At 33.3% G+C, this 72,089-nt stretch overlaps 5 protein-coding genes across 7 annotated transcripts in view; 2 read left to right on the forward strand and 3 right to left on the reverse strand.

Moving 5' to 3' along the window:
* Positions 1–3,752, forward strand: part of LOC112737870 (diacylglycerol kinase 1) — a 7,120-nt gene extending 3,368 nt beyond the window's left edge. For all 3 annotated transcript variants that reach the window (XM_025788008.3, XM_025788007.3, XM_072211556.1), the window contains 7 exons: positions 1–49; positions 257–339; positions 1,010–1,074; positions 1,564–1,638; positions 2,250–2,337; positions 2,467–2,583; positions 3,036–3,752. In XM_025788008.3, the coding sequence (XP_025643793.1) occupies positions 1–49; positions 257–339; positions 1,010–1,074; positions 1,564–1,638; positions 2,250–2,337; positions 2,467–2,583; positions 3,036–3,377 (819 nt within the window). In that variant the 3' untranslated portion in view covers positions 3,378–3,752. The remainder of the gene's footprint in view (positions 50–256; positions 340–1,009; positions 1,075–1,563; positions 1,639–2,249; positions 2,338–2,466; positions 2,584–3,035) is intronic.
* A 248-nt stretch (positions 3,753–4,000) lies between these two features.
* Positions 4,001–7,100, reverse strand: LOC112737871 (uncharacterized). Its single transcript, XM_025788009.2, has 2 exons — positions 6,076–7,100; positions 4,001–4,614 (listed from the first exon to the last, which is right to left on the reverse strand). Exons 1-2 carry the CDS (start codon positions 6,505–6,507, stop codon positions 4,255–4,257), a joined length of 792 nt encoding a protein of 263 aa, XP_025643794.1. The 5' UTR covers positions 6,508–7,100; the 3' UTR covers positions 4,001–4,254.
* Positions 7,101–8,883: 1,783 nt separating this feature from the next.
* On the forward strand, positions 8,884–10,110 carry LOC140177522 (uncharacterized). Its single transcript, XM_072210642.1, has 2 exons — positions 8,884–9,309; positions 9,637–10,110. The coding sequence occupies exons 1-2, from the start codon at positions 8,884–8,886 to the stop codon at positions 10,108–10,110; spliced, it is 900 nt and encodes a 299-aa protein (XP_072066743.1).
* Positions 10,111–21,297: 11,187 nt separating this feature from the next.
* LOC112733238 (uncharacterized) lies at positions 21,298–26,166 on the reverse strand. The gene has a single exon (XM_025782128.1). The coding sequence runs from the start codon at positions 26,164–26,166 to the stop codon at positions 21,298–21,300; it is 4,869 nt and encodes a 1,622-aa protein (XP_025637913.1).
* Positions 26,167–26,912: 746 nt separating this feature from the next.
* LOC112737873 (cyclic nucleotide-gated ion channel 4) lies at positions 26,913–43,752 on the reverse strand. Its single transcript, XM_025788010.3, has 7 exons — positions 42,712–43,752; positions 32,600–32,815; positions 30,665–30,981; positions 29,814–29,922; positions 28,776–29,012; positions 27,686–27,772; positions 26,913–27,617 (listed from the first exon to the last, which is right to left on the reverse strand). Exons 1-7 carry the CDS (start codon positions 43,324–43,326, stop codon positions 27,102–27,104), a joined length of 2,097 nt encoding a protein of 698 aa, XP_025643795.1. The 5' UTR covers positions 43,327–43,752; the 3' UTR covers positions 26,913–27,101.
* Positions 43,753–72,089: the final 28,337 nt, after the last annotated feature.

Below are 72,089 nucleotides of genomic sequence, written 5' to 3' on the forward strand. Positions count from 1 at the left end.
GAGGGTTATCACACTTACCGTGGGGGATTTTGGAATTATTTTAGCATTGGTAAGAAAATCAAACTTATCTTATAATTTTGTTTAAATGTGTTGGCCGCAATTGCATTTCTGAAATTTCGATAAGTGTACATTGAAAGTAATTCTAAGTCGCCAAAGTTGCTTAGCCAATAGGGTATCCCTTGGGAAAAGATGAGATCTAGGGTATTAGGTTAGTGTAAGCAGCAAGTATCCCTTTTAATGTGTGTGTTCCATGCAGGAATGGATGCTCAAGTATCATATAAATTTCATTCTGAAAGGAAGTTGCATCCTGAAAGGTTTAAACATCAGTTATATAATCAGGTACCTAGTTACTCACATGTAACATAAGAGTGTTCAAGTTGATCAAGCACAATATTTTTATTTCTATTTGTTTGATCTGACAACAACTTTCTTGCCATTTTTTGTTCTTTCAAATTGGTTAAGCACATGTTACATGTGCCTTAAGTTTTAGTTCTTATTGTTTACTGTAACGTCTAGTTAGATAAATTTCTAGAATTTATTCGTTCAAGACAGTATAATGTCAATTTCTTGCTTTAGTTTACAAACCAGTACATCGTTAGATGAATTTCTTGTGGTTGGGATGCATCACCCTATTCTCTCACACTATTCTTACGTGACATTAATAAACAGCATATGTCATATCTGTGTATTAAGTTTCTTAGTGTTTAGTTCATATGTTTAATGCAACGTCTATTTTGGATAAAATTACTGGAATTTATTCATTCAAGACATATTTCAATTAACAAGTGACTTGATAATATGCCAATGAGATATAGCTCAAATGGCATAGTCTCCTCCCCATACTTAATTAAGAGGTCGCGGATTCGAGTCTCCTATCTTTGGTAAAAAAAAAGTGACTTGATAATATGTCAAGTTCTTACTTTATTTTATAAACTTCATATATGGTTTGATTCTTTTCATGCTATACGACTTATGTTTTACTCTCTGTTACTTTTCATTTTGTAACCAGAGTTGCTATTTGAGGCTTGGTTGTACACAAGGATGGTTCTTCGCTCCTCTGAAATCTTCGGCATGGTTGGTATTTAAATAATCACCAGTTATTATAACTTAGTTCATTAGCAAAAAATAAGTACAATTTATTTATCACAATAATATCCAACTATATACTAGTAGATTTTTCACTAAATTTGGTTAATACCTACTATTTTCAGTCGTCAGCCATTGGAATTGAAATGCAGAGAGTATTTGATATTTGAAACTTTCGTTTATCTCATGCTTTATGCTAAATTTGTTGTTGTACCAGATTAACATATCTATACTAATATAGTCTAGCATAAAACATTGGTGATGATATGCTAAATTTTGAATATTAACTCAAGTTTAGCTAAGTAGTTTGGATTTTTTTATAGTAAATTGCGACTGGCATAGCTTCTAGTTCCAGATATCATCGTGTTTTGGGGTGATAGTTTCTGTTGGACACTTCTTGTTTTTGCAATTTTGTTCTATTTTAGTTTTATAATTTTCCTTATATCACTGTGGTCTAATTTGGAATCTTTCATTCAGGAAAATTGCTCAGCTGGCAACGGTTAAGATAATGAAAAAGCATGGTCAGTGGGAAGATCTAAATATACCACAAAGGTAACAGAGTTCTAAAATGTAGATTCACGGATTATCTCAAAAGTAATGTTTTTCAACAAATATCAATCAGTCTTTTAAATTATTTTTTCATTTTAAATTCTAATCCTAAATTCTAACCATACACCCTAAAACCTTCAAAAAATCAGAATTAAAAAAATAATTTTACAAAAAAAATTAGCTAATATTGACTAATCAAAAATTGATTTTCTATACTTATTCTTTTCGAAATATGTTGCACTTGAACTGATTCAATAGATGTATTGTATGCGAATAATGGTAGGTAGTGGTACTTCAGAAGACAGTGGACACCCCATATTTTGATACCGTAAAATCTTTTTTGTGTGCCCTGTTCTGAATAATTTTGTTTAAATGCTTTCATTCCCCACCGAAGATCCGTTTCAGAATTTATACATGAAACTTCAGCATATTGCTAGAATAACTAGCCTTAAATCTGCAAATTTGCCTTATTCAGCATATTGCAACTGGTAGAATTTGGCGAATTATGTGTTTGGACTTTGAAAGGAAATAAATCTGTCGATTCTGTTTATTATATACATTATTTTTAATTTTGAAAACCAATTTAATGTAAGAGTTTGACTTTCTATTTGCAGCACACGGTCAATTGTTTGCCTTAACTTGCCCAGTTTTGCTGGTGGACTAAATCCTTGGGGGACACCAAACAGAAAGAAATCAATTAACGTAAGTCCCAAATGTTGTCCATCTCTGATGAATTCTGCATCCAATTTGTATCTTTCACTACAAATTTTCATCAAAGAACTTGTGCAGAACTAGACACTGACTGGATCATTGCATTCTTTTACCTTGCAGAGGGACCTTACTAATCCTTATGTGGATGATGGCTTATTTGAGGTGGTTGGTTTTAGAGACGCATGGCATGGTCTTCTTTTGCTTGCACCAAAGGGGCATGGGACTCGTTTGGCACAGGTACGAGGCATTGGTTACCGGAATAATTTTCATTGTTTTTCTTCCTTTCCAAAAGCTTGAAACTCAAACCATAACTATTCTCCTACCATAGGGAAGTCGATCAGGAATTAAAAGGCTGCGTTTGGATAATGTTTCTAGGATAGAAATACACACGAGACAAAGACAGAGACAGACATAAATTCTTGTCTTTGTCTTTGAGATAGAAAAATTGCATCTCTAAATCTCTGTCACCCCAACCAAACGAATTATGTCTTTTGTATTCCTGTCTCACATACAGCATCCAGATGCAGCCTAAAAGGAAAAAAAAAATTATGTTCCATTGTAAAGCTGTTTTGGTTCTCTAGAATTCTTTTAATTTCTCTTACATTTTTTGTGCTTGAAGAAATGGTAATGTGTGGTTTCTTTAATTCTCACTCTTTCTTCCTTCCTTCCTTCCTTCTTTGATGACATAGACGAGTAGAATCCGTTTCGAGTTTCATAAGGGTGAAGCGGACTTCACATTCATGAGGATTGATGGAGAGCCATGGAAACAACCCATCCCTAAGGATGATGATGGCAGAGTAGTTGTTGAAATATCTCACCATGGACAAGTGACGATGCTTGCCACCTCATCATGCCAATGTAAAAGTATGCATGATCCCTCCTCCTCCTCCACACCTGCTACAAGCCAAGGAGAAGAAGAATTTAGCACCACCGATGACTCTTCATCAGAAAACTCCGAACAGCGACGCAAGTTTGGTGCAGCTGACACATTTAAATATACCGATGCCATTCAATCGCTTAAGTTAGATTAGTATTGCTATACTCACCGCAATTTAACATCTAAGCATGGTTTTCAACTTTTTTGGGGTCACCAATTATTTTTTGGTTTAAACTACCAATTTTAATTTTTCAAGTAGAAAATGAAGTAGAGGGAGGAGAGAAAAGGGTGATGTACAGAAGTTGATTTAATTAGGATATAAATGGAATTTTTGCTAGTTATATAAAGGACCATAAGACTAGGAGTAAAATTTTATATTATAGGTTCTTTATGATCTCATTGTCGATTTTTCATAAAATTGTATTTGCCAACTTTAATCTGAGTTATGGCTCACAACTTGAACCATTTTAGATTAAACAATATTCTTAAAAGTGTATATGCCAACTCAGAACTCAATGTTACTTTTTTTTTTTTTTGGGTCATACAACACACTCACACACACATCCCCCCACACACACAACACACTCACACACGCACTAACCTAGCAACTACACTAGAATTCGAACCTGGTGTGGCTTCATTTGAGACAAACATCTTTGCCACTGCAACACATGCCTCAGCCACCCTCATGTTACTTTTAAATATGAAATTGTTGAATAACCACATACCAGACTAGACATTGATGATAGATTCTCCACACAAAAAAAAGCAACCATCAGACGGAAAAGCAACTCGTAGAATTCGATATTAGATCCAGTTATAACAATAAAAAAAATGGGATAACAACTCTGAATTTCTCTCTCAATCTCCTAACTAAAGAATCAATCACAAGGAATGACAAAGTTTAAGGAAATAAACCAACAAAATATGTAGCCTACAACTGGAACACACTATTTACACGTATATGTAGCCTACCAAACAATCAATGTATAGTAATCAGAATAAACACAACTAATGCATCAACGTCAGCATCATATACCATCCGGCAGCCGAAAACTTTGTGAACCAAAAATCTGGTAAGACCTGCTCTGTACAAAAACAGCAAGACCACATTTGCTGCCGTTGAATCCTTCCCACAACGGAAAATTAACAGTTCCAGAAACCGTCTTTTTCACGGATATGTCTTTGACAGTGCAGAGCTTCTCGAGTCTTCTAACAACGTAGTCATTGGATAGAACACGCCCTTTGTTCTCCCCTCTCGGACAGTCCGTGACCAAACCACTTTCATATAAAGCTACCATCACATTGGCACCTTGATTATCCACCTTGGTCCTCAGTGTTCCTTTTAGAGACACTTGCAATGAATCTGGTGTAGGCCTCGTGAAAGTAGCCTGATATAACAAGCAATCTTGATTAATTAACAATTAAAACAAAACAGTGAACAAGAAAGCAGCTTGCATTTTTTTCCTTCTTATACTAAGATATTCTAGGCTAACTGTTTGTAATCTGTCATTGACATAGCTTGTCTTTGCCGCAATTAGTTGGATTGGAGTGCATTTACAAAGAATCACTCAATGCTATAGAGCAAATACTGTGACATTTCAACTATGAAGTTTTTCGGCTATGGGGTTAGTTTCACAGAAGAGAATTAGAGAAATGGTATTCGTAATATTTTTTCAAAGACCGAGTCAATTCGTTCTCTCCCATAACGAAATGATGTGTGAAACCAGTTTCATATAGGTCCGACAAATTATGGTAGAGGAGTGTGAATCAATGCTGTGCAACGAATAGGGAGTACACATGGAAGGTGGTGTTGAAAAATACAACATAACTTCCTCAACCATGCATGGATACTATGACATTATTACTTATTAGGTAAGCAAATTGGGACCACTCGGTGGGAGATGAGATAAAGGAACTGTGATCGAAAATCACACAAGTCAACATCGTTTAGGATCTATCACCTAACAGAAAGCCTTCTACTTTACTTTTTGGCCAAAGCGATACAGTGGCTCTTAAGGTACATTTGTTATTCTGTTTTTCCTTTTGGAGCTGGTGTTGATTTAAGGGAGCATTATTAAAATAAAAAAGAAAAAACACTATTAGGACATTTCCTCTCCAGTGAAATCTTTAAATTTTCAATCATTATGACAAGAAAATTTTGATCTTATTCACTGGCATAGTCAAACCATCAACAATATTTCAACCAATGGTTTTTGCCCAACCAAATCTTCCTTCAAAATCTGGCTGGGAATAGTAACTATGAGCAGTTCATTTTATTAAAACATTGTTATTTTTTCCTATTAAACTGAGAAACAATTATCATAAAAAAAATGTTTCATTAAGGAAAATGCTCCAGTCCGCTGCAAAGCTTCTTCCATTTCAACAAATATATGAATATATTTTTCTATTAATACAAACACATAAATATTACCTAAAATCTTTACTTGGATATACTTTGAATCATTTTCGATTTCATTCTCAAGTTAAATATCTTTTCCATCGTAGCTGATTAAGCTAATTTAAACATTAGATCCGTAGAACCTATAAACAGGGCATGATGAGCGACACTGAGAAAAAAAAACCTATTAGGGCCTTACAATAAGGGTATAATATATGAGCTTTATACGTTTGGCATCTAACTAAAGAACAAGAGAAAGGAGAAAGAACAATGGCAAGAAAAAAGAACAAAACGGAAAATAACACAAAAAACCATGACAAAAGAAATGCCCATGGAAAAAGATACTTGCACCTCATTCTTAAGGATTAGGACTAGCATGTAGAAGTTAGATTTGGATCCTCTCATGTTTCAATCTTCAGTTGATTAAGAAATAAATGATACGACTGCTAACCTGGAACGTAGGAGAAGGGAATCTAGGGGCAGAAGTGATGCAATGAATGAGGGCATTCTCGTCATTTCCAACACAGTGAACTTTTCCCTGAACCACAATCTGAGGCGTGAGCAGGGTATCAAGCCCAAGAGCTTCCACGTAAGCCTTCTGCCTAACGGTCCACTGGCTGGACCCAAACGGGTCCTTCCAGCCCATGTAATCCCAATAGTCCACGTGGAACGTCATAACCACCACCGGCACCTCCAGCCCGAAGTCACCTCTCCCCAGCCGCGACAACACCAGCTCCGCCGCCGGCGACGTCGCGCACCCCTGCGACGAGAACATCTCCACCACAACTGGTCCCCGCGCTTCTGCTCCTCCGCCGTGAGGTCCGCCGTCACGTGCCTCTCCACGTCTCCGCCAGTGTCCCTGCGGCCGCCCTTGCTGAAGCATGCGAAGAGACGCGGCGCCATCGCAAGAAAGGAAAGAAGTGCGCGGTGGCGGTGGAAGCGCAAGAGTTTGCGGCAGTTATCGGGTTGTGAGTTGAGAAGAAACGGAAAGAATTGTGAGAACGCGAAAAAATCAACCAAAAATGGAGGATTCAAAAGATAGAGTGAGTATGTGCGCGTGTACCGTGTGGGTTTCTTTCTAAAATGGTAATACTAGACGGGGAAGTTTTAAGAGAATGGAAGTTGGAGAAAGAAAGATGGCGAAGAACTTGGGGTGAGAAAGGGTTAAGGCCTAACGGGGTTTTGATTAAATGAATGGATGAATTATTTATTTAATCTATATTTTTTATTAATTTTTTTATAGCTGGTATTTGTAATTAGTGTTTTTAAAATAGCAAATACTTGTTAGCAAATTTTTTGTTTTTATTTTAAAGGTGAGATTAAAATTAATAAATTATCATCAAACTATTTAGTTAAAAGAATTAAAAAACTATTTGTTTTTAACATATTAATATTTAAAGTTAAAAAATTATCTTTTATAATACGTTTTACTAATGCTTTTAGGAGATTCCTTAATAAAAACTCTTATTTTAATGCACAGAATGTTTCTTTCTTGTGCTGTGTATCGTGGAGGCTGATGGTGGTTCACTTGCGTTACCGACACGGTTCAGTCGGTGGGATGCACGTTGGGTTGTCAGTGTTACATGTGGGTGGCGCTGCTAAATCTTTGAAGCGGGGAAGTAACAGGTCACAGTCACAGAGATTACAGATCACCTACCTAATCGAATCTCTACAAAATTGCATTAGATTTCGATTTAATTAATTTGTTCATCTTTATAATTTCTATTAAATTTTTAATTAAATTTTTATATTTTAAAAATTTATAATAAAATCTTTTTATTTAAATTAAAATTTTTAATTAGATTATTTTTATCTACTTTTTTAAAAAATTTAAGAAATATAAGTTTTTATTATTTTTTATTCAATATTAGATGAATTATAAAATATTTTAAGAATAAATTATTGTTATTTTTTTAAAAATTTAATTATAAATTTTTATCTAGTATAAAATTTTAATTATAAATTTGTAAACTCTAATTACTTAACTAAAAATTTGGCAAAATATAAAAACTAAAAAATAATAAACCTTAGATTTCTACGTTCAAAATTAGTTCGAATTGGTAAAGTTTATCTTTTGAAAATGTATTAATTTTTGAAAGTATAAATATTTTATTTTTTAGTAAATTAAAAAAATATATGCCTATTCTTTTTGTTTTAAAAATTTAGAAATATTTTTTAAAATATTTATAAAAATATTTTTAAAATTAGTATGTATTTTTAAGGTTAAAAAATTCAATTTTATATATCAATAACTACCTGTTCATATCCTTATCCAACAAAAAATAAAGTCATGTCTAATAAGGATAAATGTTCTCCAAAAACAGTGGCCTCTTCTACCTATTCGCAGGACACAGGTAGTCCAACCCTATTTATTTAAATAAGTAACTACATCCTCTAAATATCTCCTACTATCTCTACCTCATCTAGAAGGTAGATCTCAACAAACTCCCAAAATAAAGAGAACGGTTATCCACCTACAAAGGTGGAACTATTCCAAAAGGTGGTTACCCACTCTACTATAAATACACTAACACCCTTTAGGTATTTCAAGTCCCAATCTACTAAAAAATCTGCTCAAAACAAAACCCTTGCTAACTTAAGCATCGGAGTCTCTTATAGGTACCACCCCTCACCTCCTCACAAGAAACTCGGTTAGCAGCATCTCAGCACCAGCACAAGTCGGATGCTGCCTCAAAAGGAGTTTGGACCTCACGTTCAGATCCAAATTACTGTTTCAGATAATTCCTGGAACATTAGCGCCGTTGTCGGAGACCTGGAAGTCTATATCCGCGTATGGCGGACAACCAATATGAAGACGGCCACACGTGGTTTGAGTCGGAACCAGAGCCCCACCATGACAACCTAACACTAGCATTACCTGCACCTCGAGAAAGAACGAATGCCCCCACGGGAAAGGAACGTCAGGAAATCCTTAAACACGGAGGATTCATTCAGAAGTCCACCCGTCCGAAGATGAAGAACCTCCCCATCCGATGGAAATACTGGGATTAGTTCATGGCCACAGTGGACGATTAAAACAACTCGAGATGGAAGCTGAGCGACAACGAGAAGCAGAACGGGAATTACGAAGAGAAGTACGACGATGAAAAGAGCTAGAAGAAAAGCTCTTGAGATTGGAAGCCGATCTCCGAAGACGAAGTAATTGTACAAATCGGGAGAATAGCCCTCTTGGAGGTGAAATCTGTTTGTTGAAGAGATCATGCAAGCCAGAGTTCCCAGAAATTTCAAAACTCCTGACATGGATCTCTACGTTGAAACAACCGATCTGAGGCATCACCTCAACAATTTCAAAAGTCGGATGTACTTAGCTAATACTTTTGATACAACTCGTTGCAAAGCTTTCCCGACAACCCTGACCAAAGCTGCAATGAAATGGTTTGACAACTTACCTCCTAGGTCGTTAACTTGCTTTGACGACCTGGTCAAGAAGTTTCTTACTAGATTTTCAATACAAAATGACAAGGTGAAGCATGCTCTAAGCCTGCTAGGGTTCAAACAAGAAGTCGGAGAGACACTCCGAGACTATATGGAGAGATTCAACAAAACGTTCTTGGAAATACAAAATTTACCTACGGAAGCAGTGATAATGAGGTTGATTAATGGCCTTAAAGAAGGGCCGTTCTCCCAATCTATATCCAAGCGACACCCGACTTTCTTGTACGAAGTACAAGAGCGAATAGAAAAATACATCAACATGGAGGAAAATTCTTGACTTAGGGAGTCTCCCCCAAGGCCCAACCTATCCTACCCCACTCGGGATAAGGAGAAGGAAGCTAAGAAAAAAGAAAAGTACAACTCATAAAAATCTCGAAGGTATCATAACTACACCCTACTCCGAGTTTCTCTTGTAGATATCTACAGAAAAATATGCCACACCGAAAAGCTTCCAACTCTTCGACCTATCAAGCATAAAAAGGCCGAAAGTCGGATAGAATATTGCGAGTACCATAAGCTGTATGGGCATTCTACTAATGATTTTTATGACTTAAAGAATGTCATAGAAAAACAGGCCAGGAAAGATCTGTTAGAAAGGTACCTGGCCGAGAGATTAGATGACCAAAGAAAGAGGAAAAGAGATGAGGACGGAGGACGGCAAGAACATCTCCCGCATACTCCTGAACGCCACATTCATATGATAAATGGAGGGTTTGATAAAGGAGGAATCTCAAATTTTTCACGTAAAAGGCATCTCAAAGAAGTATATCAAGTCAGGAAAGACAACAAAATTCCCGATTTACCAACCATCTCGTTCATCAAAGAAAATGCTCAAGGGGTGACACTTGTCCACGACGACTCGGTAGTGATAACAATGATCATCGTCAATGCAAATCTCCATAGAACCTTGGTGGACCAAGGAAGCTCGGTGGATATACTGTTTAAGCCTACTTTTGACAAACTCGGGTTAGAAGAAAAGGATATGAAGAAAAGGATATACCTCTTCGGGCTGGGGGACACGCCGATCTGACCTCTTGGATTTATTTCTCTATACACCATCTTTGGAAAGGGCACGAAGTTAAGGACGTTAAGCGTCGACTATATTGTGGTCGACGTCATGTTAGCATACAATGCTCTAATAGGTCGGGCCATTTTAAACCGACTAGCAGCAGTTATCTCTACACCTCACTTGTGTATGAAGTTTTCCACTGCAGAAAAAATTGCCACCATAAAGGGAGATCAAAAGTTGCCACGAAAGTGTTACAATGAAAGCCTTAATTTAAAAGGTAGCCCAGGTGAAAAAGAAGTCAACACTATTGAACTTGTGGTATCCGAACTCGGGAAGAACTACATCTCCAACCTGAAGAGAAGATAGAAAAAGTGCAAATCGGGGATCATACTAAAAAGACAACGAGTATAATGGCCAACCTAAAGGAAGGTCTAAAAGCATAGCTCGTTGATCTCTTACGAAGAAACTCCGACCTCTTCGCCTGGAAAGCCTCCAATATGCCTGGTATAGATCTTGACCTGATGTCTCACAAATTTGCTGTCTACCTGGGATCTAGACCTATTCAACAAAGGCGTCGAAAACTTGGTCCTAAAAGGTCACAGGTCATGGAGGAGTAGGTGCATGCATTGTTAGAAGCTGGATTCATAAAGGAGATAAAGTATCTATTGTGGCTGGCTAACATAGTTCTAGTAAAAAAAGTAGAATGAAAAATAGAAAATATGTGTCGATTACACTGACCTCAACAAGGCATGCCCCAAGGATCCATACCATCTCCCAAACATTGACACCCTAGTTGACTTGGCCTCAGAATATCGGTATTTGTCCTTCATAGACGCGTACTCGGGATACAATCAAATCCTAATGTATAAGCCAAACTAGGAAAAGACCTCCTTCATCACTCTCAAAGCTAACTACTGTTAGTAGTAATGCCTTTCGGACTAAAGAATACCAGAGCCACATACTAACGACTGATGCACGAGGTGTTTTTCTCCCGCCTAGAAAATCTCATGGAAGTATATGTGGACGACATGCTCGTCAAGACCAAGGATGACTTGTCTCTTTTGTCCGACCTCTCCGAGATTTTTTCCACAATAAGGAAGCATGGAATGAGAATAAATCCTTCAAAATGCATCTTCGCAGTGGAAGCCGGGAAGTTCTTAGGTTTCATGCTCACTCAAAGAGGCATAAAGGCTAACCTGGACAAATGTACAACAATATTAGAGATGAAGAACCCAACTTGTCTCAAAGAAGTCAAACAACTAAATGGAAGGTTGGCAGCATTATCCAGATTCTTAGCAGGATCAGCATTGAAGTCTCTACTATTGTACTCGATACTAAAAAAGGGGGAGCCAATTTGAATGGTCCCAAGAATGCGAGAAAGCTTTCCAGAATTTTAAAGCGTTTCTAGGCCGACCCCTGATATTAACTCGACCTAGACCAGGAGAAGAGCTCATTCTCTACCTAGCAGTAGCAAGCCGAGGTGTAGTCTCAGTCCTGGTCCAGGAAGATGAGAATGGACAATAGCCTATCTACTTTGTGAGCAAAGCACTACAAGGAGCAGAGCTAAACTATCAAAAAATAGAAAAATTCGGATGTTCTTATCCTCACCTCCCTAAGGCTCTGACCTTACTTCCAGACTCACACTATAGAGGTCTGAACTAATCAACCCATGAAACATATCCTACAAAAAACGGACATAGCAGGAAGGATGCTACAATGGATTGTGGAACTGTCCAAGTTCGATTTGAAATATGAAGCTTGGACAACAATCAAATCCTAGTATCTTGCTGACTTTGTGGCTGATACACTGAAAGTCAGGAAAGTCTGACAACTTGGAGCTTATATGTAGTTAAATCATTCAATAAAGCCGGAAGCGGAGCAGGTGTCATCTTGGAAAATGAGTAAGGAACCTGGATAGAGCTTTCACTAAGGTTTGAGTTTTTTGCTTTCAATAACCAAGCAGAATATGAAGCATTGTTGCTGGTTTCAAACTAGCTAAAGAAGTTGGAGCAGAAAGGTTGATAGTTTTTGGTGACTCCCAAATAGTAATTTCACAAATTAATGGCACTTATCAAGCCAAATATCCCAACATGAAGAAGTACCTAAAGGAAGCACGGGAACAACTAGCACAGTTTTCGAAAAGAGAGGTCCGACACATAGCTTAAGAATCCAATGCCCGATCAGATGCCCTCTCCAAGTTAGCCAGCACCAAATCAGGGAGAACAATAGAAGTCTCATCCAGAAAACATCTGATGCGAAATTTCTTAAGGAACTATTTGAGTATACTTTTTTTAAAGGTATAATTATTAAAATAATTATGACGTGGCAAGTTAATCAATTTTTATTGGTTGTTTGTATAAACCTGGTTTACACTAACAGTGTATTCAAATAATTCGCATTATTAGATGGAAAAGTTTTTATTATTAAGGATGAGCGTAAGAAAATTAGATTAAGAAGGAGATCAATATTTCTTTTAAAGAAATATTGTTATTAAGGTAACTACCAATTTGGTATCCGAAAGATTTAAACGCTGACAAAAAAGATTCTAAAAGACGTGCAAGACAAATTAACTCCCGAAAAGTTTAAAAATTTGACAAAACATCTAAACTTTAAATCTTCACATTTCCGTTAATAGAAAACACTTACGTGAATAACAGAGTTGATGATTTGGCTAACCTCTTATTACATGACAGTATTAATTATTTTAAATTAATAATTATATAATACTTTTAATTATTTTAAAATAATAAAAAAATCCCAAATCAAAAACCCTATCTCCATTTGCTTTCTCTACTCCCTCTGTTACCCCTCTTTATTCCCCAGATCTCCACTACATGCCTCTCTATCGATGTCGTCATTCTCTTCCTCGATGCCACTAGTTTCATGTCCTTCTTCTATGACATAGCCATGGTCGTTCTCTTTCTCATCATCTCTCTCTCTCTTTTATTACTCTTCTTCTTCTCCAATCTCCTCACATGCCCATGAAAAAGGTCCGACTCATATAGGTAAAGAAAGAAGATTTAGATTCAGACTCCATTTCTCTCATACGTGCTCTCTCTCTCTCAACTCTCTTACTCTTACTTTTTTTTTCTATTTTGCGTTGCATTGTGTGTGCTTATGTTACTGAACCTATTTTATATGGTGCCAAGGAGATGAGTCTTGGCTTGGTATGTCCTGGACATGGATCTGAGACACGAATCTAAGGCGAAGGATGAAACCCATTAGCAGCAGCAATAGCATAATTTTTTTTTATCGTCACTTTTCTCCTTCCTCTTTCTTCCTTGTTTTCTTTTCTTTTTCTGCTTTTAATTTTCTTTTTTTGATTTTTTAATTGATATTTTGTAATGATGTTTTTTTTTTTTGTTGAAAAAAAGGACTTTATTTGATGATGGATGAATCTGATGGGACGATGAGTTATTTTTAATGTTATCATTTTTTTAGGATGGGGTTAGTGGTAGTGGTGAGTATGGTGGTGGTGAGAAAGCGAAATATATAGGAAAAGAGAAAGAGGGAGAAGAAGAGAAAGAAGGATCGGAGAAATGTTGAATACAATAAAGGGAGGCAATGACGGACCTAGAAAAATTTTACAGTAAGGACAAAAATATAATAAAATTTAGGTATGGATATATGTTTTTTGGCTTTCCACAATACCCAACAAGTTAATGACTAATATGTTATGAAGTTAAATTTCATTTAAGAGTCTGCAATTGGCCAATGAGTTGCTATACATACGAGATGAAATTCGAACTCCCAACACTTGCTTAAGGGGACGACGACTAAGCTGATCACTCGACCAACCCAAATTTATTTAGATATATTTAAAATTTTAAATTATAACTATCTATACATATTAATAAAAACTAGAAATATGCACACAATAACTTATTATAGTATTTAAAATAATAAAAAGATAATTTCACACACAATATAATAATAAAAATAATAATTTATAATGACTTTTTTTATTTTTAACATGACAATATTATTTTTTTATATATGTTCTTAAAAAATTATTTTATTTTCTATAAAAATAATCTACGTTTTTTAACCAAAGTAATTACTATAATCAAGATCATTTTAATAATGAATATTAATACAATATATTAATATATAAATAATATATTTTTTTATCTTAAATAATTTTTTAATCACTAATAATTTAAATTATATTTAATTAAAAACTAAATTTTAATTTAATTATCAACTAATTAACTAATATAATAAAATTAATTATCACTATTTTTTGAGTTTATTTATTTATTTTTTATTATTATACTAACTCAAATTTAATAATAATAATAATAATAATAATAATATTATTATTATTATTATTATAATATGTTAAGTTTAACAAAAAAAAATTTTAACATAAAATACAAAAAAATTATTTATATTTTATTTTGGGTAAACATAATATAACAAGGATATATATATATTAAAAAATTTTGTAGGGCAAATGCCCGCTCTTTATTGCATGTAGGTCCGTTTCTGAGGGAGGATTAATGGTGGTGGTGAGTGTGGTGGGAGGTGGTGGTGGTGAGGTAGAGGATGACATGGAAGTGAGAGGTGGTGATTTGGTGCCAAGTCATCAATTTTGTTATCCATATAAGCATTTTTTATTTATAGAAACGTGATCAATTAATATTTGAATTTTTTGTCAAACTTTTAAATTTTTTGGGGACTAATTTGCCTTTTGCGTCTTTCAAAGTATTTTTTGTGAGCATTTAAATCTTTCGAGTATCAAATTAGTAGTTATTTTTATTTTTATTTTAAAAAATTAGTACTAAAATTTTTTAAATTCTTAGAGGTAATATATGGATCTGCTATCATACCTACCTTGTCTAACCTTGTCTTTATAACGAGGTAAATCGAGTTATAAATTTTTTATCATTTTAAGTTAGAGATGTTTTTTTTCAATAATAAAAAGCTAATTTTAAATTTAATTTAAAAATAAATTTCACATGTCCACAATCTACATATTACATATTGTAGCTAAATAAAATGAAATACATTAAAGGTCTAGAACTAAATGCTTCATTCAAAATTAGTTATAGCAAGATTTTTGTAGATTTTATTTTTTCCAAAATTATTATAAATTGCAATAAAAAAATAGAAATTTAACTTTTAACAAAAATATAAAATACCTATTTATTCATTCAACAAGACCATATCACAAAATATGTTTGATGTTTATTAGAAAATCACAAAAGTTCTACTAATTCATATAATAGTCTTTTCTTTCAATTTAACCAATTATTTATTTATTTTTTCAAATCACAAAAATATTTAACAAAAAATTCTAAAGATATTTAACAAAAAATTTTAGAAAAAAAATTGAAAATTAAAAAATAGAAAATTAAAAACAAAATATTATGTGGTGTTATCTTTTTGTCTTTAACGAAGGAGTTGCTTAGCTGCTGGCTATTGCTATTTGATGGAAGGCTTTAACATGAAATAGAATCTGTTGCAATTAAATAGATTACTAAAAAAGAGATCATGTCAAAAGAAAGGAGCAGGTGAAAAAGAAGAAGGCTAAACAAAACACCAAAGAGTTAGAGACCGAAATATCTAGTAGTAATATAGGAGACAGAGTAGGTGAAGTAAAAAATTAGAGAACGACTAAAGGTTAAATACTTGAGGTAACTAGACAACAATGTAGATGAAGAATGAACGAATAAGTAAAGAGTGAGAGACTAGAGTGCATAGTATATACTGCTAACGTGTTACTAACTTGCTATATTATTAATTTGTGATTACAATTGAAATGAATATAATTAGAATTATTGAAAAGAATATGGGCCACTGAAATCGGAGATAGGCTGATTATTAGTTTGAAAAAGAAAAGCAAATCGGCAAGCACTCGCAGATCTCAAATGCCTAGTACAATCCATCTTATTTGGTAAGTTAAACGGGTTGCGACCCATTTGCTATTTTTATAAATTTAAGGATAGAGTAAACTACCATTTTTACTCATAAAAGAAGAAGAAGCTAACATTACTACTCATGAAAGATGAAAATTAAAGTTATACCCATGATAGATTAGTTCCATATGACAAAACTATCCAAACCTTAAAAACTCAAAAATTCCAAATTATCTTTGTCTCTCCCATTAGCATCATCATTACATTACTCTCTCTCTCTCTCTCTCTCTCTCTCTCTTCATCACCACCGTCAGTAACACTACCAATACCTTCTTTCACCACTACCATCACCACCAACGCCGCCGACTCCAAGATGAAGGTCATCATCTATTCAAATTCTCATGACTGAAGAAGCTCTCACCCACTTAATTGTTACGACATTCAATATTTCAATTCAATTCAATTCAAATAAAATCATGGATTCTTCTTCTTCTACACCATAGAAACAACAAGACCTTCTTTCCATGTCAATCAATCCTACCACCCCCACTTCAGCCCTCATTCGCGGCTACCATATCGCTGGTGATATTGTCGATGCGTCTCTTGCCATCGCTTATATTGCGTGCCTCTCACGATTGCTTTTATCTTTTGAGCCTCTTAGTCTTGTTGCCACCACTCTACTCTCCTCGGTAGCCACGTTCTGCCGCCACTTTGTTCCTCTCTCCGTTTGCTTACTCTTTATTCTTCTCTGTTTTGGCAATACCCAAAAAAAGCTACTCTAAAACGATTTTGGAGTAGTTCTAATTTTTCATTAAGAAAAAAATAAAAGAAAGTATCTAAATCACAAACGATCCCTTTCAGCTCATATGACTGGGAATGAGTTCCGCTTCTTCCTTTCGTGCGAGATTAATCTCCCTATCACCTTTCGCGCCACCTTTTTAAGGCCATTTGTCCCTTCCTAACAAATTCTCCAATTCAAGTTCAATTTATCAAACTTCACCAATATTACTAATTTGAGTTTGTTCGGAGTTTTATTTTTCCTTTTTTTATAGAGAAAAAAATTAATTAAGTAATACCATGTTTGATTGATTTCTTGAGTTTGGTGATTGTATGTTGTATAGTATAATGTAGTAGAATATTGTGAATTGGTCCTGTTCTATGATTTTATTTGAATTGAATAGAAATATTGAATGACATAATAATAAAGTGGGTAAAGAGCTTCTTTAGGCTTGAGAATTTGAATAGATGATGGCCTTTAGCTTGGAGTCATCGGTGTCGGTGGTGATGGTGGTGGAGGAGGAGGGTGTTGGTGGTAGTGGTAATGTTACAAGCGGTGATGAGAGAGAGAGAGAGAGAGAGAGAGAGAGAGAGAGAGAGAGAGAGAGAGTAATGTGATGATGATGATGATGGTGATGGTGATGGTGATGGTGATGGTGATGGGTGAGATAAGGGTAATTTAGGATTTTTCGATAATGTTTTAGGGTTTGAATAATTTTATCTATGGAATCGATTTAATATTAATTTTTGTCTTTTATGGATAAAAAAATGTCAGCGTTTTCATCTTTTATGGATAGAAATAATAGTTTATTCTTTAAAGATATGATTGTTTTTTTCTTTCTAATCTTGCTTATGGCAACATATATGTACAAAGGAATATAGAGATTTGTTATTCCTAAAAGGCAAATAAAAAATGAATGATTTAAGTAGCAAAAGATTTTTTTGAACTTAGAATAGCAAAAAATTGATTTATTTTCTTTCTTTTATTGCTATTTGTTGTTTTTTTTATTTATTGGTTTTGACTTAATTCTAAATATACAAATAATTTTGGTAAAAATTATACTGTTGATCTTGCTTGCAAAATCAAAGTGTTAACCGAGTTATATCTTCGGAGGCTGGGCTTCCAAATCTTGAGTCCGAGCTTTTCCTTTGTATGGTGATGTGAAAGTATGAGCAATGAAGAGGAGGGGAGTGTACCTGCAAAGGCACTCCGAAGCTTAAGTCAGTATCTTATTTTATTCGAAATTTACCCTAAAAGAACATTTTACCTTGCTTTATATATGGTCGGCCATTGGTCCGTTACGCTTTTGTCATTTTAAGTCGTTCACCAAGAGTGATAACGTATTTCTACTTTCATAACGTTGTATTGTCGGTTATATTTGACTGTCTTACGACTCATGAAGAGATGAGTTTATAACGGACTATGCCGAGTTTATAGCAATTGAATGGTGAGTCCTTAACGGACAAATGCCAAGTTATAGCTCGTGAATGATAGGTTCGTAACGGGTTATGCCGAGTTATAGCTCATTTATTATGACCATATCACAGCCCCCAAGCTTAGCCTGGAGAGTTTTTAATGAAGCAGGTTGAGCTTATCGAGGAGTTATAACTCGGTGGGAGAGTTTACTGAGTGAGCCCCTAGTTCAACATAGTTCATTTAAAACTTCTCTATGCGTGACGTGGATAGTGGGGCTTTGTTTTGGTGAGGAGAGAGAAAGAGTAATTGTCATTAAATTTTCTTATCTTTCCAAAGCAGCTGCGTCCTTTGATGTGATTGATGAAGCAGTTACTTTTTCAATGTGGTTAAGTTAGTGGTTTGGAAGCTTAGTTGCTTATCCTTGACCCTTGGTGTTTCTCCTTTGAAAAGAGAATGAGTAAAAGAGGTATGCATGATGTTTCTTTTTGTTTTGTAACTTATCATCTTCTTCTTCCTTCTTTGTTTTTTGCTTCTGGGTTGGGTAATTGGGTTTGAAAAAGAGAAGAAATGTAGGATTGACTAGTCCTATGACTGGGTTATTGAGGATGTTAATGGGTCGTGTATCTCTGTTTCGGGATGATGCGGCTGTAAGGGAGATTGATGTTGGCAGAATCATTAGGCCTGGGTCTGGGGTTCACGTCGAGTTGCTGCCATGTAGCAGTGAGGATAGGGTTTACCATAGGGGGCAGGAATTTGAGTATTTTTATATGCATGGTTGTGTGTTGGAAGAACTGAGGGTGAGGCTGCCATTTACAGAGTTTGAATGTCAAGTTTTGAAGCAGCTAAATTGTGCTCCTTCACAATTGCACCCTAATGGTTCGGCGTTTTTGCGTTATTTCGAAATATTGATGGAATTTCTTGAGGAAGATCCTTCTGTGGATTTGTTTTTCTCTTTATTCCAAGCCAAAGGAGTTTGGAAGGGGGGTTGGGTTAATTTAAATAGTACGCCTGGTTTTGGTATCTTTAAATTGTATAAGTCTTCCTTCAAGGACTTTAAAGAGATGTATGTTAAGGTGAGGAATGTTGAAAAAGAGTTTCCATTTTATATAGATGAGTTTTTGGCTGAGAGGTTTCCACTTGGGTGGTGCTCGGAACCTCAGAATATACTTGGGGCCGAGGTCATAACCCTGAGGAATGTGTGTATTATAGAGTTTTTGGTGGAACAAATTGATCAGAAAGATTTGATCTCGATGTTTGAACTGTTGAAGTGGGAGGAGAATAGGGCTGCTATGGTAGATTATATGGGTGAGTTGTGTTTATGTGTGAATGAGTTATTTTGTGTACTTTTGAGCTTTATTGAGTTGCTGTTTTGTTTGTTTGGATCTACAGGTGGTAAATATCCTGGGATGTCAGCTGCTTCACTGAGGTCTCGTTTTAAGAGTAAGAACCTAGAGAAGGAGGTGTCGTCTTCCAATCGTGAAAAAGGTGGTGGAGCTGGGGAGGTTAATCAACCTCGTCAGGGGCGGAGGAAGGTGATTGCTAAGAAAAGAAAATCGAGTGTGGTTGATTTGTCCGAGGATACTAGCGACCGAGAACAAAAGGTTTCTTTGGAGGAGATTCAAGCTTTTGTTGGGAATCAGAAAAAGCTGCATGAGATGACCGAGCATAGTGAGGGATTGACTGTGTGGGGGAAGGAGTATCCTTACATGGCTGTTGCCGATGAGCATTGTCAGTCTGAAGCTGACGTATCATTAGCTAATGAAGTTGGAGAGGTGGCTGTTGGTCAGTATATGCAGGTGAAGTCATTTTTTATTGTGTTATGATTGTTTATGTTTGTTGGAAATTTTGATATATATATATATATATATATATATATATATATATATATATATATATATATATTGTTTGTGTTTTTGTAGGTGGTTGGTTTGAGGTTAGCTAGTTTAGGTCGTAGTCAGGAGTTGAAGCACAAGAAGGTGTTGGTGGAGGACAAGGAGGTTTTGTTGTTGAAAGAGGAGTTGAGTAAGTCTAAGGGTTCTGTTTCGGATCTTCAGAACAAGTTGGCTGAAACTAAAAAGCAATTGAAGGAGACAAAAGAGAACTATACCAATGATGTGGAAGATTTGAAGAAGAAGGAAGCGAACCTGGCGAGCATGGAAGCTCGGCTGATTGAGGTGACTGTTAAGCTTAAGGAAATGGAAAAGAAGAAGAGTGATGAGATCTTAGATTCGTTTGTTGAAGGTTTTGAGAGGGCGTCTTTGCAAGCGAAGTTTCTTTTGCCTGATGCTAATCTTTCTGAGCTGGACCCTGGGAAGATTGTCCGAGATGGCAAAATGGTTGAAGATGATGGTGTTGCCGAGGATAAGGCAGAGAATGTTTAATGTGTTTATTGTAATTTTGGTTTTTATGTGTAGTGTTGTTTATGCTTGACTGCTTTTTGAAAAACTGATGGGTGAATGCTATTTGGTAGTTGGTGAACAATTTGATAGCTATTTTGTAGCTTGTTAATAGAGTTTGTTTGAGTTGTTGTTAATTTGTGGCCGATTTGGATTTTAATTGTTTCATAGGCCGCTGCGTAATTGAAGGGAATTTTCTGTTAAGAATATTCCTGACTGCCGATTTATTCTCGGATTGAAATTAGTGGAGGATATTTGTTATTTTGTTTGAAATGATAGATGAAACTGTATGTGTGATTGTTATTGCAAAAGCAAACATTGCAGTAATGTATTGAGAAGACTGTTATTAAGGGGAGTGAAGTAAATCATATACTAGTATTGGTAATCCTTTGGATACAAAGGTTCAGGTAGGCCAGCCTCGTTAAAACCTCTCCAAGCAAAACCCATTGGGGATAAAATCTTGGTAGTAGGAAAAAGAGTACTAGCTTGTCCCTGAATTTTAACTATAAAATTTCTTTAAGGAGGCTACATTCCAAGTGTTGGGTAGGACTGTACCAGTTAGAGTTTCGAGTTTATATGCTCCATTGCCGAGGACTTGTGTGACTCGATATGGTCCCTCCCAGTTTGCGGCGAGCTTGCCATGGGATGGTGGTCGTCGGGCGAGTTCTGTCTTTCGAACGACCAAATCTCCTTTGTTGAATGTTCGGCTTTTTACCGATTTATTGTAGTGCCGAGCTATTGTTTGATGTGCGGCGCGTTACCTTAGTGTTGCTATATCTCGGACTTCTTCAATGATATCTAGTTCGGTGCGCCGGGCTTCATTGTGGTCGACGAGCTGTGTTCTAATTGAGCTTTGGGAGATTTCTAGTGGTATCATTGCTTCGGAACCATAGACAAGTCGGAATGGTGTCTCTTTTGTTGATGATTGGGGGGTTGTGTTGTAACCCCATAGGACTTCAGGTATGAGGTCGGCCCATAGCCCTTTTGCGTCATCCAGCTTCTTCTTAAGTGCGTGCAAGATCACTTTGTTCACCGCTTCTGCTAGTCCGTTCGTCTGAGGATGTTCAACAGAAGCGAAATGCTGTTTGACTTTGAGATTCTGTAAAAAAGATTGGAACTTTTGATCGGCAAACTGGCGACCATTGTCAGTTATGATATGATGAGGAATGCCAAAACGGCAAATAATGTTCTTCCAAACAAAGGATATCATTTGTTGTGATGTTATTTTAGCTAACGGTTGAGCTTCGATCCATTTTGAAAAGTAGTCAATGGCGACTATTAGAAATTTTACCTGGCCCGGCGCCGTAGGGAACGGGCCGAGGATGTCTAGTCCCCATTGGTGGAAAGGCCATGTGACGTCGCTGTGATGCATATCCTCAGCTGGAATGTGGATGGTAGGGGCGTGCTTCTGGCAATTTATACAGGCCCTGACCTTGTTTTCACTGTCTTGCTTCAGTGATGGCCAGAAGAAACCAGCGCGGAGGATTTTGGATGAAAGGCTCCGAGCTCCTGTATGTGTTCCGCAGATCCCCTCATGTGCTTCTGACAGTGCTATTTCTGCTTTGGATCTGCTGAGACATTTGAGTAAAGGATGAGTATATCCTCGTCTGTATAAGGCTCCGTTAAGTAGTGTAAAAAATGTGGCTTGTCTTCGGAACCTTTTGACATTTTTGACGGTCTCTGGAATGTGCGATGTTTGTAGATAAGTTATGAAATCTGTTCGCCAATCACTTTCCTGAGTAACACTTAGCACTTTTGTTAGGTCAATGTTAGGAGAGTTTATAGTAAATTGATGCAATGTAGATATCTTGGATTGAGTACTGCCGAGCTTAGATAAAATATCATCTCTTTGATTTTGTTCTCTTGGAATGTGTTGTATTTCAAATTCTTTAAATTGTGAAATTAAATTTTTGACTAATAATAAATATTTGGATAGAAGGGGGTCTCTTACTTGAAACTGGTCGTTTACCTGTTGAACAACCAACAAAGAGTCACAATATATTTTGATTGTGTATATTTGAAGTTCTAAACAAAGCTGTAGTCCTGCGACCAGGGCTTCATACTCGGATTGGTTGTTGCTAGCCTTGAAAGATAGGTGTAAGGAGTGCTCGAGTACAGTGCCATCTTCGGCTTCGAGTCGTATTCCAGCTCCACATCCTTCTTTGTTGGATGAGCCATCTATGTATAGAGTCCAGTGTTTTGTGTGGTCCTCCTCCGATGGTATCGTAAGTTCTGCAATAAAGTCGGCTAAGAACTGTGATTTTATTGCCCCTCTGGATTGATATCTGATGTCGAACTCGGACAGTTCGATCGACCACTTTATGAGTCTTCCTGCAATGTCTGGCTTGTGTAGGACTTGTCGTAGTGGGTGGTCTGTCTTGACATTGATGACATGACTTTGAAAATAAGGTCGGAGTCTTCGTGCTGAGAAGACTAATGCTAAGGTCAGCTTCTCTATTCTCGGATAATTAAGCTCAGCGTTGTGGAGTGTTTTGCTGACGAAGTAGACCGGTTGCTGAATTTTGTTTCTTTCTATGACAAGAGCCGAGCTTATCGCCCAATTAGTTACTGAAAGGTATAGAAATAAATGTTCCCCTTGGAGGGGTTTTTGTAGAATCGGCGGTTGCGAGAGATTTGTTTTTAGTGTGTTAAAAGCTCTCTCGCAATCGTCGGTCCATTGGAATTTGTTTTTCTTTTTAATTGTTTGAAAAAAAGGATTAGACTTCAAAGCTAAACAAGGTACAAATCTTGATAAAGCAGCAAGCCTTCCTGTGAGGCGCTGGACTTCTTTGACAGTCTTAGGACTTGTCATTTCCAAAACTGCTCGGCATTTGTCAGGGTTTGCCTCGATACCTCTGTTTGTTAACAAAAATCCCAAGAACTTACCACCTTGTACACAAAAAGCGCATTTTTCTGGGTTCAGGCGCATGTTGTAATGGCGTATCTGGGCGAATATTTCTGTTAGGTCGTCAAGATGATTGTTGCCGACTTTTGTTTTGGCGACCATATCATCTACATAAACCTCAATGTTTCTGCCGATTTGTTTGGCGAAAACTTTATCCATAAGGCGTTGGTAGGTCGCCCCTGCATTCTTTAATCCAAAAGGCATAACCTTATAACAGTAGTTTCCGAAGTCAGTAATAAAAGCTATTTTACATTGATCGGAGGGGTGCATAAGTATTTGGTTGTACCCTGAATATGCATCCATGAAACTTAAGGTAGCATAACCGGAAGCGTTATCTACCAAAGAGTCTATGGATGGTAGGGGATACGAGTCTTTTGGACATGCTTTGTTTAAATCAGTAAAATTGACGCACATGCGCCACTTACCATTTTGTTTTCTTACCATAACCACGTTGGTGAGCCAGGTGGTAAATCTGATCTCTTCGATGAATTCGGCGCTTATTAGTTTTTGTGTCTCCTCCAAAGACGCCTTTCGCTTTTCGTCGCCGAGTTTTCGTTTCTTTTGTTGCACTGGCTTTGTAGACGAGTTTATAGCCAGCTTATGGCTGATGATTTGCGGGTCTATGCCGGGCATATCCGAAGGTTTCCATGCAAAAAGGTCGGCTTGATCTTGTAGGAAGGTGGTGATGACTTTTAATTCTTCCTTGCTTATTGACCTACCTACAAAAGTGAATTTGTTAGGGTCGTTGTTGAAATAAACCTTTTGTAAGTCGTCAGAGGGAGTTGGCCTTTCTCGGAAATCGGCTCTTGGGTCTAAGTCGGCGATTGCCGAGCTTTTGTGTGTGAGGTCGATACTGTTGACTTGTTGTTTTGAATTATTTTGGAATTTCATGCCGATGTTGTAACACTGCCGAGCTTCCTTATGATCTCCATGGATTGTGACGACATGATCGTCCTGCAAAGGGAACTTAACACACAGATGAACTGTAGAAACAATGGCGCCGAACTTGTTTAAGAAAGGGCGACCAAGGATAATGTTGTATGGACTGAAGCAATCTACTACTAAAAATTGTATATCACAAGTTTTTGAAAGAGGATGCTCACCCAGTGTGGTTTGTAACCACACTGACCCTATTATTGGGACTCGTTCGCCGGAGAAGCCGACCAGATCTCCCCCTGTTGACTGGAGGATGTTGTTACTGAGCTTCATTTTTTGAAATGTGGAGTAGAACAAGACGTCGGCACTACTTCCGGGATCTAGCAGTACTTTTTTTACCAGTAGGTCTCCCAACTGAAGAGTTATAACAACGGGGTCATCCAAGTTCTGTATACTAGAGATGTAGTCTGCTTGTGTGAATGTGAGCTGCGGGAGTTGTGTTGGATTTTGTGTGTCACTTTGTGGGCCATCTAACGAGCATATTGATCGGAATGACCTCTTTCTCGCCGAGTTTGAGGAGCCTCCACTCGCGTATCCTCCTGAAATATAATTAATGATTCCTCGTGGTTTTTCGTAATTGTTCGCCGACACCTTCTCTTTTCCTCGGTATTGTTGTTCAGATGAGTCTTCGGTCCTGGAAGATATGGGACGTTTTTGGATGTGACCTCCGATGTACTTATCGAGGTGACCTTGCCGAGCTAAGCGTTCCAAGAGGTCCTTTGCTATTACACAGTCATCAGTGGTGTGGCCGTGCTTTTGGTGGAAGGCACAGTATTTTGATTTATCTGCGTTCTTAGTGTTTTGATATGTTCCGGCCTTTCTTGGTGGTTTGATGAGTTTTGAATGTAGAATCTCTTTGATGATGTCCTCTCGCTTAGTATTAAACTGTGTATAAGAGTCAAAACGAGGGGTTAGTTTAAAACTTTTCTTACTAGTTGGAGTTTTATCGTCGTCTCTGTAGGTTGTTCTGTCAGATTTCCGAGCTTGTCTGAGCTCCTCGATATCGATTTGTCCTTTTGCTTTTTTCCGGAATTCGGCCAGGGTTTTTGGCTTTGCTATTGCAATGGTTTCTTGGAACTTTCCAGATCTGAGGCCGCTTTTAAGTGCGTGCAAATGGACTTCTGGGTGGAGATCAGGTATGCTGATGGCTATTTTAGTGAAGCGAGCCATATAGTCTTTCAGGCTTTCGTTCTGCCCCTGCTTAATAGTGTTCAGATAGTCAGAGTCATGCAAATATATTGCGGATCCGGCAAAGTGCTCTTCGAACAGCTTGGCTAGTTGTTGAAATCGCGAAATAGAACCTGCAGGTAAAGCACACAACCAATCAAGTGCAAGGCCGTCTAAATAATTTGGAAAACAACGGCATAAAACAGTGTCGGATGCACCGTTAACGATCATTATTGATCGAAACTTCTTGAGAAATTTCTTCGGGTCTCCGAGGCCATCATAAGGTGTGAGGGTTAGTGGTAGAGTGAATCTCTTCGACAACTCGAAGTTCATCACCTCCTTGGTGAAGGGTCCCACAAGATCATCAGTTCCTTCTTTTTCATCTTCGGGGTGAATTACATCAGCTCGGATAGTCTCCGAGACATGAGAGGGTGAGTGATGCTCATCATCCTCTGGTTGCTGGTGGTGAGCGTCGTTGTGTTCCGTCCGAACATGGTTCAGTTCGGCGATTTGGGTGGCCATTATTTGGTTTTCGTCAGCTATCCGCTGATTGGCCTGCTGTAGCTCGGCTACCATCCGCATGAGTTCGGATATTGAAGGAGGTGGTGCGTCAGCCATGGATATAAACAGAAAAAATGGGACCAAAAGAGAAAATTTTATATCTTCGGCCCTACGGTGGGCACCAATTGATCTTGCTTGCGAAATCAAAGTGTTAACCGAGTTATATCCTCGGAGGCTGGGCTTCCAACTCTTGAGTCCGAGCTTTTCCTTTGTATGGTGATGTGAAAGTATGAGCCGTGAAGAGGAGGGGAGTGTACCTGCAAAGGCACTCCGAAGCTTAAGTCAGTATCTTATTTTATTCGGAATCTACCCTAAAAGAACATTTTACCTTGCTTTATATATGGTCGGCCATGGGTCCGTTACGCTTTTGTCATTTTAAGTCGTTCATCAAGAGTGATAACGTATTTCTACTTTCATAACGTTATATTGTCGGTTATATTTGACTGTCTTACGACTCATGAAGAGATGAGTTTATAACGGACTATGCCGAGTTTATAGCAATTGAATGGTGAGTCCATAACGGGTAAATGCCGAGTTATAGCTCGTGAATAATAGGTTCGTAACGGGTTATGCCGAGTTATAGCTCATTTATTATGACCATATCAACTGTAATATTTTAGAAGAAAAAGAATTAGTAAATATAATTTTTTTTATAGAAAATACAGAATTATAATTATAAAAAATGAAATTTCGACCTTGTTGGTAAAATTTGTCTAAAACAATTTAAAATAGAAGTGTATATTTACAAATATATACCATTAGTTAATAAAAGAAATATGGTAGGATAAAATATTAATCCGAAGTTTAAAAGATGTGAAATATTGAACTACATTTATTTAAAAGAAATCTAAAACGTTGAACAAATGATTGAGTAATAGGATGGTGGACATAAACACACACATATACACAGCCAATTTCTCATACTCCACTGTGAAAATTAGCCAAATAAATCTGACATGATGAGCATATATATAATAGTATATCTCCCGTTCTCAGAAGTCATAATCTTCCTGATTAGGCTTTGGAGAGGTTAACAATGCTGTATAGAGCCTAAGCCTGTCTTCTCCCATGGAAGAGGAACGTAACACAGGCCTCCTTGGCATTATAAAAGACAAGGAAGTCAAAGTCAACCGATGCTTGTACCTCCTCCACGCCAATTGAATCGCCACGGCAGCCCATGTTCGCCATCCTGGCGAATAATACCTGGCACTTCTTTTCACTTTTTCCTTCACAAAAGTATATCTAAAATGCTGTGTAACATATTTCACATCCTCGGCTTCTAGGCCGAATGCCTCGGTGGTTTCTAGTGTTACAAGAGTGGATGAAGACGGCGGAAGGCGCTCGATGAAGGGCCGCCTTAAACACCACGAAAGGAGTTCGTCTCCGCTGAAGTTTCCGGGACCTAACATGCAACAACTTTCCACACCATCTCTTAGAAGTTGGCTGCTTTGAAGGTGACCCCTTACTACAAATAGCATTCTTTGGACTGGGTCTCCCTCTTTGGCTATCTGCACCATCATAAGTAATAATTAATATAAAATTTAGCACAATAATGCTACATTGTTGTAGAGCTTACTGTTTCTCCCTTTGTGAATATGAGAGACTTCACGCGGTCACAAATGTTCTCTAGGACAAGTTCATCCATGTGCTGAAATAGTGGCACCTAAACGAAAGCATTGAGCAAGTGTTAGTAGTGTTGGTTGGTATTCAAGGCCTACGTTTCACGAACATAGATATTGTTGGGCCACTGACATGTTTTTATTTGATGGCCCAGATAATAGGTTTATCGGTTATCAAATTTTGCCTCTGTGTTCCAAAGGCGAGGGGAGAAAACTGAGAGAGAAAAAACAAGTCTAAAAAAATTGAGATATTTTTGGTGTATATCTCTTGTATATTTTCTTGTTTTTAATAATAGAAGTGATTGATAAAAAATGAGAGAAGATAAAAATATTAATGCCATAACAAAAATATGAATAAGAAAAGTGTATATAGAAAATAACACAAATATTTTTTTTAAAGTAAATAATAACTCAATAGTAAAGAGAATGATTATTTCTTCTAATTGAAAATAGATATCTTCAAATGAAAATTCGTATTTTAAATTTTAAATCTTAAATCCTACTAAAAATTAAAAACCTACTTTATCCTCTGATGATTATAAATTCGTTTATTGAGAAAATCTACTCTTCAACCTAATTAATATTATTAATGATCCATTAATTTTAAAATCATACATACATGTCACGGTGAAAAGTTTTAACTAGAACAAGTTTTAATTTTGAAGTAAAAAATAAGGTGAAAATTCAGGTGCAGTTTACTCTACGTGAATTTAATAGTTGAGAGTCGTTAGATGAATCATTTGACACGTAAGTTAAGTCTCTTTTACTCTTTAGATTTTTTTTTTTTATAAATATCTTTCCAACTCGAAATTAAACATGCATTTTTCTTTTCTTTTTTTTTTGTCTGGTATGTTTAAATATTCAGAAATAATTTTAAATGTTTCAAGAATATTAGTATTTCAATCATTTTAAACGTTAAGTGGATCTCAAATATAATAACGATCAATGACCAACTCATTGGAAACCAATGTTGGTGAAACACCTAAAAAGTAAAAACCTTGGAATACTTTATTGGTGACATGAGGAGGAAGAGTTTTGACTTTTTACCTGCTTGACCAAATCCAAACAAAGATGATACTTGATGTCTCTTCTTAGCCCTTCAGGCAAATTGCTGGTCATCTCACACTCATCAACGCCGCGCATGGCGGCCCAACGATGCCGTTCATACGTTCGCACTCTCTGCCGTAACCCGTGCGGCAGCCGCCTCTTCCTCATCCACCATTCAATGTTCCTCATCTTCAGTTGCATTGCTTGCTTTTTTGATGTTGTTGCATGCAAAAACACCTGCTCCGTACATTCACATATATAGTTCCATATAATATTAACATTAATATAACTAATTGTAGTATATTTAAATCAAGGGCAGATAAAAATGTTTGGAAGATAATAAAAATTAATTGAAAATAATCCAAATTTTTTTTTATTTTGCACTTTATAGTTACTGTTGAAATAGACGAATATAATTTTAGATGTAATAAATATATAATTACTGATATTATATATATGGGATATTAAATTAAATAAATTATTGTCTTCCTAACATTATTTTAAGAAAGATTTTTTTAATTAAATTCGTCCCTAAAAAATTTTAAGTTAATCACATTAGTTCTTCCGTCACTTTCTTTGTTCATAAAGTCAGAGTTTGCTAATATAATACGTCGTCACAACACACACATGATAATCCTAGTTGGATACTAACATGATAAATTTATAAAATTAGATCAATTAATTTTAAATTAAGAGATTTTAATGTCTCAAGGTCAGCTTCAATTTGGGATTGATTTGATTTAATTGTATAAAATTATTATGTTAACCACTAATTAGAACTATTATGGTATGCTATGGTCTATGTGGTATTATTTAATACGCCACATCAGTAAATTTTAACGTTATTAGCAATGGAAGTAGTAGAAACATTAACATGATTAATTAAAAAAATTTTAAGAAAAAATTTAAATAAAAAAATCTTCCAGAAACAAATTTAAAAAATGAGTGAAATGAATTTGATCATCTACTCAGAAAAAAATAAATAGAAGTTTCATATCATATGGATGACTGTGGCAATGTTAAATGTGTTTTATTTACCTTGATGTTTCCAATTAACATGGTGACAAGAAGAAGACCACTGGTCAAGACAATGATGTTAAAAACTACTTCTAGCCATTCTGTTGTGCTCTCTAGGTTACCAAAAGTGCTGGAAAAAAAAAAGGACAAAGATTGAGGAACTATGAAGCAATCAAGCAAGTACAATAACAGTCCAGAAGAAACAGTCAAACAGAAGAAATAGCAATGCTGTGCACCATATATGTGCACAACATGCCTTATCTAGTTTCTGCCTTTGACCCATTTAGTACTTTTTATTATACCCAATACAACATTTCTTGTTTCTTGCCTTGTTTTTAAAATTTTAATTCCGAAACATATATCAAGATGAATATATTTAAGAACCTTACAAATTAAAGCAGAGGAAAGATTTTCATCAAAAGCAATGCAAAAGGTATGTACGTACTAAATAGAGAATAAAACTAAGGTGGAAACTCAGGTGAAGTCACTTCACGTGAAGTTAATACCTGAGAGCCGTTAGATGATTTGACTGATTTGACTAAATTTTCATCCAACGGCTTTCAAATATCAACTTCACGTGAAGTCGACTTCACCTGAGTTTTCACCTAAAACTAATAACTAGCTAGGATCTTAGTGAGATTATATCATCATTGTACTACATGAAAATTTCGTGCAAAATAAGAGGGTCCAAATATTCTCGAGACATTCTAGGCAATGAATCTACATAAAACATAATAATTCTCAGGCTTCACCACGCAGCACAGAATCAATGAGCCAATGAATAATTATAGAAAGGACAAAACCAAATAAGCTCAAAAGTATAATATTTTAGTCATCAATCATCATCATGCAAAATCAAGTATTGAATGTACCTGAGAGTCATTAGGCCCCAGAAGATAGGGAAAAGTATCTTTTCCAATCGATTATCATTGGTGACAAGTTGAACAGTCCACTTATAAGCTCCATAGTTATACTTGTCAGACCCATCTAAGCAAATGGACCTTGCTTCCCTGTTCCCTGCCCAAGCCAACCTTGCTCTGTCACTAACCAAGCTTCTTGTGCTTCCATAGTATATTGCATCTTTGCATGAAAGAATCCTTGATCCACAACCATCTGTTCTTGCACACTGTTCTTTCAGGCACTTTGCTGCTCTCTGGATTCCTAACAAGTACCAACATGCCCCTGCTGCCTGTAAATTCATTTTGTCTATATCACTCACTCGTATAAGTAACTCATCAATAATACAATATAATTTTAAAATAATTTCTTTTCAATAATAAGTTAATAACATAACAATATATTAAGAAGAGGAGGAAACAATACTAGAACAATAATATATATCTTTATTCTCTACTAATTCTTTAAATAGAAAAAAAAAAGGATAAAATATTAAATTGGACTATACGTTTTGGTCTAATTCTATTTTAGTCTTTAAAGTTTAAAGTATCATATTTAAACAAAAAAAATTTATTTAGTTTTAATATAATACTACCGTAAAGTAAATGTTAAATAATTAACAAAATTTAGTTTTCAAACATGAAAAACTTATATAACCAAATTTTTGGGTTGTCAAGGAAAATTCTCCGCAGTAGAGGTGACGATGACCTTGTCATCGTCGGTATCGGCAAACTTTTCTGCAAAAAGCGAGTTCTCAAAGATATTCTCCATGTGCTCAAACCAAGGCTAGTGGCTCGCGGTGATACATCTGCTGCTGATTTTGTGCCTCTCGAGTTTGTATCTCTTTAGGGAAAGACATTAAGATTTAGTGGAGCGGTGCCGTTAATTATTTAACGTTGACAACACGACTACATTGAATTTAAATAAAATTTTTTTAGATTCAAATAAAACACTTTAAATCTTAAGGATTAAAACAGGATTAGGCCGTAAGGGATTAATTTAATACTTTATCCCAAAAAAAATTAAGATTTTTTTTTCAGACTAGATATTTTAATTGTTAACAAAATTTTATTATTCTAGAAGTTTTCAAAAATTATCATCATCAAATAGATTGATTTTTCTATCGTTTTAAAAAAAGATTATTTTACCTTATAATGATATTTTTTTTAATTTAATCATCTTATATTATAAATTATACTAGGACATATTCATCAACAAAAATATTAAAAATTTGATAAATGTAATGAATAAATTAATATATCTGACAAAAATATTTTTTTAAAATTTCTAGAGGAATAAAAATTGTTTATTATTGAGAGGCATTTAATTTGTAGCTTGTTTACTCATATATTATAAAAAGGGTAAATTATAGGGTTGTCAAACGGGTTAGTATGGGCTATTTAAGACTGGCCCATTAAGTCCGTTTTATTTGCGGGTCATAATTTTTCAACTTGGACTGTTTATGGCCAGCCCGATGGATTAATTTGTTTATCTTTTTATTTTATTTTTTGAAAAATATTGACAAAAAATATTACTTTTAGATAAAAAAAACTTTAAAAAATAAGTTTTTTTAGTTGATGGATCGAATTTTCAGGTCGGATCGAGAGAACTATTGGCTAAAAGTGCTATTTTTTTTAGAAAAAATGCAAGAAAAAAATAACTGGACCACCCGTTTAACCGGTCATATTTTTTGGTTAATCGGACTCATCCCGTTTAGTCCAAAATTTAAATAGGTTTAATTTTAGAGGCAAAATCTGCCTATTTAAATGGGTAAACGGATTGGTTCGATAGATTTAACCCGTTTTGATGGTCCTAATAAATTAATTAAAATAAAATTTATGGAGTTGAATAAATGATGGTTGATGCATGTGAATGTAGGGAGAGGTATATGGATCTGTGAAGAAACTTACATGAGAGGCGACAAAATAGGCAATCATGTTAAGAGCAATACCCCACCAAACGGTTCCAAAAATGTGGCCAGAGAGGTTCTGCATTCTTCGAAGATGGCAAACTGCGTGATATATTTTGGGAAGGTATTGCAACAGAAACATTATCAGCAACACTGTCATCACCAATGTCACTGACCCTTTCTCTAACAAAGATGGGATTCCCACCCACACCACTATCTGAATAACACACATTAAATATATCACAAATCTGAACAACATGCATTATATATATAATATAATTATGTTATCTATACACTAAAAATTAACTATTAAATTAATAATCGCCTGAATAACATATATATTAAAATATACATTAAAAATAAATTAAATGTCATATATATTTAAATATAAATATATAATGATTGAGTTAATGATTGATATTTTGTGTGTAAGTATTATTTTTAAGAGAAAATTTCACTCACCTTCCCTGCAAGATGCTAAAATGACACTCCCCTCCCTTCTATTTTATAAATGTATATTCTTCTCTCTTCTAACTTTTAAAAAACCTCATCTTTAATTCATTTTAATTTTTTTGTGTTAACTAATATTAACTTTATCCATTTTTTAAGAAAAAATAAATTATTTTTTTAAAAAATACTCATTAACAAAAATTTTATTTTTTATCATTAAATTTTGCTTACCAAAATACTCTTTAATAAATTATTCTTTAATTGCTTAAATTATATTTTTACCAAAATATTTTTAAAAAAATTAACAATTAAATTATTTTTTTCTAAGATACCTACCCTTCAATAATTTTTTAATTATTAAATTATAATTTTACTAAAATTTTTGTTAATAATTATTTTTATATTTACTATTAATTTTTTATATTAATATATATTATTTTAACATTAAATAAAAAAATCTTACCACTGTTAATATATATAACAATTAATATATATTGATATTGAAAAATAATCTTACTAAAAATTTTTATTTAATGTTAAAATAATATATATAGATATCAAAAAATTAATAGTAAAATATAAACAAATTGTTAACGAAAATTTTGGTAAAATTATAATTTAATAATTAAAAAATTATTGAAGGGTATTTTAGAAAAAATAATATAATTATTAAATTTTTTAAAAATATAATTTAATCAATAAAAGAATAATTTATTAAAAAATATTTTGATAAGAAAATTTAACGATAAAAAATAAAATTTTTGCTAATGAGTATTTTTTTTAAAATAATTTTTTTCTTAAAAAATGGATAAAGTTAACATTAGTTAATACAAAAAGTTTAAAATTAATTAAAGATGAGGTTTTTTAAAAATTAGAAGGGAGGAAAATGTACATTTATAAAATAGAAGGGGGAGTGTCATTTTAACATCTCGCACGAGAGGGAAGTGGAATTTTTTCTATTTTTAAATGTCATAAAGTATGATTTTTTATTTTTCTGAACAATTTTTTGCATTACTATATATATATACTTTTATTTTATTTTTTATGCCAGTTGTATTCAAAAAGCAAAATTTGTCCTTTGCTCATAAAAATGTTTAGACATACATCAGGTACCAACCGTAAAGGTTACGTTTTCAAGCTTAGTTATTAGCTCTTAATTTTCAACTTTTTCGTGAGCACCTTTTTTCATCCGGCACATACAATAATAAACTTAATAATAAAATAATGAAAAAAAACACTCATTAGAAAAATAATGAACTAATTAAATCCTTGATTAGGAACCTTTTAATACGTTCATCAGTATCCTGAACTTGGTTCGTGTAAGTGTGTAACAATTAAACAATACTGAGATTGAAAACGAAGAACAAGCATCAATCTATCTTTATACGGATAGTAGTAGCTAGGGGACCACTCTGTATGTCTCTATACCTAACATAAATCTCTCGGCTTAGGATTCGGTGGTTCCAGAACGTTTGGACCACTTAGTGGTCCCATAACAAAACATGTTTTTTAAGTTTTTCTAACAACTGCTACATAGTCCTTTAACTAATTTTAATTATAAATTGACTCCATATATTTTATATAATTATAAAAACGATTTTTTATTTTATAAATAATTAATTTATCATAAATCTATCATGTTCATTAACAATCAAAAACAAAAACAATTTTTTGGCCATTATAATCGATTAAAATATTAAATTTGATTCGTCTCGTTCGCGAGGAATCATAAAATTGTGTTTTCTGCGAAAACCAATCGATTGGAATAATGAATCAATCGATTGGAATAATGAATCAATCGATTGAATTATATCTCAATCGATTGGATTACAGTTTACCACTAAACAATCAATTGAAAATTGCCAAAAGCATGGTTTTCGCATAACTCAATCGATTGGTCATACGATCCAATCGATGGAACGATGAATAAAAATTGGATTTTTGTAATTCAATCGATTGTTTAGAATTTCCAATCGATTGAATGCTTCAAAACAACCTAGGTCTCACCAAATTCAATCGATTGCTTTTGTAACTCAATCGATTGAATTTACCCAAACAATATGAATTTGCCAATTTCAATCGATTGTAGTGTGCGTGAATTCAAATTCAATCGATTAAAATAATAATTCAATCGATTGGAACGCGATGTATTACGCCTATGTCAGTCTTGTTTTCGTTTTTAAAAATTATCTTCTTATTCATCTATCTTATCTTTAAAATTCTATCTTCCTTTGTTAAGGTTTTATTTTGAATTAGATACTCCAACCAATATGAAAAAATCGAAAACCGAAAATCGAAAACCAAAAAAACCAAAAAAAATAAGATTAGAGTATCTAATTCAAAATAAAACCTTAAAAAAGGAAGATAGAATTTTAAAGATAAGATAGATGAATAAGAAGATAATTTTTAAAAACGAAAACAAGACTGACATAGGCGTAATACATCGCGTTCCAATCGATTGAATTATCATTTCAATCGATTGAATTTGAATTCACACACACTACAATCGATTGAAATTGGCAAATTCATATTGTTTGGGTAAATTCAATCGATTGAGTCACAAAAGCAATCGATTGAATTTGGTGAGACTCAGGTTGTTTTGAAGCATTCAATCGATTGGAAATTCTAAACAATCGATTTAATTACAAAAATCCAATTTTTATTCATTGTTCTATCGATTGGATCGTATGACCAATCGATTGAGTTATGTGAAAACCATGCTTTTGGCAATTTTCAATCGATTGTTTAGTGGTAAACTGTAATCCAATCGATTGAGATATAATTCAATCGATTGATTCATTATTCCAATCGATTGGTTTTCGCAGAAAACACAATTTTATGATTCCTCGCGAACGAGACGAATCAAATTTAATATTTTAATCGATTGTAATGGCCAAAAAATTGTTTTTATTTTTTATTGTTAATGAATATGATAGATTTATGATAAATTAATTATTTATAAAATAAAAAATTATTTTTATAATTATATAAAATATATGAGATCAATTTATAATTAAAATTAGTTAAAAAACTATGTAACAGTTATTAAAAAAAACTTAAAAAATATGTTTTGTTATAGAATCACTAAGTGATCCAAACGTTATGGACCACCGAATCCTATGGCGACAAAGACAAAGCTTCAAAATTGGTGGTATCTCTCCCTGTGGCTCACATGTTCCAGATGAGTTGATGTTACGTGTAACATACTTAAGTGTGTGTGTGTTTCTGTTTTGTTCATAGTGTAGGCAAAGCATGTTCACAGAGGTCCATCACATAAGAGGCGTGTACCACCTTCTAATTAATAAGAAAATATATAACAACAATAGCCTCTCTTCAATTCCGTCTTCTATATAAGGTTATATTTTCAATTAGGTCCAAAAAAATTTTAAGACCCACGTTTTTAGTCCAGAAAAATTTATTTTGATGAAGTATTTAAATTTAATAAAAATAAGATATATATATATTCTTTTATCACATTTTTTAAAATTTATTTTTTTAAATGAAAATAATGAATCTGAATAATATAAGAACTTATATATTTATTTTCGTAAATTTTACAGACCTCACTATAATAAATTTATTTTAAGACGAAAATGTCTCGAACAAAATTTTTAAAGAACAATTTAAATATATTCTGTATATATAATAATCCGGGCACAATAATAAACCAAACGACAAACTTCTCGTGTTTTTAAAACGTACTTATGCACCTACTCCTAAGGGTAACTACAACCAATCGATCATATACATTTAATCATTATATATATATATATATATATATATATATATATATATATATATATATATATATATATATATATATATATGGAAAAATTCCACTTTCCTCTTGTGCGAGATGCTAAAATGACACTTCTTTCTCCTTTATTTTATAAATGTACATTCTCCTCCCTTTTAACTTTTAAAAAATCTCTTCTTTAATCCATTTTAAATTTTTTGTGTTAACTAATATTAATTTTATCCATTTTTTAAGAATTTTTTTTTTTAAAAAAAATACTCATTAGCAAAAATTTTATTTTTTATCATTAAATTTTGTTTACCAAAATATCCTTTAATAAATTATTCTTTTATTGATTAAAGTATATTTTTAAAAAAATTTAATAATTATATTATTTTTTTCTAAAATACCCTTCAATAATTTTTTAATTATTAAATTATAATTTTACTAAAATTTTCGTTAACAATTTTTTTATATTTTACTATTAATTTTTTGATATCTATATATATTATTTTAACATTAAATAAAAAATTTTAGTAAGATTATTTTTCAATATCAATATATATTAATTGTTACACATATTAACAGTGGTAAGATTTTTTTATTTAATGTTAAAATAATATATATTGATATCAAAAAATTAATAGTAAATATAAAAATAGTTGTTAAAATTTTTTTTAGTAAAATCACAATTTAATAATTAAAAAATTATTGAAAGGTAGGTATCTTAGAAAAAAAATTAATTATTAATTATTTTAAAAATATTTTGGTAAAATACAATTTAATCAATAAAAGAATAATTTATTAAAGGGTATTTTGATAAGCAAAATTTAATGATAAAAAATAAAATTTTTGTTAATGGGTATTTTTTCAAAAAATAATTTATTTTTTCTTAAAAAATAGATAAAGTTAACATTAGTTAACACAAAAAAAATTAAAATAGATTAAAAAAAGAGGTTTTTTAAAAATTAGAAGGGAAGGGAATGTACATTTATAAAATAGAAGGGAGGAAAATATCATTTTAGCATCTCGTAAGGGAGGAAAGTGGAATTTTCTATATATATATATATATATATATATATATACTCTAAGCGTTTTTATTTTTATGAATTTACTTTCAGTTTACTGTGTTGGTATAAAAAATAAGAATTTAATTTAATTTTCATATACTAATTTTGTAAATGAATTTTTTACTAACTACAAATTGTCATATCGACTAAAATAATTTGTTTCAATGTATATGATTGAATAATTATGTAAAATGATTTATGTTTAATTTAATAAAATTTTTTAAAGAAGTGTTTAAAGTTTTAAAAAGTAAAAGTATTTTGTTTGTGTTTGTTAAATAAAAAAAATTATAAAATTGGGTTTAATTTGTGTTTGTATTTGTGTTTATATCTGTAAAAGTTATGAGTGCTTTTAAAAGTATTTAAAGAATTTTTTTTTTAAATTAACTTGTAATTATCAAAATTAAAAAGTCTAATATAATTTTATATATTAATAATATTCAAATTTACTCTTATCTTTATATTTTACAGCCTTTTTAAATTTTAAAAATTATTTTACTAAACACATTATTATTATTATTATTATTATTATTATTATTATTAAAAAATATTTCTAGTTTGATTTACTAAACAATAAATACTATAACTTTTAAAATATATATTTTAAAAATTAGTTGTAATAAATTACTTTTAAAAAATAAAAGTTTTATTAAATCAAACTTTATACTATCAATATATTAAAATTAGAGAACAAAAATAACTGTTTTCGTGTATATATTACTCAAAGTGTCATCTAAAAAAATGTTTCAATTAAATAATTGTGTAAAAAAAAATTATAATTTTGATTTCTCAAAATTAAAATCAATTTGTTTATAATAGTTAGAAGTTACATTAAAAATAATAAAAATGAGTGATTATGCTCAGTACATATTCTGAAGCATACAGCCTTTTGTTTTTAAAGAAAAAATACAGGTACACATACCATCACAAATTAATTAAATTGACAACCATATGCAATTTCCTAAATTCAAAAAAAAGATTAATCACCAGATGTCGATATTTATTCTTAAATGCAGTTTGTTCGTATATATACGTCGATTGAGACATAACTCAAGTCGAGTCATATATAATTAAATGACTTCTATACTCCAATTATGGAGGGAAGTTATTTAATTTACTCCCAGAATCATTGGGACGTATTATGGAGGAAATAATCATAATATATTTAAAATGAAAGTATAAATTAAACAAAAAATTATTTACACACTAAAATTATTTATCAAAATTAACTATTATATATTTGTATATTTATATATGTATAATTTAATTTAATTTTAATGTGTGTTTTATATTTAAATATGTATATATTTAATATTAGTGATTAATTTTAGTATATCCTTATCATAGTTGTAAAATAAATTTTAATGGATTCTGATCAGTAAAATAGAGAGAATGACCGAAATATTTTAAAAGAAATAAAAAAGTTTTAGAAATTATTTTTTTATTAATTTTTATATGTATTTCTTAAATAATTATTTAAATATTTTTGTAAAAAAAGATTAATTACATAAGTTATTAGACATTTAAGAAAAATTTACTTTTTGTTATTTTTACTGAAATAATATTAATTTTTTACTTTTATCGGTTTCATATTTAAAATTATTTTATCAAATTTTAATGTTTTGTGCAATTTTGGCTTTTTATCTGAAATTTAAAGACAACAAGAAGAGACAAAAAGTCAGGTGAATCATAATAACGACTCCTTACTAATCATAATAAAACAAAAATATTTGAAAAATAATAAAAATTAATCTAAAATTATTTTATATTATATTTATTAATTATTTTAAAATAAATTAATTATATTAAATATATTAAATATATTATTATAAATATTATATATAAAATTATAAATATTAAATTAAATAAGATTACCTTTTAATATTACCTCCTTAAAATTATTCTAATAAAATAGGCATACATATGCAATTATGCATATTGCATACATAAAGTGGATAATGAATTATGATACGCACACATAGATACAAGATACAATAGGATACAGAATATATAAATATACAAATTTTAAAAGATTTTAAAACGAAAACTCAGTCAAAGACGTTCAAAACGTCTTTAAATAAATATATTTGATCCTGATTATGGACTAAATTATTATGTATTATATTTTAACACATAGCATAAATTAAAAATATTATCTTTATTAAAAAATAGTACTATATTCTTAAAAGCATTAATTTGACTCTCATGGTAATTTTTTAATTTGTTTAAAATTTAAATTTTTAACAAAAATTTTATTAAAAATTATTTTATTTTTCATTATTTTTTTATAAATTTTATAATATTATTTTTCTATTTCTATTTTATTATTTTAATATTCTTTTTCATTTTAATTTGCAAATTTAATAATTTTTTACGAATTAAATTTTTTATTTATAATTTTTATAATTTTTTTAATAATTTTTTATTTTTAAAGATCTATATTTTAATCTATCAAATTTTATTTTTAATTATTTAATTTTAATCTAATAATTTTAATTTATTTTTGAATTCTTTAAATAACACTTATTGTAAAATTGAGATTTAAAAAAATATTTATTTTGTATTAATTTAAAAAATTTAATATCTTTTAAATTAATATTAGTTGAAATTATTAATATATTTTTTTAGATTTTTAATTTTATTCATAATTTATACTTTTATTATTACTCTACATTTTTTTACTGTAGCCACACATAAACAATTAAAAAAAAAGTTATTTTTACCATATTTATAAGTTCATGCTACAATTACAACAGATGTCGGAAACAAAGTTGATCAAATTTAACCCCTTTAAGTCTTAACACAGTTGAACATTTATTCGTCTTAGTTTTAAAGTATTTTTTAGGTTAGAGTTACAACAATATTTATATAATTGAATTTAATTCTAATGTATTATCATTTGTAAAATAATTTTATATTTACATCTAATTCATAATATCATATTATTAGAATTAATTGTCTTTTACATTAATTATATATATAATAATTCAAAAAAATTAATATAATTATATAATTATATAAAATATTTTACATTATCAATGTCTTAAAACTAAGCTCTACATAATTATTATGCAAATAAAAAGTTGATATTCGAATTTCATCACCTTGGAACAATATTTGCAATATACTTAATAATAAAAAGAAAATGTTACATGACTAACAAAATTTATCACTTTTGATTTTTGACTAATATTTAGTCAATATTTTAAATAATAAATATATATTAAATTCTAAATCATAAATTTTAAATCCTAAATTTAATATTAGCATAAAACTAAGGTGTTAGTCAAGTGTTAACTAATATTAATAAAATATGATATTCTCCTCATATTTCTCTGAATACAATTATATTTTAGAAGTTAGCTCAAAGGTCAAGTGTTACTACTTATAGTTCTTATTCAAATTATTATGATAATTTTCACCTTTGCCAATATGAAGAAGTTCTTAGAAATGCTGCGCCTATTAGTTGAAGTATATAACTTAAGTCTTAAATCAGTTTAATTTTTTCTTTTCATTTTAGATTTCATATCAACTTGAGCAATATTAGTGTGCTTAATTTGGGTATTTAAATGATCATCTAAATTAATTAATGAATATAAATTGATGATAGTATAAACCATTATAAATTATCATTGTATTAATAAAAATATTTTTTTTAAGCTATTGTTGTTGTTGTTCAAGTTATATAATTTTTTAAATTAATTGTAAAAGAGTTATTTCTTTATAAAATTATTTATATAATTAAACTTCTAGAACTATTATTTTGTACTTATCACCATCCACTCAATATTATTCATCATATCAAATTAAATTAACGTTCCTATGTAGATAAATAATGCAGGCAAACATATATAGTCCGTGCTTATTATTGAGTCACTTCTAACAAAATCAACTTTATCCAAATTAAAATCAAATTTGCGAACACTTAGCTAAGTTCAAATTAAACCATAATAGTATCCTCTTCAAGTATTATTTAGAACCTAGTTCATTATCACTTACTACTATAAATTCAATAAGGCCTATGCGCAATTAACACTTCAGAAATACATAACTATGTTCCACATGCCCTTGTCATCTCTTACATACCATCGCCATCCAGTGTATTATAGAAAACAAAAAAATAATTGTATAAATATATTAGGCAGATTGAATAATGAAAAGTTAATTTTATTGATAAAGTGAGATATTGCTTGCAAGTCTATAGTAAATAAACTTATTTATTTAAATGGACAAATAAACTTACCGTTTATCTAATCCAAATTTTTAACAAAAAAAAGTCTGTAGTAGCATTTTACTGTTATTAATAAACGGTATGGAAACATTTCTCCTGTGTACCAAACTACGAACTTATTACGACATAACGCGACAAAACACATAAATAATAATTAATGACCATGAAAAAAAGGGGAGCAGTTTTTTTTTTGGTTTTTTGAAATAGCAATATTCTATAAATTCTCAAAGAGATAGAATAGCGTTGTATATATCCCAAATGTGATTAAAAATGAGGATCAATATTTAAAATAATTAATAAAACATACATTTTATAAAAATTAAAAATTTAATAATAGTTAAATTAATTTTATATTTTAATTTATTATTTTATCAGTTTTTTTTTATTTTAGAGAATCTAAATTAAAAAAAAAACATCATATACATTTAATTTTAATTACTTTTGTATTTAAAAAAGCTTTGTATTTGGTAATTTAGAAGTATGCTAGTAACATTTTAAGCTTAAACGGTATTCTAATGTTGAATCTGTTGTTAAATTGGCCCTTGAATTCTCAATTTTTTAAGTGGATTTTTTTATGAGAGGGAACAATATGTGCAAACACAGAGAGAGAGTTGAGAAATAATTGTAACCTGAGGTATTGGAAGGATAACAAAGATATCAAAGAAGAATCCAGTCTTAGCCTTGAGATACCCAACAGCTACAGTACGGGGGTTAGTGTCCCTCAGCACCCCTCCGCTGCTTCCATCACCACCACCGCCGGCAGCGGCAGCACCCAAACCAAAGATCCTCTTCGCCATCTTGAGCTGCAGCCACATGTTCCACACGTGTAGTGCGTCCGTCATGCAGCGCAGAACCGTTACCGTTACGGCGAACCAACCATCCACGAAGAGGCACATACACGTGTCGCTCACAGAGAGCACATAGAAGAACAACGGGTCCACGAATAGACCAGTCGCGCACACCAGAAGAAACACTCTGTTCCATTCTTGGACCCATTTCGACCTCGGGTCCAGAACTTTACCCGTTGGCCACCACTGCCTCCACCTGCTGCCGCGGGATCTGCAGCACCATGCTCTTTGGGTGAATTCTCTTTTGTCTTCGCCATAGTTGTGGTGGTGCTGCTGGTCATCGTCATCGAGGTCGCTGTCGTCGTCGTCTGTGACGACGTTGTTGCCGGTGGTGGAGTAGAAGTGCGTGTGAGAGTCACGTGACGTGTCTTGCTCTGTGGTGGTGGTGGTGGACATGGTGGTGTGGTGGTGGAGAGAGAAGGTTGTTGAGGGAGTTATTTGGGCACAGGTTTTGAGAGAGTGGTGAGAGTCTGGTGTATGATGTGTGCAGACAGCAGAGTAGAAGAGACGCAAATAATTGGAGAAGTGTGTATCTGAGAGTGTGTGTGATAAGAGTAGGAAATTTAAAAGAAACAAAAACCATTACGGTAATAATTTTTAGGCCAGTTCTACTATGACTATGGATACCATGGCTATCATGGCTACAACTTGACCAAGCAATAATAGAATGACAAGTGGACAGCATTTGATTCCTTGTAATAACTTTTGACCCTTTGATTAATTCTTGAGGTGAGTTCTTCCGTGCCTGCGGTTCCGAATTTGCCAAAATGTTCAAATATCCGCTAGAAATATTTTGATAAAGATGTTTAAAACATCTTTTTTTTAAGATGTTTGTTATTAACTAAAATTTAATACATATAATTGATTAAATTATATTATTTTTATCAAAATTAAATCAGACAAATTGATTTGGTTAAAAAATTGGTAAACAAAATTTTAAACCAATTTAAATTAATATTCTTTTTTATAAAAAATAACTACAACAATCTTATAAAAAATAATTAAAATATTTTTATTATATATTTTTTTAATTTTATAAATTCTAAATTCTAACCCTATAATCACACACAAAGAAAAAAAAAGAAGTTAGAATTTAGGATTCTTTTATATATATATATATATATATATATATATATATATATATATTTTATAAAAAAATATTAATTTAGACCGGTTTAAGATATAGTTTATCGATTTTTTAGCCAAATCAATTTATCTTATCTAATTTTGATAAAAATAACATAGTTTAATCAATTATATGTATTAAATTTTAATTATTTAAAAACATCTTTTAAAAAAGACGTTTTAAGCGTCTTTATCTAAGTGGCTCCCAATTTTTTTGTCAGTAAATGGAGTTAATTATCTCTTGGAGAATTGGACAAATGGCTTTCGTAAAAATATGAGACATCATAGTTGTCAGAATTAAACTGGTGATCAAACCAATCAAATTACTAATTTATTAGTTTAATTGATAAATTATTGGTTTGGTAAAATCAGTCTTACGTAAATAAAAAATATAAAATAATAAAAAATTAAAAATTAAAATTTAAAATACATATCTTCATTAATTTTTGTTGAAGAATCAAGTCTCAACTTCTAAAAATAACTAATATAAAAAAACTATAAAATTTATCAGTAATATTACAATAGTATCTTAATTTGACACAATAAAAAAATAATTAATTCACAAAGTCTATTATCTAACTATAATATCAGTAAATTTTAACACTAATATCAAAATAAATAACCTTAATCACAATACTAGCATTGAAATAGATAAAGCAGATTAATAAACTTTTAGTAAAATTTATATTTATATAATGGTATATAATTAAAATATAATTAATTTAAAAAATAGAAAAAATAAAAATTAAATTAAATTAGATATTTATGTATATTATATAATTAATATTTGTCACTTATAAAGTTAAGAAGCATGTAAGGTATCAAGCTGAGGAGGATAAAGCTAAAACAGAAAGGAAGGAGAGAAAGAAGGAGAAGCTGAATCTGAAGGTAAAACAGAAAAAGAGAAAAAGAGGGAGAGAAAAGAGGAGAAATTGAATCTGAAAAATGTGTGTATTGTTCATTTCAGTTGAGTTTTACAAGTGGTACAGCTGCATATATAGCTGGGGTTGCAACTGATTAGTTAACTGATAACAAAAATGTAACTGATTGCTTTTGGAATCTTCTAGTAACTGATTTTCTAACTATCACTTGGGTTTACAAGATGCTTGTGTATTACTACTAACATCAACCCTACTGTTTTGTTTGCTGCAATTTTCTGAGGTTCTACTGGTTTGTAACCTTTCTGTGATTCTAAGTTTGTTCCTGAGCTTGTGAAAGATGAGGTTGGAGACAGGTTTTGTGAAAGTGTCAGCTATATGGTCTTGAGAGGGAATGTGCAGGATGTTGATGTTCTTTTGGGCAACATGATCTCTTACAAAATAAAGGTCAAGTTCAAAATGCTTGCTCTTATTGTGAAGGACTGGGTTTGCAGCCATTAAGACTGCACTCTGGCTGTCACAATAGAGGTTTGATGTGGTAGAGCATTGGATTTTCATTTCACTCAGCAGGTTCTGAATCCAGAGAATTTCGGTTAGGCTAGCAGCTAATCCCCGGTATTCTGCTTCTGTGGAACTTCTTGAGACTGCCGCTTGTTTTCTGCTTGACCATGAGATGAGATTTGTTCCTAGGAATATGCAGAATTCACTTGTAGACTTTCTGTCATCAATGTCACTGCCCCAATCTGAGTCACTGAAGCCATAGATTCGACATTCATCAGTTCTTTGGAACCTTAGGCCATAGTTTATTGTTCCAGCAAGGTATCGTAGAATTCGCTTAACCGCTTTCCAGTGGCTTTTCAAGGGGGTCTGCATGAACTGGGATACTTTATTTACAGCAAAGGTGATTTCAGGTCTTGTGATTGTAGCATATTGTAGGCTTCCCACTATAGATCTGTACAGGGCTGGGTCTTGATGAATATCCTCGCCATGGGCGTTGGGACTGCCTTGGCATCCCGCATTCCTACTTTGTTTAATAACTCCTGAATGTATTTCGTTTGACATAAGAGCATTTCATTAGCATTTAGCTTCACGGCTTCAATTCCCAAGAAGTAGTTCATTTCCCCCAAATCCTTAAGGGCAAACACAACATTCAATTGGGTAATGAGAGTGGAGATTTCGGCTTGGGAGCTTCCGGTGACCAAAATGTCATCCACATACACCAGAATATACATCACAAAGGAGGGGGAGAATTGAGTGAAGAGAGATGCATCTGATTTTGTATTAGTGAAACCAAATTGCTTGAGGGTGTTAGTGAGCTTTGTGTACCACGCCCGGGGAGCCTTCTTTAAGCCATACAAGGATCTCTAGAGTTTGCAGACATGGTGGGGTTGGTCGAGAGAGGTGAACCCTTCAGGCTGAGACATGAAAACGGTCTCATGCAAGTCCCCATTGAGGAACGCATTGTTGAAGTCAAATTGTCGAATTTGCCAGCCTCTGGAGAGCGCCAAGCTGATCATGATGCGGATTGTGGGTGGACGAACAACTGGGCTGAAGACTTGGTCATAGTTGACCCCTTCTCGCTAGTGAAAACCCTTTGCAACGAGGCGAGCTTTGTACTTTTGGATGGTGCCATTTGGGTGTCTCTTGATGCGAAACACCCATTTGGAGCCAATCACTGGGGCAGTGTTGGGGGGAGGCCTAGGGACCAGCTGCCAGGTGTTGTTGGCCATTAGGGTATCAAATTCTTCTTGCATGGCTTGCTTCTAGTGAGGACAGGTTAGAGCTTGTTGCGTGGAGGAAGGAAGGCACTCGGTGAGATCAGATTCAGGGGTGGGAGCAGAGAGGACTGCAGCATAGGTCCTAGGTTTTAGATTCACTGTCTTGCTGCGTGTTTGCATATGATGGTGGTTCGATGAAGCAGGGGGCGAGAGTGGCAGCATGATCTCAATTTGTCCTGGCTAGAGAGTACCTGTACTGGGAAAAGGGCCACTAACAAAGGCATTAGCAGTCACAGAGGAATCAGGAATATTTACAGAGGCATTAGCAGTTACAAAGGCATCAAGATTATGAGATACAGAAACAGACAAAGCAGGTAATGTCTCAGGTATGAAATTAACTAAATTGGAAGTATCATGTAATGTATGCAGTGGTAATTGAGACCTGGGGGTTATGGTTTGGGTGGGGGGTAGATTGGGTGGGAATGGCTGTGGTGGGGGCTGAAGGGATGGCTGTGGTGGGGGCTGAAGGGCTATTGAGTTAGTGGGAGGGGCTGCTGCTGGGTTGGTGGGTGGGACTGCTGAAGTAGCAGATGTGGGAAGATAGATGAGAGGTGAGGGATGGTCTGAAGGGGGTGCTGGGCTGGCAGTGGTTTGGGGAGGGAAAAGTTCATTGTAGGGAAATTCATGCTCGTTGAAGATGACATCTCTAGAGATGAATTCTTTGTTGTTTGGGGAGAGGCAGATGTAACCCTTATGATTGGGAGCATAGCCAAGGAAAATGCATTTTTGGGAACGATGGTTGAACTTGGATTGATTGTATGGTCTGAGGAAGGGATAGCAGGTGCAGCCGAAAGGTTTTAGGAAGGAGTAATCTGGTCTGGTTTGGGTGAGGGCTTCATAAGGTGAGATGTTGCTCAGTTTTGGGTTTGGAAGCAGATTGATGAGATAGGTGGCTGTGAGAGCTGCTTCACCCCAGAAGGTTAAGGGGAGGGTAGCTTGGGCTAGGAGGGTTAAGGTAGTTTCTGTTATGTGTCTATGTTTTTTCTCTATTTTTCCATTCTGTTGGTGTGAGTAGGGACATGTAAGCCTGTGATAGATGCCATTGGTTTCAAGGAATTGGGTGAATGCTGCTGAAAGGTATTCTCTTCCATTATCAGTTTGCAGGGCTTTTATTTTTAGTCCAGTTTTAAGTTCAATAGCAGCTTTGTACTTTTGAAAAGCAATAAAGGCTTGGCTTTTTGTTTGAAGCAAGTAGATGCTGGAGTATCTGGTGCTTGCATCAACGAAGCAGATATAGTACCTGCAGCCAGTTCTACTATACACAGGTGCAAGACGCCAGATATCAGAGAAAACTAAATCCAAGGGTGCATAGCTGGTAAGAGAGTCAAAATGAGGTAATTGATGAATTTTACTAATACAACATGCATGACATAGTGAAGGTAATGAGGGTTCAATAGTGTTTTTATTGATTGAATCATTGTCAATGACATTACAATGCTTCATTACAATAGAGGTAACTTTGTCTGATGGATGGCCTAGTTTTCTATGCCACAATTGTGCAGTAGGACTTTTATTATTACAAACAATTAATGCATTTGCACTTGATAGACTTGTAGTGGTTGGTGGGCTATTTGCAGGTTCATTATGAGAGGGTGAGGCACTGATAGGTTGAGGTTCTGTTTTCTTGATTGAGTGTTGAACTGCTTGTGTATTGCTTGAGGATTTGGTATTTGGCTAGACTGGTGTAATGAGGGATTGAGGAGTTGTGGTGGTGATGAGGGACTTATTTTGGGTTTCTGTAATGGTGGGTGCAGGTCTAGATTGTGGCATGAGGAGTGTAAGTGATCTGGATTTTGTGAAAGGGGGCAATTTTGGGTTAGTGTTTGGATGATCTAGTTTAGTGTTAGTGAGGGTGATGGTGCTGTAGCAGGTTGGTTTTGTAATGCTGTGCTTATTGGGATTAAGAGTTTGTGGAACAACTTGAACTCCCTCAAATTTGTATAGGCCATCTTTAAGTAGTCCTTGGAGAAGAATTTTCTTGGAGATCTGGCATTTAACATTACACAAGTAAGGCCAGAATTTAAAAAAGACACAGTTGTCTAATGCAAACTTAGCTACACTCACTAGGTTTTTTGAGATTGTAGGGACATGGAGTAGGTTTTGCAATTGAAACGGTTTGTTTGATAGTGATGCATGCATTAATGTACTTCCAATATGCTTAATTGTCATACCTTGGCCATTACCTCCAAAAACTTGTTCTATGCCTTCATAACCTATTCCAGTGGCTAGGTTCCTTGCATCGTAGGTGATGTGGTGTGAGGCTCCTGAATCAGGGTACCCCGCAGTGTCTGGTGCTGGTGAGGGCATAGTGAGGAGTGCTTGGGGGTTGGGAGGGTTGGATTGCAGCGTGTTTGAAGACTGTTGTTGTTGTGAAGAGGGTCTTGGGCTTGAGTTGTTGTGGAAAGCAAGGGATGGTGGCTGGGCTGTATTTAGGGGTTGAAGGTGGGGATTCATGAATTCTTTATCGAAGCGGTGGTAACATTGAACCGCTCTGTGCCCGATCTTGCCACAGAGTTGGCATTGTGGTCAACTGCCTTGCCACCATGAGGAGCGTCCTCCTCCTCCTCTGAATTGTCCTCTGCCTCTGGAGCCTCTGAAGCCTCCTCTGCTATTGTAATTGTTGTAACCTCTTCTTTGGGAGCTTTCTTGACTTTCAGTGCTCTGCGCTATGTTGACCTGCATTGCTCCCAGCTCTGTTTTCCTGAATCTTTCAATTAGCTCTTCCTGAGTCAAAAGCTGTGTTTCAAGCTCGCTTTCACTGGTGTGGTCGATTCTTGCTGTTGCAACAATGACAAAGGTATTGTATTCTTTCCCAAGGCCTGCTAGGGTTGCTTCGATGAATTCTTCTCGAGAGAGTGGTGCTCCTAGCGCTTTTAGCAAATCTGCTACCTGATTGATCTTAGACATGTACTCCATTACTGTTGAATTATGCTTCTTGAGTGTTCTTAGTTGTGTCTTTAACTGTTTCTTGTTTTCACTCTTGCTGCAAAATACTCTTCTAATGTGATCCAGATCTGAAATGCATACTCACATTCGATGACTCTGTTGACAAAACTTGGTTCCATTGATGCGATTAACCAGGCGACAAGCCATTGGTCTTGAACTTCCCATTCTGCGTATTCTTGGCTTTCATTTCCATTTATGCGATCTGATTCTGAGTTGAATTTTGTTGGAATCTTTGCAGGATTTAGGTGATTTTGCAACTTGTTGATCTTGATGCACGCTAGAGCTTGTTTCTTCCAAGCTTTGAAGTTGTTTTCATTGAGTTTGTTTGTGGAAAACACAGCAAATGCATTCTGGTTTGTCATGCTTATTTGTGCGTTGGTGGTGAACTGAGACACTAGCTCCATGGATCAGAAAGCTCTGATACCATGTAAGGTATCAAGCTGAGGAGGATAAAGCTAAAATAGAAAGGAAGGAGAGAAAGAAGGAGAAGCTGAATCTGAAGGTAAAACAGAAAAAGAGAGAAGGAGGGAGAGAAAGGAGGAGAAGTTGAATCTGAAAAGCGTGTGTATTATTCATTTCAGTTGAGTTTTACAAGTGGTACAGCTGCATATATAGCTGGGGTTGCAACTGATTAGTTAACTGATAACAAAAATGTAACTGATTGCTTTTGGAATCTTCTGGTAACTGATTTTCTAACTGTCACTTGGCTTTACAAGATGCTTGTGTATTACTACTAACAAAGCATAATGGCTGAGTGGCAAGTGAAAGTTGCTTTTGTTTTTCTGATTCTTACAGATTTTCTTCTTTAAACGATCCAAGAAATAAACCCAACCGATTTAAGATCCGGTTCATTAGTTTTTCGGTCGAATCAGCCGGTCCAGTTCGATTTTTATAACTATGTGAGACATTACTGTACTAACCTACTGAAAGTCTGGAATGCTTTAATTTTTATTTAACTAGTGTTCTCATTACTTTAAAAGACTATTCAAGGGTCTTATTAAATAATTAAAAATATTTTTTTATAACTTTCAAAAAAATATAGACAATAAATTAACTATTTTTATTAACCTGGCAATACATACAATATTAAATCTATTATTTTTAATGTCAGCTTAAATTCTAATAATTAATAAATATTTATATATACATATTATATTTTATCATTTTAATTTTTATATATATATATATATATATATATATATATATATATATATATAATAGTGTATTAGTGTAACTAGAAAAAAAGTACATTGAAAAGTGAAAGTGTGTTAAAACTTAAAAGACGAAAACTAAACAAGTAACAATGACTTTCAGTAGATGAGTCTAAATTCATCTATGAAAAGCTTTACTAATAGCATTTCTTGGACAGTTTAGCTTTAATAAAGTATTATATACGCATTTTGGAGCTAAAAAACTCTGCTACCAATGCCTCAGATACCAGTTCTTTTAGTCTTTATAAGCTAACGCGGTTTGAATTAGTAATTACATAATCTAATCCTTAAATCCGTTATCATTTTTCACTCCTTTTGTTTAGTAATTTGGGTAGTCTACCAAGGAATACTCTCATCATATATTAACCAAAAATCATTTAGATACTAGAAAGATTAGCTAGAAGAAAACAAGAAACCAAAGTAACTAGCCTAGTTAAAATCTAACTAAGTTTGGAACAAACCAAACTAACCCCACTCTACTCTAACTAAACCAGTTTTTTCCTCTCTCTCTTCACCAAAAACCGGTTCTTCTTTCTTCCCTCTCCCTCTAAAATTGGTTCTCCCTTCTTGATTATCACCAAGATATGTCACTATAATAAAAATGTTGAATATCGTCGGATTTACCGACAGATTTATCAAATAAATTCGACAGTAACATAATTGATTGTTTCTCTTTCAGGCGTACATTTTATCAGCTAGCAAATTATTATTTATTAATTTATTATTATGACGTGCATGAATGATTGAGTTAAAAAACCATATTCAGGAGTAACCTCAGATAACGTTGGGTTGCGAATATACAACCGACGCATGAGTTTATGGCCTGCACTAAAATCAGGCATACATCATATTATTTGCGCATTTGCTTGTGATTGTTTACTGTTCATTCTCTGTATTTGTGTCGTTAACTTTTATTGTGATTTTTGTGGTTTGCTTATGTATATCTTCTGAGACTATTTAAATGAAAGATGGAAATAAAGATATAAAAAAAAGCTTAAGAAAGAACTCTGAAAGATACGACTATGAAAAAGAGAGAAGTAACTTAATGTAACATCTAGAGTTAAGAGATTAAAAAATCGAATAATTTGCGACGTTAGAGCCAAGAACCCTAGGATTCATTCCCTTCTTTTCAGGATTTCTTATAGATAGAGCATCCTGACTTCATTGCTGCTATTAGAGTTATATTTGCAGAGATGCCAAAGGAGCATGTATTTAAGGATCCCATGAGAAATCTCGTGATGATATGGTCTGAGCCCTGCACCTATATGTATATACGTAACAGGATATTTTTTGCATCTCGACAGTGCAATGGCTGCAAGATAGCTGATTGATGTTTTTTAGACTATGTTTTTTCTTACTTTAGTAGTATTTTTTTGAGGGTTAGGGTTTGATTTTTTTTTGTTAGTCTGGATGCCAGCTTAAGAATTTATTATACAGGCCAGACGTGTATATATATATATATATGAATTTGGTTTGCTATTGTGTCTCGTTGTTGGTTGTTTTGCTTAGTTATGTAATAAATATTTTATTTTATTTTTTGCATTGAATTTATCTGTTATTATCTCTGATTGAATTCTAACATTAAAATTGTAAGACATTGAAATCTGGCTAATATATGCGAATTCAATACCGCGGCAAGTTCTTACGTGTATATATAATATAGAGTCTAGAGTCCTATGATAGGTTCATTGATAAGTAGTGTCTAATAACCGATAGTATTTAGACTAATAAAAAATTGGATCGTTACATAATTATAATATTCATATTTGTTAAGGTGTATTGTTTTTATTTTTATCATATCTAAATTTTAATATTTTTGTTTATTTTATTGAATGAATAATAAATCTAATTAAATTTTTTATAATAGAAGACATAAACTATAATTTATATACATATAATTGATCATTTTTATATATAAATTATAATTTTTTTATATAAAATTATAAACAATATTATGTCATTTGAACTAATCCTATTTACACTATACACAAAAATAAATATTAATGATTGAGTAATATAATTTTTTATTTAAATAACAAAATATAAATTTATTAATTTATGTATTTAGTCTTATTTTTGTAGTTAGACACTACAAAAATTATATTTGTAAAATCTTTTATAGTTATATTAACAAAAATATGAAAATGAAAGAAAATTTGTGGTTCATTGCAGCCACAAAAAATGAAAATAAAATGTATTACTTTTACAGACTCGAAAAATGAGTTTAATGTACAAATTGATAATATTTTTTAATTCTTATTTAAATTGATAACAAGAAATGTTTCTTATTCTTTAAATTTTTAGTTTTTAGTCAGTCTTTTGATTTAAATAATATTATTTAATTAATTTAAATACTCACTTTTATAAAAGTTATTTGTTTTTTTATGAAAAGTTATTTTTTAGTTTTTCTTTTTTCATGAATAAATTTTAAAGAATACCTAATTATACTGCAAAATAATATAAAATTTCAGTATTCTTTAATTATAAAAAAAAATGTTTATACATAGAGTTATAGTACTTCGTGATCGAAAATAAAATCAAAATTTTGTTTAGTTACAATCTTTTCATTTTATTGTTTTAATTTGAATTTATTTTATTTTTGAATTGATATTAAATAATTATAAAATTATAACAAAAATAAAAAACTAAAAAAATAAAAAAATATTTTTTTATCATTAATTTAAAAAACTAAAATATGTTTTAATATTAAATTTATTTAATTTTAATTAAAAATTTAATTTAACTATAAAAAAAGTAAAATAATTCTGTAGTTAATTTTAAAAAGATAAAAATATCTTTTTAAGATAAGAGTTGTTTAATTGTGTAAAAGATTCAAAATTTATATTTAAAAGATTATATTATTTTTTAAGATTAAAGTTATTTATTTTGAATTAAAAATTTAAGTTAATTTAATTTTAAAAAAGAGCACAACTCATTTTAGTTTAATTATAGAAAAACAAGAATATACCATTCTAGGATTAGAGTTGTTTAATTATTTTAAAAATTAAACATTTATATTTAATTATTTAAATTTATATTTCAAACACACCCAATCCATATAAACAAACAGAAAATCAACCCCTATCCAATCTAAATCCTATCCAACCCAGACCTAACTTTATCCTTCTATGTAGCTTGTGTGTGTCCCTGCTGTGACCTGCCATGTCGGAGTTTGCAAACACCGCATTGCGACAAAAAGACCTTCAAAGACTAGAGAAACCCACTGCCATGATTTTGATCCTCATATGGCTGTCACTGCTGATCCATAGTGCTCATGACTAGCGGCTGCCGTTGTGACCTGTCACAGAGAGATCGAAATTGACTGAGAATGCAACATGGCCACTCTTCAAAAAGATCCACCTCCATGATCAACCAACTTCCATCGCTGTGACTTCCTGGTTTCGCAACGCCTCTGCTCACCTGAACTCGTCGTTTCTCCTTCTCCTCAATAGTGTCGTTTTGCTACGCTATCGTCTCTGCTCCTTCCTGGCTTCGAACTGCTTCGCATAAGTTCGGGAGGTTGATGTCCAAAAAAATTTATAAAAACTAATTTTTAAAAGTTAGCTTTTCAAAAGTGATAGTATCTGTATTTAGAAATTAAACTAAAAGTGATTTTTAATAAGTACAAACAACAATAAATGTGTTTAGTAAAATAACTTTTAAAATAAAAAAATTATAATAGATATTAATGTAAGAATTAAATTTAAATATTAATTAGGGTAAAGTATATTTTTTGTCCTTGAAATTTTCGAAAAATTTCAAAAATATCCTTAAGTTTTAATTTATTTCAATTTTATCCTTGATGTTTTAAATATGCTTCAATTATATCCTTTTTGTTAATTTTTTTATAGTCAACCAATAGTCAATCTTTTATTTCCAATTTTACCCCCTAATTCTAAGTCTGTTTGGCTCACTCCCTAACCCATTTCAATACCTCCACCTTTCTTTCCAACCATCACCCATCCTCTCTTCATCTCTCTTGTTGCAACTGCCAGCGCCATCACCAACCACCACCACCAATCTCCATCTTCGTCTCCAACATCATTCATCCATCTTTCTCACCACTCATTCATCTCCATTTTCATGATCATAAAGCAGCAAAAGACAGAGTTCGAATACCGATCACTCATCACGTTTCCCTTCTCCCAGTCCGACACACTCAAGTCTCATACAGCATCACCATTCATGGCGCCTCAAGCTCGTGCTCCACCGTTCACGATTAACTGCGCCTGGAGCTCCGTCGCTCACGATTCAGCATGCTCAGAGCTCCACCGTCCGCATTTCACTGTGCCTCGAGGTCCGCCGTTATGTGCGCTATGGCTTTCCTCTCCGACAACCTCAACTCCCCCTCTCCCCCTGCCCGTGTCCAGATCTTGAATATTAACTGGTTTCAAAAACAGCCAAATGGAAGCAACGAGGTTTAATTTCTTATTAGATCTACAATTAGGGTTCAATTGTCCAAATAATTTTCTATTAGTTTGTCAATATCACTCTTTTATATTCAATTTTGGTATTTTTAACTCGTTGTTGTTGCTGTAACTTTGGTACTTCGTTTTGCAATTGAGTCAAATGTGTGAATTGATAAAGTTTGTCCACATTTGGGATACTGAAACAGTTAACATATGTGGCTGTGATTAGCAATATGAATATATAGTCAATGCCTTTTTATCTAAAATAAAGGTTTATGCTGAATTTTTTGAACTATTGCCTTGTAGAATATTGTTAAATTTGAAAATTGTAACCTGGCAAGTGTGGCGGCACAACGAAAAAAAGAAGGGATGAGTGGCAGTGGCTGTGCATGGTGGTTGGTGAGACAATGAGAAGCAAGGGAGAATGAGAGTTAGCATGAGAGAAAAGACAATGGGAGACAGAGATAGAAATTGGTGGTGGTGGTTGGTGGTGGCGCCGGTGGTTGCAGCGAGAGAGATGGATGAGAGGATGAGCGATGGTTGGAAAGAGAAGTGGAGGTCTTAGAATGGAATGAAGTTGGAAAGAACAGGGGAGAGACATTGGAATGAATTATGCAGTGTGCCAAACACTGTCAGAATTAGAGGGTAAAATTGAAAATAAAAAGTTGACTATTGGTTGACTATCGAAAAATTAACAAAAAGGATATAATTGAAGCATATTTAAAACATCAAGGATAAAATTGAAACAAATTAAAACTTAAGGGTATTTTTGAAACTTTTCGAAAACTTCAGGGACAAAAAATATACTTTACCCTATTAATTAATATATAAGGTTATATTAGACTTTTTAATTTTGATAAGTACAAGCCAACTTTAAAAAGTTCTCCCTTGGATACTTTGAAAAGTACTCCTAGATTTTAAAAATTGCAAGCATAAACACATGAGCTTTTTGATTTACCAAACGCAAAACAAAGTGCACCTCTTCAAAAAATTTTTACCAAACTAAGCCATAGTAAAACGCACCTTTTTTATACTTTTATTGTAAATTTTTGTAAGGTGCTAATAGTCAAATTCGTTACTAAAGTTACTCATTCTTCAATCAGTCTTTGAAGGAGAAAACATTAAGTCAAATTGATGACATGTGAGGTGGTATGATAATGTGATAGGTTAATGTTACATGTCAAAAAATAATTAGTTAATGTGTTAGGTCAGTAACATATCATAAATTTATTTAGAATCAAATTAGTCTATCAAAATATACACGTAAATTATTTTTATTCTTAAAATTTTAAAAATTGATCAAATTAGTCTTTATATAAATCTCTCTTTTTTTCATAATATTAAATTTTTAATATTTTTTAATATTGCTAATTTTAATATTATTCTTTAAACTTTAATAAACAAAATTCTATTTACATAAAATAATAAAAATAATAAAATTATTACATAGTATTTTGTCATTTATATTTTAAAATTTTACATTTTGTTATTGAATTTTTTTATTTAAATGATTTTATTAAACTATTATTAATTATATATGTAAAAATTTTAGTTTTTTGAATCCTACTAAATACGTTGTTTAATTTATGTGATAGAACACAATAATTAAAAAATCGACTTGTGGGATCATTTGTTGAATCTTAATATGTTAATGTAGGCTTTTTTAGAAATAAGTACTATTTTAATATGTAAAGTTTGAGGTCAGAATCGAAATTGTTTCTAACCTTTTTTTTTGTTCCAAATGATCCCAAATGTTTACTTTTAGTATTAAAACCATCTTTTTGACAAATTTATCCTCTATAAAATTTAATAAGTAAAAACAAAACTCTTATTACACCCTCCTTCCCACTATCATCTTCAATCAACCTCCATCATCTTCCATTATCTCAAATCACCTCTTTCCCACCTCCCCCTCCCCCCATTTTTGCACCTCTACCCCACCACGTCACTTCAAACTCTTCACAATTTCTTCCTCTATTCCGTCGGCTCCTTCCACGTGCACTACATGTAACATCCTACCACACAGAGCCTTACGCTTAAGTCGTAAAGCAGAGGTAGCAATGTATTATGACCTCTAACAGTAAAATATGTACATAAATATAATTGAAAGAATTCATATCTAGGAGTCTTGACGAATAAGTTAAACAAAAGCAAAAATAGAAAATCGTATCACACTCGCAAGGATATGCATAAGAGTGGAGTTCCAAAGATATATATATATATATATATATATATATATATATATATATATATATATATATATATATATATATATATATATATATATATATATATATATATATATATATGCCCGAAGTGGATCTAAGAGGGATAAGGAGAAAGAGTGAAGATATAATTAATGTTGACTAATTATATGAATGCACATGCAAAGCAGAAAATTAAATATGAAGTTAGATACTTGGAGAAAGAAAAGATAAGAGAAAAAGGCTTACAAAGGATTCTTAGAGCCTCTCTCCCTATTTTTGTGTTTCTAAAAATTCTGCCTCAGAATGTTGCTGAAGTTTTTTTTTATAGACCTAAATTTTACTATTTTTACAGTACATGTTACCTTAACCGGTACTATTTCTACAGTACAAGTTGACTTAGATTTAATTTTTTCTATAGTACAGGTTATGTTAACCGATACTATTTCTACAATACAAGATAATATTTTTGATTCAGGAATTACATACAATTTCCTTAAAATTACATATAATTATCTAATCCTCTCCCAAATTGATGCCAAGGCAATCATCTTCATTTTGATTATAGTCACTTGAGGATTCTGCTGAAGAATGAGAGTCTTGTTTGTCTTTTTTTTTCTTCTTCAATCATCTGCATGATCTGCTGGAGATATTTTACTAATGATTTTTTAGATTGGGCTCCTGCTAATTGAGGAACAATAATTTTCTTGGTCAAATGGCTTGACAAACTTAGGGTGTTCGTTAAACCATTTTTTAACTATGTTTGGATGAGTCATAGTTGCATCGAACTGAGACCACCATTTGACATGGGCATTTCTTTGAAGCATTGACAGTGTCTTTGGGTGCTCTTGTTTGCCATATCTGTATTACTATGAAAACACTCAGGCCAGTGCAAAAGTAGAGAAGAATTTGAGATCTGCAGGAATACAATTTTCTTGTTGATAAGACTTTTTAGTAAAAACTTTGAACCCCTCATCGGCAGGTGGGGGTAGAATATCTGATAATGGGCCAAAATATTTCCAGCACTGAGTAAACTAGTTCGAAAAATGGTAGTTGGTATTTTTTTTGAAGTAAATGAGTTAAGAATGTCTATTTTGGTTATTTTGGAACCAAAATACTCTTGTCCAAGCGTTCACATAATCCTAATAAGAATATCCTATTGGGTCAAAAGATTGGAAAAATTTTTTGATATTATTTGGGATTTTTCCAAATTGGATAGGGATAAGTATTTTTAATATCTAAATTGTTGAATGGGTTGTGTTGGTGGAGTCTTTGTGGTCTTTGTAGTGTTGTACCAAGACTGAATTTGAATCCACGAGTATGAATTTATAAAATTGTCTACTTTTGTTTATGGCTGTTGGTCTAAATTAAAATTCAGGTGAAAAAACCTTAAGAATTACTTTAAAAGGTGATTTTTTTTAGAATTATGGTTCCATAAGAAGGACAGATGAGAATTTATTTGTTGACATGTATGTGAATTATGGTTTTAATTGAGTATTTGGGGCTGAGTTTGCTGAATAGATTGGAGTAATTTGGTTTGGATAATTCCTTTTCCTTTTGGATCATTGCAAACGATTTTTTGGCTTGTGACATGGGTTAAAAGTTTTTTCAAATCTAGTTCGCCTTCATATGATCTGCCACATATACTAGCCCAAGATTTTTTGTGAAGTTTTGAGAGACCTACGTCTTGTAAGGCCAACAAGGTTTGGATTGGAAAAGCATAATCTGCTTTTGTTTGTTTGCCGGTTTGGTTGCTTGGAGGTTGAGTAGATGACTCAACTATGTTTTTTGTGATCTGAGTAGATGACTCAATTGGCTCTTGGGTTGTTGGGATAGGTTGTTGGATAGATGACCTAGTTGGGGTGCTTGACCCTGATTTTTTAGTTGGCCCTAGTAGGGCTAGGTAGATGCCTCTGCCTCTTATAGAGGCCAATGTTGCCTTTCTTGGCATGCAATGACTTTCTCTGCAAGTTTTCGCAGGTAAGATAATCAGGGAGAGAGTTTGAGGTCCCTTGAATATATTCAATTTTAAAATAAAAAATGCTTAAAATTGCTTGCCATCGGGCAAAAATGTGTTTGAATGCAAGATTTTTTACATTTTTTGTAAAAATATATTTGGCAGACTTGTAATCTACGTTGACAAAAAATTTTTAGTTTAATAGATTAGATTGAAATTTGAAAATGCATAAAATAATTGCCAAAACTTCTTTCTTTATAGTTGAATAATTTTGTTGGAAAGTATTCCAATGCTTAGATGTAAATGCAATGATGCATTTTTTGTTATTTAACTTTTGTTTTAGGATACCACCATAACCTAAGTTTAAGGCATCAATTTCAACAATCTTGAAGGCTTGGAGAACCGGGAGGTAAAGGCAAAGAAGTTTCTTGACACACAGTTTGAGTTGTTTGACAATTTTTGTATGGTTATCTGTCTAAGGAAGGGTTTTTTCCCCAGGCGGTCATGAAGAGGTTTAATAAGAGTGCTCAAATTTGGAATGAAGTCGGCTACATAATTTAGGCAGCCAAGAAATCTCTAGAGTTGTTATTTTTCTATAATATAGTCAAGGAATTTATCCGCAAATTGTATAGCCCTATCTATGGGTGTAATGGTTCCTTGGTGAATCATATGACCAAGAAAATAGATTTTAGTTTAAAATAAAGTAATCTTTGGTTTAGAAACTGCTATATCGTTATGCCTGACAGTATGCATAAAAGTTTTCACATGCTTAAAATGGTCATGTAAGAATTGTGAAAAAATGAGCACATCATCTATATAAACGATAGCAAAGTCGAAAAATGAATTGAAAATATCATTCATAATTTTTTGAAATTCTGAAGGGACATTTTTCAAGGCAAAATGCATCACATCCATTTATATTGTCCAAAAGGGACTGTAAATGCCATTTAGTACCTATCAGCCGCATTGATCTGGATTTCATGTCAAATTTTGAAAAAATATTTGCCGATTTTAGTCTAATTAGTAAATCTTTATTTGCTTGGAATAGGATACTTAATTCATTGGAGAGCTTTATTTAGAGGCTTAAAGTTAATAACTAGTCTAGGAGTGCCTCTTTCTAGTTCGGCTTATTTGTTGACATAGAAAGTAGAACAAGATCAAAGGTTTTTGCTTGGCCTGATAAGCTTTTTGTGCAAGAGATCGGTAATCTCTTTTTGACAGTATTAAAGGAGTTGCTCATTCATTTGTATGGGTCTAGCTTTTTTGGGAATTTGACTCTCTTTGAAATTTTTTTCATAAGGGAAATCCACAATATGCTATTTTCTATTCCAAAATGCGTGAGGCAAATCTGAACATATTGTCTTTTACATTTATTGAAGAAGGGCTTTATTTTTTTTTTTGTTGGATTTCAGGTTTCTGTAACTGAATTTCCAAGATTTTAAAAGAGACTTCTTCTTTTAGGAAGTTGATTTGGTTGGCTTTGAATTGGAGTAGGTTGATGGTTTTATAGATGGGGGTTGAAACAAATTGAAAAGTTGTTGGGGTTCTACCTAAGTAGGTGGTAATACCATCGTATGACATCAGCAACGGAAAAAGAGTTATGATAAAGGGTGTTCCTACTATGACCTAATTTTTTAAATCTTTTACAAAGAGAAAAGGAATTTTTATCTGGAGAAAACCATTCTTGATGATAGCATTAGAAAGTTTATATTTGATTTGTAAACGTTTTACCGTTAGTTGTATTAAGGCGCTCTAAAATTTTTTTAAAATATTTTGTTGGGATTAAACCTTCCAAAATACAATTGGAATCTACACCTATATAAAAAAAGGGTTATAGTTTCCAGAACAAAATCATGGATGACAATTCAAATGTTGATGTAGAATTTCTGGACGGTTAATTAACTGACTAACCGTAGAATTTTTACTATCTCATCTTCTTGATCATTTTTTGAAAGTTGAACAATTTGGTCACTACTGGTTGAAGTTTGAAAAGTTTGATTTTGAAAAGGTTGGTCATGCTGAAGCTCTTCCTCATTATGATCAAAATATTTCTCCAGAATGTGAGATAAATAATTCTGGTGGTGTTGTTGTTTGATGAGTTTGATCTCCTTTTTGAGATTATTAATCTCGTTCTGAAGATCCTGAATAGTTACAGGCTTAGAAACTCATTTTTCAAGTTTTTTGAAAATAGGTTTGATTTCGTACTTGTTTTGATAACCAAATCTTTAGATTTGTTTTTCGTTTCTAATGTTTGTTTAAGTTTGTGGTGAAAATATTTTCTATCTTCTGGGTTGGAGATAGCATTTATGGCTTCGAAAAGAAAGTTTTATTCTTTTGTGATAACGTTAATGTCATAATACTCATCAGATGATGACGTATTGTCATCCTGCTGAATATTGTTTAGATCATCAGAAAATTCATGTTCTGATTCCTCCTTGAAACTTTCAATAAGGAGGTTATTAATTTGCTCCTCAATTTAGGGATCAAGATTGAGATTGTTGATCTTACGCTTGAGTCTACAATACTTACTGATATGACCTGATTTTTTACAATTAAACAGATAATATGATTTTTGTGAGGTTCCTTGTCTTTGTCTTTCCTCTATCTAGGAGGGGGCTTGTAATGTTTCCTAGGTTTCCATTGTCGTGGATTTTGATTGGGCCACCGTTTTTTGTGGTAAGGCTATTTTGTTTTTCTCTTGCTACAGGAGGGTAGTCCAAACTGTTCACAAAATGAACCTAGGTCTCTCCTGTTTTGGGCCTTTTCGCGGACTAGCTGCTTTTGAATTTTGTCATCTTGACAAATTTTTAGGGCCACTTTTTGGATATACGAGATTAATTGACCATAACTTAAGGAATTATATGGAATAATCCCATCCAGAGTTAGGCTTCTAATCTTATCCCTTACTTTATCTCTTAGGGATTTTGGGAGTCCGGTGGTGCGCGAAACTGGCTCCGCAATATTTGCACAGATAGACCGGCAAGTGCACCGGGTCGTCCAAGTAATACCTCAGGTGAGTGAGGGTCGATCCCACGAAGATTATTGGTTTGAGCAAACAATGGATACCTTGTAGATCTTAGTCAGGCAGATAGAAAATATGATTTTTGTGGAAAAATGCATAAAACAGAATAAATAAATAAAACGTTACTAGATAGGTGTGAAATCAGTGATGATAGAACGGTTGAGGCTTCGGAGATGCTTCTTCCTTCTGGATCAACTTTTCTCACCATCTACTCCAACTTCTGATTGATTCATTCCATGGCAAGCTGTATATGATTAACGCTGGGCCAGCGGTCATTAATCTCCTCTGCTTCAGATCAAACGCCAGATCAGCGGTCATCCAATCTGAACAGGGGTGAAGCTCTAGCAGTCCATTCCCTTGGTGATCCTACTCAAAATGCCACAGATAAGGTCAGATCTTCCGGATCAGAGAATGCTGCTCCTTTGATTCTAGCCTATACCACAAATGCCCTAATTGCCCCGTACCTCGGCTGAACTGATGTCTCGAGAAGTCCCCAATGAAGTCGTGGATTAACCGTCTAGTAGATGTATAATCAAGCTTGTAGTTCAATACTATCCTGTCAAGGACTCACAAGAACCCATGTGAATAGGGATGACGGTCAAGTTACACTCCCAATCCATTAGGATGAAGAACGAAGATACATCTTAGAATAGAATCAAGCATAGATTGAAATAGAATAGTGATATTATTAATCCATAAAAATCTGCAGAGCTGATGAGCGGATATTTTATACGCTTTTTGGGGTTAATTTCATATAGTTTTGAGTATGTTCTAGTTAGTTTTTAGTCTATTTTCATTAGTTTTTAGGAAAAATTCATATTTCTGGACTTTACTATGAGTTGTGTGTCTTTCTGTAATTTCAGGTATTTTTCTGGCTGAAATTGAAGGAGCTAAGCAAAAATCTAATTCAGGCTGAAAAAGGACTGTTGATGCTGTTGGATTCTGACCTCCCTGCACTCAAAGTGGATTTTCTGGAGCTACATAACTCGAAATGGCATGATTCCAATTGCGTTGGAAAGTAGACATCCAGGGCTTTCCAGAAATATATAATAGTCCATACTTTGCACAAGGATAGATGACGTAAACTGGCGTTCAACACCAGTTCTCTGCCCAATTCTGGCGTCCAGCGCCAGAAAAGGATCAAAAGCTGGAGTTGAACGCCCAAACTGGCATAAAAACTGGCGTTCAACTCCACAAATGGCCTCTGCACGTGAATTGATTAAGTCTTAGCCTAGCACACACCAAGTGGGCCCCAGAAGTGGATCTCTGCATCATCCATCATAGTTTACTCATATTTTGTAACCCTAGGCTACTAGTTTAGTATTTAAACAACTTTTAGAGACTTATTTTGCATCTCATGACATTTCAGATCAAAACTTTGTATTCTCTGACGGCATGAGTCTCTAAACCCCATTGTTGGGGGTGAGGAGCTCTGCTGTGTCTCGATGAATTAATGCAAGTATTTCTGTTTTCCATTCAAACACGCTTGTTCCTATCTAAGATGTTCATTCGCGCTTAACTGTGATGGAGGTGATGAGCTGTGACACTCATCACCTTCCTCAAATCATGAACGTGTGCCTGACAACCACCTCCGTTCTATATACGATTGAATGAGTATCTCTTAGATTCCTTAATCAGAATCTCCGTGGTATAAGCTAGAACTGATGGCAGCATTCATGAGAATCCGGAAAGTCTAAACCTTGTCTGTGGTATTCCGAGTAGGATTCAAGGATTGAATGACTGTGACGAGCTTCAAACTCTTGAAGGCTGGGCGTTAGTGACAGACGCAAAAGGATAGTAAATCCTATTCCAACCGGATCGAGAACCAACCGGTGATTAGCCGTGCTGTGACAGAGCGCGTGAGCGTAGTTTTCACTGGAAGGATGGAAGGTAGCCATTGACAACGGTGATCCACCAACACACAGCTTGCCATAGGAGGACGTGCGTGCGTGAACAAGAAGACAGAGGAAAGCAGAGATTCAGAAGACAAAGCATCTCCAGAACTCCAACATATTCTCCATTACTGCATAACAAGTAACCTTTAATCCATGCTCTATTGTTTATTCGCAATTCAACTGATAAACATAATTGACTTCCTGACTAAGATTTACAAGATAACCATAGATTGCTTCAAACCAACAATCTCCGTGGGATTCGACCCTTACTCACGTGAGGTATTACTTGGACGACCCAGTGCACTTGCTGGTTAGTTGTATCGAAGTTGTGACAGACTATAAAACTAGATCAGAATATCTGGCCTAAGAATCCATTACCAGAGATCACAATTTCGTGCACCAAGAGCTCCTAACCTTAACTTAGGAGGTTAGTGAATCATATTGTACAGAAAAGTAATGTATTCGAAAATATGGCATAAAGGTTCTGAACAAGGGTGATCCTTGTCCTATATATACTAATCTGATAACAAAGAATTACAGAAATAAGATAACTAGTCCTATAGAAAAATCCACTTTTTTGGCCCACTTGGTGAGTGTTTGTGCCGAGCTTGAGTGAAGCCATGAGTTGGTACCCCCTCTAGGACGTTGGACGCCAGCTTGGGACTCCTGAATGGGCGTTGGACGCCAGCTGCCTCCTTCTGGGCGTTGGACGCCAGGAATGGGGTTGGTGGCTAGTGTTGAACGCCAGTTTTGGGGCTTCATTTCTAAAGCAAAGTATAGACTATTATATATTTCTGAAAATCTCTAGATGTTAGCTTTCCATAGACGTTGAGAGTGCGCCATTTGGAGTTCTGTAGCTCCAGAAATGCTCTTTCCAGTGTATGGAGGTCAAAATCTGACAGCATCTGCAGTCCTTTCTCTGTCTCTGAATCAGACTTTGCCAAAACTCCTCAATTTCAGCCAGAAAATACCTAAAATCATCATAAAATACAACTCAAAATAGAATATAATAATATCAATTTTTCACTAAAACCTATGAAAATATAATAAAACGTAAACAAAATATAATAAAAACTACATGAAAATGATGCCAAAAAGCGTATAAAATATCCGCTCATCATCTGGCTAAGAAATGCATTTCGCACATCATATCAATTTAAAATAATTCCAATTTAAAATAAATTAGTTTTTTTAGAAAAAACCTTACCTTAGCAAGTCGAAACCATAACCAAAACGCGTCAACTGAACTCTTTTCTCTCAGCCCGAAATCAACAGCAACTTCAATTCCAGCTCTGCACACTTTCGCAATAGCATAAACAGTTTTAAAACACAACATGCAACCTTGATTACTAACTCTTAAAACCATTAATATTGCAAAGACTCTTTAATACACGTAACAGAATACTAACGCGGGGTCTCCGAAACAGAAATACTTACTGTAATAACAAAACAAAATAGTAGCGGTCTCTGAACCAGTTTGGCGGCAGCTCCGGTAGCCATCCCAAGTGACAACGGTGACCAGAATTCTGACGACAGAGACTGAAACCAACATGCTGTAATTGTAACGTTTCCCCGAAAATTCGAAAGAACTAAAATTAACTCGAAACCCTTACCGGCAGTGTGTTCTCCGGCCTCGACGAAGATGGAAGCTGGCAGCGATGGCAGCAGTTTGGACAAAGGCGATGCCGGCGACATGAACGGTGACTGGACGCGGTGGCTGGACTGGTCGTGGCCCTCTCTTCCTCGTGCGTCTCCCTCTCTTCGCAGTTTTGTTGCTCGACGGCGGCTCGTGGATGGATCGGCAATGATATCTCGGTGGCATGGTTTCCCTCCACGACGCAACGGTGGCGGCGAGGCGTGGTGCAGCAGCGGCGCCACTTCTCTGCTCCTTCAACTTCGCACTCTCTCTCTCACTCTCAAATCTCCTCTCCCCTCTGTCACCAACAACGGTGACGGTGACAGTGATGCCCATCGCATCAACCTTCCTTTCCCCCCCCCCCTTTTCCTTCATTTCCTTCTTCCTCGAGCTCCCTTCCCCGTTTCCCTTTCTTCTTTTTTTTTCTTTCTTCCCCAGCTGCTATTGTGAGTGCTGTGTGCATGTGTTTTGTTTGTGTGTGGATGAGGGGGTTGGGTAGCTAGGGTTAGGGTGAGGGAGTGAGTGTTAGTAAAATTAGATTTTCAATTTGGGAAAATTTGAGTTTAATTAGAGTAAGGTAATTTTTAATAAAACTTAGGCATAGAATAATAAATTGAAATCTAATTAAATCTCTAAAAATTAATTCAAAATATTATTTATTGTATTAAAATACTAATTGATTCTCAATCAAATACTATAATTGAAATTATAAGATAATATAATAAATTTTCTTTATACTTAAAACTTAAAGTATTAAATTATATAAATATAAATCATTCTAAATCAAATCATATAAAATTCTTATTATTTGACAACTACTAACTTTATAATTTAAATAAAGAAAATAATTCAATGATTATAAAATTAGGTAAAATTCTAGTTTAAGTAGTCAAACCTCATATTTTTTGAATTTCTAAAACTTTAAGTTGTAAATAGAAAATACTCAATAATTATAGAACTTGGATAAAAATCTTAATTGATTTCAAATTCATCTAATCAAAGCTGCCTTTAATTATTTTCAGTAAAATAATTTCTAAAATTAAAAGTGTAAATAAATATATTATTTGAAATTAGTTCATAATAAGACCTTTCAAGAGTTCTGACTCTTACAATCTAGACTTATCGATATTTTATATTAAGATTTCACAAGTTATAATATATGATATTAATCATATATATATATATATATATATATATATATATATATATATATATATATATATATATAAAAGATAACTCATTTAGTATTATATCAGTATTTATTTTCGATTAATATTATTATAACAACGATACATATGACTTTATGAGAATAATATAGCGTTGAGGGGCTGGAGTAGTTCCACGTCACAAACCAACGATTGCTAGCAATTAGAATAATAAAAAAAAGGTCAAATGGATATTTGTAAGGATTACTCACAATTTGAGACCAAATATGGAAACCTGAAAAATCTCCACGGATGGAGACCCGTCCAAGTGAAATGGACGTGGATAGGGACATAGATATTTGTCTTATGGGATCCCTTAAATCCACATGAATGAATATGAAGTTACTGATTTATCTTAATTTATATATACATAAATTTTAATAGTAACCCTAATTCTTGTCTTCAATTTGAACCCCTCAATCTTTTTTCTTCCAAAATCATCTTTAGTCTTGATTTTGCATCTCTCTCTCTAACTGATTTTCTGTGCGTATCAAGTTCGACATTACGTCGCTGAGTCTTGCTCCAAAAAATTATGTGTTGTTACGTTGAAGATGTTTTAATAATTTTTCTTTTGAAATATTATTTTCATCATGAAGATGTTATGAATTTTATTGAATTGATTATTTTATGATTATTATATTATGGCTTTTTTCGTTATTTTTTTCAAAGGATACCTATTGATACCTGTGGATATCTGTGTTTCTTGAGGGGATAATTACACAGAGACTTGAGATGAAGATGGAGATGGGATGAAAGGTATTTTTTTGAAATAGAGTTTCCCGCGAGTTTTTATTACCGTCTCTAACTAGCAACAAAAATCCAATAATTACAATTTGAGATGAGACATATGGACTTCATCTGTATTGAACCTTAAGGTAATGAACCTAAGTCATATTTAAAACCCTAACAATAGGATTAGGTTAATCTTGCTCGCTTTACTGAGCTCAAGTATATAGTAGTTTAATGTTTTGAGTCATTATGGTAACAAATACTATATATATTATTAAATTTTATTACATTTAGTATATATAAAAGTTGGATATACCTACAAGAGATTTTTCAATTCAAATTAAAAAAAAATCTAAATGTTTTCTCTCTTTTAGTTTTAAATATTATTTATTAATGCAATAAAAAAGTAAATAACAATAATTATTCACATAATTAAAATAAATCTTTCTAATATATATATACATGATACTACATATATTAAGGATTATTATATATGATAAATATTTTTTTATTTTTTATAAAGATAATTTATTTAAATTAACTATTTCTAATAAAACATATGATTTATTGCATAATTTTTTTCCTCTAAATATGGGTAAATTAATGAATTTAATATATAAAATGTAATTTATATTATTTAGCATACGAAATAAGAAACTTAAACTATCATCTAGGACAATAAATATAATACTATAAATATCTACTTATTTATTAGTATTAAAAAATATATAAATAGTATAAACTAATTTTTTTGGTAGAAAAGCAATAATAAAGATTATTAATTAAGTTAATTATATAATAAAAAAATTACTAATAATTTCCTAAATAAAAATAAAAAATGAGATCACTATTTTTACCTACTATAAAGTTATAATAATATTTGGACAATAAATTATACATTAATTCTGTCAAAATAATAAATAAATTATACATTAGATATTAATTATTATTTATATACTAATATATATTATTGATTATTAAGTTATAATTAATTTAAGTTATTCTCAGGTAAATTCTAAAATTTGAGGACAAAATTTTTAATTAGGTGGACAGGATATAAGAATAAAAAAATTATTAGCCATTTAATTAGAATAAAATAATAATTTAATTGTCTAGAATAGGTTGAAAAATTTAGAAATTTTAATTTGAAAATTTAAAGGTGAGATTTGGCTTCGACGAATTTTTCCGAGTGGAAAAAATGTAATTTTCTGTGAAAATGCGTAAAAATGCGTAACGATAATTTAACCGGTAGTACTGTCTTAAGTTTGTCCAATACTACATATGAGAAAATAAAACTGCAGAAATACTTAGAAGAATATTTAGAATAGAAAACTAGATACTTATTTTAAAGATTTTGGCCGGAATTGAAGTTGGGCCAAACAAACCAAAAATACAAACCGATTGGACCGGATCTAAGTTGGACCCAAATCCAACATATATATACACCATTAATGATAATTTCAGCTCATTTTCATTGCTGAAAGAGAGAGAGGAATGGTGGAAGAGAAGAGAGAAGAGAAGGGTTTCACTATTCACCCTAATCTTATTTCGATCATAACTTGTGTTCCAAATCTCCAATTGGCGTGCTGTTTGCGGTCATGTGAATCTCTCACCGAGCTATTTGATTTTATTTGGATAAAGTAGTAAGAAACTTTCAATTTTTTGCCTAGTTTTTTCCTCTATGCATTTTCGCATTTTTGGCTATGGTGATTAAGTAGCTTTTGTGATTTTGTTTGTTTAGGTGCAAACTAGTCAGGATAATTGTTGAGTTTACCCCAATCCACAGTGGATAAGGTAAGAAAACTCTATACCCTTATGGTTTGTCATATATGTGAACCCTAGGATTGATTTTGGTAATTTGTATGATAGCTAGCTTGAATTCTTATTGATTAGGGTTGATTTGTGTTGGGAAAACTCAACACAGGTTTAAAACAAGAACCTGTCTAACAGCGGAAGCATCAAAAATAATTTTCCCACAACCTGTGCAATTAAATGGGCAACACCAAAGATACTCCAAGCAGCAAATATAATGACAGAAATTAAATAATCAGACACCAGAATTTTAACGTGGGAAAACCCCCAAAAGAGGGACAAAAAACCCACGGGACCTAGTCCAGAAAATCTTCCACTATCAGAATAATGGGTACACAAACAGTCTTCCTAGTGACACTAGGGCATCTCAACAATCAACAAAATACATCACCAAAACTGGTGGAATCAACATAAATCCTCCACAAAGTGGGTATCTCAAATCAGGCAAAAGAGAAGGCAATACAACAAATAAGTTATATCCTAATGTTCATCTCTACACCAGGAATAACATACTAAAATTTCATAAGAAATGGAGCAAGTTTACCAATTTAATAGGATCAAAGTTGGCTTGCCCTTTTCCCCCAAAATCCTTCTTCTCTTCGACGCCGAAAACCACACCTCCTCTCACTGTTTCATTTGTTTCAAAAGGAGGGCTTCAAAAACCTCATTCTCTCTCTCCTCACCGTGGCTTGTTAGCCACTCTTCTTTATCTTTTTTTTAGAGCTTGTGGGCCCCACTTGGTTGGGGACCTACTAACAAATCTCCCCCTCACCAACTCAAGTGGGGATAGGCTGCTCCACCAAGCCCGCCTTCTCTTTGCAGTAATCAAACTTCACTGCAGGTAAACTCTTAGTCATTATATCTGAACCATTATCATCAGTATGGATCTTCTCTAGTGCATATGACTTCATCTCAAGCACTTGACGTATCCAATGATACCTCACCTCTATGTGCTTCGATCTGGAATGAAACGTCGGATTCTTACTGAGATGGATAGCACTCTGACTGTCACAGAATAACACAAACTTCTCTTGATTGATGCCTAACTCTTGTAGAAATTTCTTCATTCACAAGAGTTCCTTAGAAGCTTCAACAACAGCAATGTATTCTGCCTCTGTAGTAGACAAAGCAACACATTTCTGAAGTCGAGATTGCCATGACACAGCTCCCCCTGCAAAAGTCATCATATAACCAGAAGTAGACTTTCTTGAATCAAGATCCCCAGCCATATCCGCATCTGTGTAACCATCCAACACAGGTTGGCCACTTCCAAAGCATAAACAAACTCTAGAAGTACCATTAAGGTATCTGAGAATCCACTTCACTGCTTGCCAGTGTTCCTTGCCAGGATTAGAGAGAAACCGACTAACAACTCCAACTGCATGAGCAATATCCGGCCTGGTGCAAACCATAGCATACATCAAACTGCCAACTGCAGATGCATATGGAATCTTCTTCATTTCTGCTTTCTCTTTCTCACTTGTAGGACATTGCTGCGAACTCAGCTTGAAATGACTAGCAAGTGGAGTACTAACAGGTTTGGAATTACTCATGCTAAACCTCTCTAAAACCTTCTCAATATACTTCTGCTATGACAACCACAGTTTCCCATTCTTCCTGTCACGAGTGATACTCATGCCAAGGATTTTCTTTGCAGGACCCAAATCCTTCATAGCAAAGGATCTGTTCAAGTCTTTCTTAAGACTTTCAATCTTCTTAGGGTCATGACCAACAATCAACATGTCATCAACATAAAGCAAGAGAATTATAAAATCACCATCAGAGAATTTCTTAACATACACGCAATGATCAGAAGAAGTCTTACTATACCCATGACCTTCCATGAAGGAATCAAACTTCGTGTACCACTGCCTTGGCGCTTGCTTCAACCCATATAAGCTCTTCTTCAACTTGCATACAAGGTGCTCCTTTCCTTTAACCTCGAAACCCTCTGGTTGTTCCATATAGATTTCTTTATCTATGTCACCGTGAAGGAATGCAGTCTTCACATCAAGCTACTCAACCTCTAGATTCAAGCTAGCTGCCAATCCAAGCACAACTCGAATATAGGACATCTTCACAACTGGAGAGAAAATCTCTTCAAAATCAATACCTTTCTTTTGCTCAAAGCCTTTCACAACCAATCGAGCTTTGTACCTTGGCCGTGAGACATTTTCATCTGCTTTCAACTTGAATACCCATTTATTCTTGAATGCTCTCTTACCCTTCGGCAACTTCACCAATTCAAAAGTATGATTCTCATGCAAGGATTTCATTTCTTCTTGCATGGCCTTCAACCAATCTTCCTTATGCTCATCAGACATAGCCTCCTGGTAGCTCTCTGGCTCTCCA

Source organism: Arachis hypogaea, chromosome 13 (genome assembly GCF_003086295.3).
Source record: "Arachis hypogaea cultivar Tifrunner chromosome 13, arahy.Tifrunner.gnm2.J5K5, whole genome shotgun sequence".
NCBI lineage: Eukaryota > Viridiplantae > Streptophyta > Magnoliopsida > Fabales > Fabaceae > Arachis > Arachis hypogaea.

Excerpts from the sequence above, each read along its gene's own strand:
- LOC112737871 (XM_025788009.2), bottom strand. The coding sequence starts at position 6,507 with ATGCTTCAGCAAGGGCGGCCGCAGGGACACTGGCGGAGACGTGGAGAG. Across the intron at positions 4,615-6,075 it reads TCCCTTCTCCTACGTTCCAG|GCTACTTTCACGAGGCCTAC; the intron begins GTTAGCAGTCGT and ends TTGTTATATCAG.
- LOC140177522 (XM_072210642.1), top strand. The coding sequence starts at position 8,884 with ATGGATCTCTACGTTGAAACAACCGATCTGAGGCATCACCTCAACAAT. Across the intron at positions 9,310-9,636 it reads ACCCGACTTTCTTGTACGAA|AATGTCATAGAAAAACAGGC; the intron begins GTACAAGAGCGA and ends TATGACTTAAAG.
- LOC112733238 (XM_025782128.1), bottom strand. The coding sequence starts at position 26,166 with ATGGCTGACGCACCACCTCCTTCAATATCCGAACTCATGCGGATGGTA.
- LOC112737873 (XM_025788010.3), bottom strand. The coding sequence starts at position 43,326 with ATGTCCACCACCACCACCACAGAGCAAGACACGTCACGTGACTCTCAC. Across the intron at positions 32,816-42,711 it reads TTATCCTTCCAATACCTCAG|ATAGTGGTGTGGGTGGGAAT; the intron begins GTTACAATTATT and ends TGTGTTATTCAG. Across the intron at positions 29,923-30,664 it reads TGGGGCCTAATGACTCTCAG|CACTTTTGGTAACCTAGAGA; the intron begins GTACATTCAATA and ends TTTTTTTTCCAG.